This window comes from Telopea speciosissima, chromosome 2 (assembly GCF_018873765.1).
Source record: "Telopea speciosissima isolate NSW1024214 ecotype Mountain lineage chromosome 2, Tspe_v1, whole genome shotgun sequence".
Lineage (NCBI taxonomy): Eukaryota > Viridiplantae > Streptophyta > Magnoliopsida > Proteales > Proteaceae > Telopea > Telopea speciosissima.
In genome coordinates this window covers 33,307,316-33,379,404 of record NC_057917.1, presented here as the reverse complement: position 1 = coordinate 33,379,404, position 72,089 = coordinate 33,307,316, and the positions used below count along the sequence as shown (strand labels likewise).

The 72,089-nt window shown below is 41.5% G+C and overlaps 2 protein-coding genes and 2 non-coding genes across 4 annotated transcripts; 2 read left to right on the top strand and 2 right to left on the bottom strand.

The window, feature by feature from the left end:
* Nucleotides 1-5,361: 5,361 nt before the first annotated feature.
* LOC122653360 lies at nt 5,362-5,468 on the bottom strand. Its single transcript, XR_006331791.1, has one exon. It is a non-coding gene; the product is annotated as a small nucleolar RNA R71 (small nucleolar RNA).
* A 4,405-nt stretch (nt 5,469-9,873) lies between these two features.
* On the top strand, nt 9,874-10,242 carry LOC122650658. Its single transcript, XM_043844053.1, has one exon. It carries the CDS (start codon nt 9,874-9,876, stop codon nt 10,240-10,242), a length of 369 nt encoding a protein of 122 aa, XP_043699988.1.
* Nucleotides 10,243-22,940: 12,698 nt separating this feature from the next.
* On the bottom strand, nt 22,941-26,522 carry LOC122652802 (quinone oxidoreductase-like protein 2 homolog). Its single transcript, XM_043846659.1, has 6 exons — nt 26,134-26,522; nt 25,589-25,697; nt 25,405-25,496; nt 25,000-25,258; nt 24,333-24,476; nt 22,941-23,221 (listed from the first exon to the last, which is right to left on the bottom strand). The coding sequence occupies exons 1-6, from the start codon at nt 26,472-26,474 to the stop codon at nt 23,126-23,128; spliced, it is 1,041 nt and encodes a 346-aa protein (XP_043702594.1). The 5' UTR covers nt 26,475-26,522; the 3' UTR covers nt 22,941-23,125.
* Nucleotides 26,523-64,596: 38,074 nt separating this feature from the next.
* On the top strand, nt 64,597-64,703 carry LOC122653384. The gene has a single exon (XR_006331814.1). It is a non-coding gene; the product is annotated as a small nucleolar RNA R71 (small nucleolar RNA).
* Nucleotides 64,704-72,089: the final 7,386 nt, after the last annotated feature.

Genomic DNA, 72,089 nt, shown 5'->3' with positions numbered 1-72,089 from the left:
TAGGGATAAAACTTGCCCCAGATCGAGTCAAAGCCCCCGAAGGTTTTACCAGTAATGCCCTCTTGGAGAGTTTTTGATCATCTCCCTCTTTCTAGTAGTCCATATAGCTCAAATAAGGGTAAGTCCATAGCTCGAAAACTCGTCAACTTATCCTTATCCCAACATATTCACCAATGTCGGTAAGATAAACAACAAAATAGCAATCAAGGGTTTGCTTATAATTTAAAGCTATACATCCAAGTTCAGAACTTAGGGTCATGACTTCCCAATTCCACCCTAACACGTACTATTGAAAAGAATGAAAATAAAGTTTGTAACTTTATCAACATATTAATGCATAAAGTAAAGAACAATAATAGGAAAAATTGGGCAAAATCTTCGCAATCACTTATCTAACAATAACATCAATGAAAATTAAAAGGTAAACCTATATATGCATTTCTTGTTTAATTTAGCAGCTCTTGTCCAATAATTATGATTTATTACACTAAAATACTTAAATTATTGATTATTACAGGAATATTGGAATTTACAGATATTTGATGCTAAAGGGGCCAGCTTGAGAATATATTATAGAAGAGGGGCTTGAGTATAATTTAGAAAGATAGAAGATTTAAAAATCCTTTTTATCTCTCCTTCTAATCATCACTTCATGATCATTCTCCATTATCTCTTTCTTTTTTCTAATTTTAAAACCCATCCCATTATCTCCCCATCTCTCTCTCATCTCCATCTCCCCATCTCCTTTTAGTTTCCTATTCCAACTCCATTATCTCTTTCTTTTTCTTATTTTAAAAACCACCCCATCATCTCTCCATCTCTCATCCCCATCTCATACGTAAACTTCTCTCTCTCTCTTTCACTCTCCTATTCCAACTCAATTCTCTTTTATCTTTATCTTTTTTTAATTTCAAAAACCCATCTCACCTTTTCCCATGGAGAGAAAGGGACTGATTTAAAAATGGTGGGCAGAATACAGATTGATCATCACTTCCCCACTGAGAGCAAGAGAGGAGAGGGTATCCCCCACCGAGAGCAATAGAGGGAATACCATACTCGTGCGGCCAAGAGAGGAGAGAGGATCTTAGGGTTTCTACTTGGAGACGTTGAGATCACCATTGCTGCCGTTGCTGCGATGAAGATCAACTATAGATGTACTCCCTTGATCACCATGTGTAGCTAAATTCCCAACCTATTCTTAGGGAGATGAAACTCTGTGAAGTTAATTTATTTTATTTTTTTTACACATTGACTATTTGATGTTAAGACTTCTGTAATTCTTTGATCTGGTTTAATGATGACATCTAGTTAGGATCTTTTGTTTCTGTGATTCAATTGATTCATTTAAATAGTGGTTTTCTTTTCTCACGTGATTGTACCGAAGATAGGTTATAATTGAACGAACTAAGCGTGCCAAGCCTCATAGCAAAGGACGATAGTACTCGTCAAGATACCCTATATCTAGGAGGAACTCTATATATTGTGGTGTCATTAGGCTTGTAGCCGTAGTGAATCGTAATGTGCGAGATAGTGAGTAAAATCAATCTAACAGAGTGAATTCGACTTGAGGATAGTTCTTCTCATCTTATCATTCACATTATTCTTTGTTAATCATTGTTCTAGGTTTAGTTTAATTTCTAATTACCTTAATTAGCTTAATTCCTTTTTTGCAATATTTCTTCCATTTCCCCGGAGATCGACCCCTTACTTGCTACTTGCTAGATTAATTTAGGGTTTTATTTTTAACCGGTTAACGACACGATCAAATTTTGGCGCTGTTGCCGAGGAACCGAAGCACGGTTGCTAAGATTGATGGAGTTGTTTTGTGTTACTTTGTTTTAGTTTTAATTTTATATTTGTAGAATTTTTATTTTTATTTTTAACCTCTTTATTAGGTTAATTTAAGTATACCTAATGTTCTCTTTTGTTTGTACAGGAAGCCAAGTACATTAAGTAAGGACAAGCTGTCCGTTTGGTTTACTTTTAATTCCTAGACTTTATGTAATTAGGATTATTTTATATAATTTTTTTAATTCCAGCATTAGATTGGGTGTTTAGGTTTAATTTTAATTCCTCCAACCCCTTAAGATCATGTGTAACCGTTCATCGGGGCAGCACGTGGAGTTGCGCACCCGCTAACACCAAGTAAGTATTTTCGTTAGTTTTCAGTCAGTTTTTTTTTTTTTTTTTTTTTTTACTTTTTAGTTCTGATTTTTATTTTTATGAAGTGTTTTTTATTAGTTATCACGTTTTAATTTTACTAGATTTAATTTTTGTTTAATTAGCACGTTCAACTTGTGTTGTGTTGGCCAACCTTATAGCAGCAAAATTTTTTGCTTACAAGAGTGGACTACCTCGCCACGGATATACTAACAAGAGCATATTTGAACTAGAAAACCCGAAGAATCTCATTGAGCGGAAGAGACAAGTCTCAAGATGTGAGTTTTAGCCATGGCCGGTGGATTTAGGTTCGAAACTTCCATAGCTCTTTCTGCTCAAGAGGGGTTACATGAGGTCTGCATTTCTTGTATTTTTTTCGTTCTTGTTTCAGCTCCATTTCTTGTTTTAGCTCCCTCTCAGATCTGCTTGTTCTCCTTTAGCTTAGATCTGAGACACTTCATCGTCTTTTTATTTTTCTATCCGTTTTTCCGTCTCTTCTTCCCTGGTTTTGTTACTATGAGCGCTCTCTGCATCTAGCTCCTCCACTGGGTCTATATCTATGTCTCTACTCTGTTTCAAAACTGAGCTGCTCTGTTTCTGCTGATCCCTGGTCTTGTCGTCCCCTTTGTCTTCTTTTGTGATTGTGAGGTGTTAGTTTATCTAAGCTTCTCAAGATTCATGAATGCTTCTCCGCCCCCTCCCAATGGAGATTCGACCCTGACTGGAGAGGGTTTTCCTGATGGCCTCCCTGAACAGGTGCCTTCAGGTCAGGGTGGTGGAGCACAGGGGTGCTCTTGGTCTTCCCTTTTTCTATCTCCTACTGCTCTGGAGGGGCTCAACCTTCATTTCTCCCAACCTTCTGTTGTTGCAGGGAAACCTGTGATTCACTGCCCCTCCAGCGTGGTTGATGAAGAACTCCATCTATGGAATAATACTTATGTGGGGTTTTTTGTTGGTCGCAGACCGTCTTTCAACTTTGTCAAGGTCTCTCTCCCCAAGCTATGGAGACTCCAAGGTCAGGTTGAGATCAAGCTTATCGACAATGGCTATTTTGTTTTCCAGTTTAACTAAGAGGTTGATAAACAACATGTTTTGGAGGGAGGGCCTTGGAGTCTTCTTCGTCGTCCTCTCATCGTTCGACTTTGGAACCCAGATCTCCCACTGAAGAAGGTGGAATTTTCTTCGCTGCCAATCTGGATTAGGCTTCTTGCATTACCGTTTCACTTGTGGACTAGTAATGCGCTCAGCTTGATTGGTAGCGCCATTGTCACTCCTCTATTTTCTGACCGTCTTACTCTCTCCAAAGAGCGCCTCTCCTTTGCTCGAATTTGTGTCGAGATTCCGACAATGGCTGAACTTCACAGATCTGTTTCTATTTTCCCTGAGGGTGGTGCTAGTTTTGAGCAGGAAATCCTCTATGAATGGGTGCCTCCCTGTTGCGCCTCATGTTCTTCTTTTGGTCACTCCACTGCTCAATGTGAGAGGAAAGGGATGCCTCCCCCTCCTCAACGCAGGTCGTCAAAGGTGGGTTACAGTCGTACTCGCCGGCAGTTGAGCGCGGTAAGCCCCATGAGAGCTCATAGGGATGAAGGTATCCTACCATTGCAGGTTGGGGTGTTGGGATCGAAGGAAGCCACTTCTATTTTTGCTGCTCATGCTATGCAATCTGAAGTTGCTACCAGACCTATGCCTGACGGTGGTTCCAACTCTTTCCCCTTTGTTGCTCCCTTGACTGATGGTCAGACTACAGCTTTGACTACCATCCATTTTGGGAGTTCTTTAGACAAGACCCTCTACAATGACCTTTCTGCCCTTGAGTGTGTGGTTCCCCAAGCTAACTCCTTTGCTCTTATAGAAACTATTGACCCTGAGCTCGAGGTTGCAAGGTGTAATGCTCTTCCTCACGACAAGTCTAGAGATGGTGGATTCTTGACCCCGCCGGATAAGAATTTTGAAGCTCCATTGAATGGTCACAATTTAGTTATTCCCACTAAGACTCCTAAGCCTAAGAAGAAAAAGACAAAAAACAAAAAAAAATTGTCTTTCTCCCCTTCTGAGCCACAACTTCTGGCTTCATCCAATGTAGAGTCGGAGAGTCATATTATGAATGGAGATGCCACTTGTCAGATGGAAATTGAAGCAAGCTCTCCAGCTGGGTTGGAATTAATTGTTGATTTAGGGGGAGAAACGTCTCCCAGTCTAGTTTTGGAGGAGTGTGGTTGCCAACCTTTACCCACCTCATTGAGCTCTATAGACATTGAGATGGTTGCCGTGTTGGGAGCTCCTACGCAGGCTTAGTTGGCTCATCTGTATTCTGAATCCGATAAACTGAATGGGGTTGTGGTGACCACTCCACATAGTGTGGATGATAGTGTTTTTTATGCCAATGGTAGGGGAGTATTTGGATCTCATTGTGCTTCTAAGAATCAAAGTGGGAGTTGGGTGATTCCTCCCATTCCTCCCTATAATCCTAATGGGAAGAAGGTCAACTTTATATACAGGTGACTAGTTGTTTAGGACTGATTATGTCCTTTGTTGCTCTTTGGGCGGTCTCTCTTCAGCTTGATTAGGTTGTAAGTTAGTCCCTTGTTTACTTGTTTGTTGTGGAGCTTTCTCCTTGTATTTCTCCTTGTTCTTTTCCTGTTTTTGGGGAAAAGAATCTCTTTGCTTCGTTAATATATTTTTCATCCACCCAAAAAAAAAAAAACCTGTGTTGTGTTTTAAGCATGGTCGGCGTTCTTTGCACCCCAACCTGACTTCCCTTGACCTAGAAATAGAGCGATTTGTCGCTAGACCTAAGGATAAGGATAATAATAATAAAATGGGTGATGAAAACCAGCCAAGAAGGCCATTAAGTGAGCACTTCACTCCAACTGCCTATACCCCTGCATCTTGTATTCAGTTGCCTGTCATTCAGGCCGCTCAATATGAGATCAAGTCCAGCATCATACAGATGTTACCATCCTATTATGGACGTGCTAATGAGGAGCCTTACAAGCATCTTGATGAGTTCTTAGAGGTATGCTCTACAGTCAAAATCCAAAACCTCTCTGAAGATGCCCTAAAGTTACTCCTATTCCCATTTTCCTTAAAGGACAAAGCCAAACACTGGTTTCATTCCCTAGATTCGATTAGATTTTTACATGGGCAGGGATGCAGCAAGAATTTTTAAAAAAATATTTCCCCATTAGTCTAACTAATAGCCTTAGAAGAGCCATTACTAGTTTCTCCTAATTAGAGGGCGAACAATTTCATGAAGCATGGGAGAGACTCAAGGAATTACTTAGGAAGTGCCCCCACCACGCTGTCCCAAAATGGCAGTTAGTGTAGTGCTTTTATGATGGCCTCCATGACTGATATAGGCAGATGGTAGACTCCTCTTGTGGTGGAACATTTATGCACAAGAATGAGATGGAAGCATGGGATATTTTTGAAATCCTTAGTAAGAATTCCCAACATCATGTTTTGGCCTCTTAGATTGAGATTCCACACATAGGGCAACCAAAGAAGGGTGGTCTCTATGAGATCAATCCAACTGTAGAGATGACTGCTAAGGTTGACATACTGTCCAAAAAATTGGACTATCTGATGTCTGTAGGATAACATTCTATATCCCCTTTCCCAATAAGTTTCCCTCCACCCAATCAGACTGAAGCATGTGCTTTATGTGCTAGCCCTAGTCATTATGTGACGGACTGTCCTTCGACTGCACAATACCCTAAATTTATTCAGGAACAGGTACAAGTGGCTCAAGGTTTTCCTAAATCAGGTAATGATCCTTTTTTCAATACCTGTAACCCAGGATAGCAAAATCACCCAAACTTTTCATGGAGAAACTCAGTACCTAATAATCCTCCAAACCCACCATATAGGCCACCATTTAATGTTCAATCTAATGCCTATAGGGTGGACAACCACCATACCCTCAACCCCAACAGAATGAAGCCTTTGAGGAAAAGGTGCTAAAAGCATTAAGTGGACTCGAGCAGAACACACAACTGCTCCACTCATATACTCAGTCCACTAATAAGTTAGAGAACCAACTAAGTCAACTAGCTGATGCTATAAGTAGGAGGGAGGCTGGCCAATTGCCAAGTTAGCCAATAGGTAACCCAAACAATCAAATGGGTCTAGGGAAAGAATAGGTCCAATCGGTCACAGTCCTTAGGAATGGAAAAAGGGTAGAAAATCCTGATGCACCCTTAGCCACTACTGAGATGTTGCCTACTAAGTCTCAAAGCCAAGGAGAGGCTGAGTCAACCCTAGAGAATTCTGGTGGTGATGTCGAAATGCATGAGTCATTACTGAAACACCACCTGTGAAAATCACTCATCAGTTCCCAAGGAAGGGGCTGCACATTCCCATTGTGGAGGGACCATCACCTGACTCTTACATTCCAAAGGTCCCTTTTCCCCCAAGCCCTTCAGACATCAGCCCCAGACTATTTGGATAAAAAGGGTGCAATGATGCAAGAGATGATAAACTTGTTCCAACAAGTTAGCATCAATCTCCCCCTTTTGGATGCTATCAATCAAGTTCCTGGTTACACTAAATTTTTAAAAGACCTCTGTACCCAAAAGCGTAAGTTGAGAACTCAAATTCCTAAGATTGTCCATTTAACTGAATAGGTTAGCTCCATAATTTCTAGCCACTTACCCCCTAAGCTTAAGGATCCAGGTGTGCCTCTTATTTCCTGTATCATTGGAGATCTCTCCATAAGTAGGGCACTACTTGATTTAGGGGCTAGCGTGAATATCTTGCCTAGTTCAGTCTATGACAGATTTGGTTTAGGATATTTAATACCCACTGAGGTCATCCTTTAGTTGGCTGGTCGTTCAGTCAAGACACCTCATAGTTTGTTAGTAGATGTTTTAATGAAGGTGGAAGAATAATACTTTTTTATGGACTTCCTTGTCTGGATATGGATACAGCCACCACAGGCAAGCTTCTCCCTATCATTTTAAGGCGCCCCTTCTTAGCTACTGCGAATGCTTATATAAATTGTAGATCGGGTGCCATGGACATCTCTTTTGGGAATAAGAAGCTTAGGCTTAACATCTTCAATGCATCCTTAGGTTCCATTCGAGAGGATGAGTGTTTTGCATTGGATTTATTAGATGAAGTTGTGGCTGATCACACTTCTCACATGCTTATTGATGACTCTTTGCAGCACTATGTAATGTTTGGAGAGGAGTCTGAGGCATATACTGAAGAGGTGAACACTTTGCTAGATTCCTCACTCTCTTCAGAACGACCACCTTGGACAGTTAGGTTTGAGCCTCTCCCCCCTTTGGCTACATCTCCCCAACCTTCTTCTCTAATATCCCCTCTAAAGTTGGAGCTTAAACCTCTCACTTCCACCCTTAAGTATGCATTTTTAGGGAAAGGAGAAACCTTGTCTGTTATTATCTCATCTGATCTTTCATCTAGGCAAGAAGCTCAACTTTTGGAAGTTCTTTGTGAGTACAAGGCTGCCATTGGTTGGTCCTTGGCTAATCTTAAGGGTATTGACCCTTAAGTCTGTATGTATAGGATCTATTGTGAGGAGGGAGCAAAACCCTTTAGGGACCCACAGTGTCGTCTAAACCCTAATATGAGGGAAGTAGTGAAGAACGAAGTAGTAAAGTGGCTTGATGCTGGTATCATATACCCCATCTCGGATAGTCAATGGGTCAGCCCCACTCAGGTTGTCCCTAAGAAGTTTGGCATCACGGTTGTTCCCAATGACCAAGGTGACCTTGTCCCAACTCGTACCACTACGGGTTGGCGTGTTTGTATTGATTATCGGAAGCTGAACAAGGTTACCCGTAAAGACCACTTTCCTCTGCCCTTCATTGATCAGATTTTAGAGAAATTGGCTGGGTAGAGCTACTTCTATTTTATTGACGATTATTCGGGATACAATCAAGTTCCTATATGTTCCGGTGATCAAGAGAAAACAACCTTCACTTGCCCCTTTGGTACATTTGCATTCAGACGCATGCCCTTTAGGTTTTGCAATGCTCTAGCCACCTTTCAAAGGTGCATGATGGCCTTCTTTTCTGACATGGTTGACCAATCTTTAGAGGTTTTCATGGATGACTTCTCTGTCTTTGTGTCATCTTTCGATGAGTATCTCCATCGGTTATCTTAAGTTCTTAAACGGTTTGTGGAGACAAACCTCACTCTTAGTTGGGAGAAGAGCCATCTCATGGTTCAAAAGGGTATTGTCTTCGGCCACATTGTTTCTACACGAGGCATTGAGGTTGACCCGGCAAAGGTTGATTTAATTGCAAAGGTACTCCCTCCCACTTTCGTTCGGCAGGTCCGTTCTTTCTTGGGCCATGCCGACTTCTATAGGCGTTTCATCAAAGACTTTAGCTTGATGTCTAGGCCCTTATGCAGTCTGCTTGCAAAGGATGCCCCTTTTATCTTTGATGATAAATGTCTTCATGCTTTCCGTACCCTTCGTGATTCATTGGCTAAGGCACCCATTATGCGGTCACCTGATTGGTCTCTCCCCTTTGAGATCATGTGTGACGCGTCTGACTATGCTATTGGTGCTATTTTAGGCCAAAGGGTTGATGGGAAGCCTGTTGTGATTTACTATGCTAGTAGATCCCTGTCTAATGCTCAATTAAACTACACCACTACTGAGAAGGAGCTCTTAGCGGTGGTCTTTGTCCTGGATAAATTTTGCTCCTATCTTTTGGGCTCGAAGGTGATAGTCTTCTCGGATCATGCAGCCCTTAGACACCTTCTTTCAAAGCATGATAGGCTAAGGCTGATCCGGGATAAAAAGGGGTCAAAAAACGTTGTAGCAGACCATTTATCCAGGATTCTTCTAGATTCCTCTCCCACACCGGAGTTGGTTTGGGAAACTTTCTCTGATGAGCAGTTGTTTTCCATTTCATCGAAACTAACTCCATGGTACGCAATTATAGTGAACTAGCTCGCTGTTGGACAATTACCTCCTAATTGGGATAAAGCAGCTTGAGATAAGTTCCTCTCTACTATGCGATACACTACTACTGGAAGGATCCAGAATTGTTTCGATACTGTTCGGACCAGGTCGTTCGTCGTTGTGTTCCTGAGAGTGAGTTTCAGAGTATATTATCATTTTATCATACTCTCGCTTGTGGGGGACACTATAGTGGCAAGAAAACTACTGCCAAAGTACTACAGTCTAGTTTCTATTGGCCCACGTTATTTTGGGATGCACACACCTTCTGCAAGGCGTGTGTGAGATGCCAACAAGTTGGTAATCTGTCCCGACGTGATGAGATGCCCCTGAGCCCTATCATAGTAGTTAAGATTTTTTATGTTTGGGGTATAGATTTTATGGGCCCATTTCCTGCCTCATTCGATAATGAGTACATTCTTGTAGCAGTTGATTATGTTTCAAAATGGGTAGAAGCCAAGGCTATGAAAACCAATGACCACATGGTGGTTATGTCTTTTATTCAGAAGTACATCTTTAGCCATTTCGGATTTCCCAGGGCCATCATTAGTGATGGTGGCTATCATTTTAGACATTGGAGGTTAGAGGCTTTACTGAAGAAGTACTCTATTACCCACAAAGTGGCCACCCCTTATCATCCCCAGACATCTGGTCAGGTGGAGTTATCAAAATAGATATTGGAGAAGACGGTTAGACCAGACCGTAAGGACTGGTCTACTTGGCTGACTGATGCTTTGTGGACTTACCGAACTGCATATAAAACTCCTATAGGTATGTCTCCATACTGCTTAGTTTTTGGTAAATCCTGTCATCTTCCAGTTGAGTTGGAACACAGAGCATATTGGGCCATAAAGACATTTAATTTTGATATGACTCAGGCTGGTTCCATTCCCCGTCTCCAGCTATCTGAATTGGAGGAGTTGTGTAATGATGCCTATGAGAGCTCACGCATCTATAAGGACCAAACTAAGGCGTTTCATGATAAACACATAGTTCAAAAGTCCTTTAAGCCTAATCAGCGTGTTTGGCTCTTTAATTCTAAATTACGTTTATTCCCAGGGAAATTGAGATCTTTGTGGGATGGGCCTTTTGTGGTTGTATCTGTTGCACCTCATAGTGATATTGAGATAAGAAATCCATAGAATGGGAACACTTTTAAGGTTAACGGTCAAAGGCTAAAACCCTATGTTGATGGCCTTATTGATGGCCAACTAATTGAGTCTTTAGACCTAGTGGATGTGGATTATGATCATACTTCTGATGGACTATCCTGAGCTTTACTGTCGTCTGGCTGAAGACGTAAAACTTAGCGCTCGTAGGAGGCAGCCCACTCTAGTTATTTCTTTCTTTATTATTTCTTTATTTTTTTTAATTTTTTCTACTGTTTTTGTTTTCTAGTAGTTGTTTTGCAGCGTTCATCTCCTATAGCGGATTTACTTCGTCATTGGTGATCACATGTTTGGATTTCCTACCTCGCCAGCCCCACCTTAGGTTGTCTCGCTCCTTCCTTTATTTTTGTGTTCCCCTTGCTATGATTTTCAATTTTTGTATCATTGGGGACAATGCCGTTTAAGTTGGGAAAGGAGGATTTTGGAAAAAATTTCTGCATATGACTCTCTGATTCATCTACATTCTTGGAAAACTCTCATGCACTCATTTTTATAATGATACTTTTACTTTACAATGCATTTGACTCTAGGTTGTGAGAAAATTAATTCAATACAGTGTTAAGTATTGAACCTTTATTTTTTCGACTATCATTTGTGAGCTTGCTTAATGCTTCTAAACACATAGGTCTACCTAGTTTGTGATATTTTGAATGTTTAGGCAAACCACTGCTTAATTGTGTTTGCATTCTCTTTTGTTTTGAAAAAAAATAAAATTCTGAGAGTTGAGTTCTGTTGCTTCATCTTAGTAACCGGGGAATCTAGACGACAAGCCCAGAGTCTCGCGTAAAATGGTTGGAGTGACCAATTAGGTTATTATTACTAGTATTCTTGAATCTAGTTCAGGCTTGTAGCCTTTTTGGTTCGAGTGAGTAAACCCGATGAGTGTTTCATGCTCAATCCCCTAAAACCATCTGGCTTGGGAGTGGTTGGCTTAAAGCTCGTTACATGAGCCTTTTAGAAAGCTTAAAAGGCCAGAACATTGCACGGATCTGAGAATCACGTAATTTCCAAAAAAAAAAAAAAAAAAAAAAAGAAAAAGAAAAGAAAAATGTTTTGAGACAAAAATAAGTGAGCTACATTGATTATGAAGTGTTACACGAGCTAGCATGTGTGTTTGTAAAAGGTTTAGATGTCAATTCATGGTGAACCAGTGGGTTGAAAAGCAGAAAGTGAGAACTTGATGGCTTAGGAGAAGTCTTCGTTCATTGCTTAGCTCTTGTGTTCACATGAACCAAACATCCTATGAGTTGATGTGCAATAGTAAATTGTCATTATTTATTTGAATGCATCGTATGTAGATAGACTGTTTATGAACCAAAGAGTCGAGTCAATTACTTTTTTTATTCTCTTTCACTCGAGGACGAATAAAAGCTTAAGTTGGGGAGTGTGATCGAGCTGCATTTATATATGCATTTCTTGTTTAATTTAGCAGCTCTTGTCTAATAATTATGGTTTATTGCACTAAAATGTTTGAATTATTGGTTATTACAGGGATATTGGAGTTTGCAGATATTTGATGCTAAAGGGGGCAACTTGGGAATACATTATAGAAGAGGGGCTTGAGTATAATTTAGAAAGATGGAAGATTTAAAAATCCTTTTTATATCTCCTTCTAATCATCACTTCATGATCATTCTCCATTATTTCTTTCTTTTTCTTATTTTAAAAACCACCCCATCATCTCTCCATCTCTCATCCCCATCTCATACGTAAACCTCTCTCTCTCTCTCTCTTTTACTCTCTTATTCTAACCCAATTCTCTTTTATCTTTATCTTTTTCTAATTTTAAAAATCCATCTCACATTTTCCCATGGAGAGAAAGGGACTGATTTAAAAACGGTGGGCAGAATACAGATTGATCATCATTCCCCCACCGACAGCAAGAGAGGAGAGGGTATCCCCCACCGAGAGCAAGAGAGGAGAGAGGGTCTTAGGATTTCTACTTGGAAACGTTGAGATCACCATTGCTGCCGTTGCTACCATGAAGATCAACTGTAGCTGTGCTCCCTTGATCACCATGTGTAGCTAAATTCCCAACCTATTCTCAGGGAGATGAAACTCTGTGAAGTTAATTTATTTTATTACTATTTGATGTTAAGACTTCTATAATTCTTTAATCTGGTTTAATGATGACATCTAGTTAGGATCTTTTGTTTCTGTGATTCAATTGATTCATTCAAATAGTGATTTTCTTTTCCCATATGGTTGTACCGAAGATAGGTTAAAACTGAACGAACTAAGCGTGCCAAGCCTCGTAGTGAAGGACGATAGTACTCGTCAAGATACCCTATATCTAGGAGAAACCCTATACTTTGTGGTGTCATTGGGCTTGTAGCCGCAGTGAACCATAATGTGCGAGATAGTGAGTAAAATCAATCTAACAGAGTGAAGTTGACCTGAGGATAGTTCTTCTCATCTTATCATTCACATTATTCTTTGTTAATCGTTGTTCTAGGTTTAGTTTAATTTCTAATTACCTTTAATTAGCTTAACTCCTTCTTTGCAATATTTCTTCTAGTTCCCCATAGATCGACCCCTTACTTGCTACTTGCTAGATTAATTTTGGGTTTTATTTTTGGCCGGTTAACGACACGATCAGTAAACCCTAAACAAAATCAGATTTTTATGCATCATCCAAAGATATCATGCATTAGGTTATAATCATGAAGAATCATTCATAGACCTTCCTCATACTATCAACAATCAAGCATTGGATTCATTAGTCTATAACATGACATTATTAAAAAATTCTGCACGCACATATGTGAATTAAATCATAAGGAAATTCAGCATTCCTTGCAAATAATCATTTGTGAACAATTTAATTGAATAAAAAGTATGAATGAAAGATGTTTTTGGCATGCTAAATTTCAATCTAAAACTAAATTTTAGATTTATAACAATATTTCAAAACAAATTTTATATGTAAGCAAAATATCAAGTATAAGGGTTGAAGATCTACTCACCTTGTGTGAAGCGGCTAGGGTTTCTATAAGTGACCTCAAATCAATGCTTCAATGATATTGATATACCTCTTCCTAATTAAAAATCACTTTAAAGGAGTCCTATGATTAAGGTAATGATGAAATCAACATCAAGGTATTGCTTAAACTCGGATTTGGGAAACGCAGATTTTTGACAAAATGACTTACCTTTAGTAAATCAAAAATATCTCTCTGTTCAGATCTTCGTTTGGACTGATTCAAGTTGGGTTATGAAGATAAGAGATGAGGCTATGTTTTATCTTGAAATAATATTTTATCAATTCAGCTCCGAAAAGGGTCTAAATTGGATGTCAAGTGGCTGGTTCTGCAAAGTCCGAATCTCCTTCTTCTTCTTCTTCTCTTCCTCTCTATAGTCCATGAATTTTCCTCTCTCCATCTCTCTCTCTCTCTCTCTCTCTCTCTCTCTCTCTCTCTCTCTCTCTCTCTCTCTCTTTCTCTCAAATTTATGATAAAGGAAATGGGGTTTGGGATTTGGTTATTGGAATTTAATCCTAACAAAAGAGAAGGAGATGAGAAGAATTCTATTTAGTCTCTAACTAGATCTCTTTACGTTTCCACCAATGAAAATATTTTAAAAGGAATCTTGACTTAAGAGTTTTAAATTAAAATTTTAGATTAGGTAGTTTAATTTTAGCTAAATTCCTTTTTTAGTTTGGATTTTATTTTAGGAAGACTTTCTTTTTCCTAGATTGAGTTTCTAGCCAATTGGAGATTGCCAGCTCACCTTTCCTTATCAATCCATAATACTTCCCTAACTAAATTCTTACAAAATTCAAAGACCTCCCAAGCTAGAATCGTGGAAATCCCTTTTTAAGCCCTATAAAATTATAAAAAGTAAAATATTTAATTGCACCTCAAAAGAATAGAATCTTAGATCTCTAACAAATTGAATTAAATGTCTAAGTACTAGGCTAGGTTACTAACTATGAATTATTTTTCAAATCAAATTATATATGTTATAAATAAAACCCTAATTCTACACTTAGGCAAGGAATAATTCAAATTAAGAGTATTACACTAGGACATACTACTTACAATCATGTGTATACCCCAGCAAGTCGAAGATCCTACACTTCAACTTACGCCAATCCTGTATTAGGTAAAAAGACCAAATTACCCCTAGTCCAAAATCAGAGTATTACACCGTCACCTATGAGCAAAGTGACGTATTAGTTTCTCAAAAGTTTTGTCGTATGGTTTACCAAGACGTGTTTTTTATTGTTCAACTCCACCACCTTTGAGCAAAGTGGTGGCAATACATGCTCCTGGTGGCAGAATCAAGCGGCCTTTTGTCTTTGACCTTCGGCTGTTGGCACAGGCCTCGGTAAAAGTAGGGCAAACTATAGACGTTAAATTTTGTCACCCCCCCCAGCGATGATGGCAACCGGAAGCAAAAGACTGGCAAAGGCCTTTAAGCACATTTTTTTAGAGTAACCCAGACAATCCCTGTTCCACCTTGAAGGCACCCACAGCCCCCTAGTATCCTTGGTGCGGCCCGCTCAAAAACCGTTGCCCTGCACGGCGGTCCACGCAAAAACCACTGCCTCGCATAGCGGCCACATGCAAAAGAACCACGGCCCCGTACGGCAGCCCCACATGAAACCACGGCTCTACACGGTAGTGCCGCACCTCGCAGGGAAATCACTATGGCGTTGTGCCCAGAGCGGTGGCGCCGTAGTGACCCCAAAAAACTTTTTTTTCAGTTTTTTTGCCCCACGGCGCTGCAGATTTCACCTCGGCACCGCCAAACGCAATTTTTGTCTATAAATATCCCCCTTCACCTCTCATTTCAACAAGTTCCAAGTTGAGGAGAGGGGGCATGTAAAACCCATGCCCAAAAATACGGGCTAATTTGAAATTTTGTTGAAGGTCCAAAACCCGAGGTCAATGGCACCAGTACCTTGTGGAGCGTTGAACGAATGATCGAGAAAAATAACGTAATGTAATGCCCGCATCTTTGTATTAAAATTTTTCCCATTAGTTTTGGTTGCCAACTAGTGCATCACCGGTCTAACCTGGCGATCGATAAACAATAAAACAACCTATGTTTTTAATATAGGGGCATTAAGGTAACTATACCAACTCATGAAAAATTAAGTTTTGACAATGTGAAATAATTCTTAGGATCAATAAATTATTGAGAAGAAACTTAAAACGAAACCTATACAACTGACGAAAGTCAATTCCGTGTTTCCTAGACAAAATTTTGATCAAAACAGTAGGAACAAAAGGATAAAGTAATTTATTCTTCAAAACATAGCAAATTAAGGTCTTAGTCCAATTGGTTATTACTTTGGCTATTTAAGAGGGAGGTTGTAGGTTCAAATCCCCACCCATGTATACTTTTACATATATACATAAAAGTTTAAATAAGTTTAATAAAAGACATGTGGTGAGGTGGAAAGGCAATTTTTAAAACAAATACGTATGTGGGGCCCACCTAAAGTGGTAGCCACGTGGCACACTCAAGCAATGACATATGTTGTATGTTAAACATGCATACAATAGTTGGAGGACACATGGCATTCCATGTGGAAGGATCCTATTGGTGAGAATTAAGAAATCAAATTAATAAATAGGTGGCAAGTTGGGATAGGCTAGATATAATTGAAATAAAACATAAGACTAATGGGTAATCAAGTCTTTTCACTTTATAAGGGTACCTTAATCAAAGAAGAAGACTAATCACTATTGGTGAAAGATGGATGCAAGGAAGGGTAGGACCGGAATTTCATAGGTTTAGGACTTAGAGACTTTTCATTTAAAGTATGGGGACATTCATGTCCTTACACATTTAGATGGGTACCCAAGATACTAAATAAAAAAAATAATATATTGGTTATACAAGGACAAAGAAGGGGTAAAATGGTATTCTCATAAATCAAAAATAAAATAAAACAAAATCAAGTATAAAAAGGAACCCATATTCGTTGGTTTTAGTTTAGCAAAACTGAAAAGAAGAGAAGAAGAAGGGAAAGAGAAGGAGAAGAAAGAAAAGAAGAGAGGAAGAAGAGAAAGAGAAAGAGAAGAAGAAGAAGAAGAAGAAGAAGAAGAAGAAGAAGGAGCCTTGCTCACCTCTTGCTCTCAAGACCCACCAAGGTAAGCACCACTAGAATCCAACCTTCTCATCTCATAAACTTCCTTGTAAAAATTCTGTTATGGAAAAATAGGTACAGAATTGAACCCAAACTCCTACCTTGCATGCTACTATATATAAAATGCTTAGATTGGTAGCTAGGATGTATGATCCTCTTGCATAACCTCTCCCTCCTACCTCCTACCTTCTTCTTAAACTTGGAAAATACTTGAACATAAGTTCCAGCCATGATTTGGCTAACCATCATGCTAAACTATGAATGTAAGTCATGATTTGCAGGATAAAACCATGGATCCTTGCATGCATGCCATGGATTCTATGCTATTGCTCTTCATCCACATTCTTACAAACCCAGAATTGTTTAGACCTAAGCCATGAATATAGCTTAGTTTATACCAAACCATATGCATAAAACATGAATATTAGGATAGAGCCACGGATCCATACATGCATGTCTAATCCCAACATAAATATCAAATTATGCTACTCTGCAGATTGACCTTCTCTTAGTTAAAATGATATAACTCCACCACCGGTACTTCATTGGTGTTGGTTCCAATTTTTTTAGAAACTATACTCATAGGGCTGAATTTTATTCGAAGACACCGTTACCTAGTTCTATCTCTAAGTTAGTTAAAAGTTTAGTTCAAGTTGCTATCAAAATCGGATTCTACTGTCTTGACAGATTGACCCTTGCGTAATAAAAATAACATAACTTCATCATCCAAAATTTATTTCCTTAGATTCCAGTTTTTCTAGAAACTAGATTCATAGAGCTTCATTTTCTTAGAAGGAACCATGATCCAATTATGTCTCTAAATGAACTGAAATTTCATTTCAATCCAAACAATTCTGCATATGAATTCACTCGGCGATAGCACTGGGCGATGCACACATCACCCAGAGACATCACCTAGAGAATTAAAGTGGAATGTTTTGCAAATATGAGTTTGGGGACCTCCACATATGGTCTATAAACAGTGTAAAGAGGTGTAAAATGACCAAAATGCCCCTCCTCACATCTGTCCATAATTATGAACACCTTAGGTACCCAAGTGGGCCTCGCAGGCCTTGGAAACCTTGTTTGTGTTGGTCCTATAGCACTGCTGACCTAGGGACTGTGTTGTAAGACTATTGTGACCTAGAACCATGTACTATAGTGGTAAAATACCATATTGACCCTAAGACACATTCTCCGGATGATGCACTGGGACATAGGCCTAAAGCCCAGTGCAAGGCCCAGAGAATTCCATGTGATCTCGGACTGAGCACCGAGTCAGACCAGTGAGCCTAGACCAACACTAGGTTATCCAAAACAGTTTGAATAATTAAAATAACATATTTCTAATTTATTACTTTAGGATTTGATTCCGTGCTTGAGGTTCACAGCCAGATACCGACCGAAATTGAACAAACAACTGAACCAGTAGGATCAAACCAAGGTGAGTGGAATTACACCATGAGTGTAGGTATAACATGACTGATGGATCATGACAATAACAATAATATTTACTATCTTTAATTACTTTAAATTGTTTTATATTCTCATTTGAATTCTGAATCTTATCTGATGAACATTGAAAATAGATGATAATGCTTGTATGTGGAATTGCTAGATTAGATGCCGTAGCCGGCTTAGAAATGAGACCCGTGGTAGCCCGTATTATGGGATACCGTTGACACTACCTGACTCATACGATGCCATATAGACATGGGGCTAGGGTTTCATCACCCGTGCTACACACCCTTGCCAATAGGGGTTAAGGTGTTGGATGCCTGTGGGAGCCACAATTAATGTTAGGAGCTATATGTCGGGCTTTACGCCACAATTAATGTTAGGAGCTATATATCGAGCTTTATGCCACAATTAAAAAGGGAAAAGAATTAAACTAAATACTAACGGTTACCCCACAGGTTAATCACAGAGGGCTGGTCGGGCTGACCTTGGTGAAGGAATGCGAGAGCTGACTGGTCCTCTCCGACAACTCAATGGGTGTATCGCAGGAAGGGGTAACCAAGCCCGCACCAGGGATACATGCATTGGGGATTGTAGTAGCACTAACCTGCCTTAGTTGTGATGTTAGGTGGCTAATAAATAAAATGAACTGCACCTCATGTAGGACTCATTTGGTTGTGCTTGCATGTGCATGCATGGTTTATATTTCATTCACGGGCTCGGTGGAGCTCAAACTCTTGTATATTCTCTTTTAGTTGATTTTCCAGGAACGGGTTTGCTAATGGGCGAGGAAGCTGTTGATGGGTGTAGATCTTCCTCATCTCGTTGCTTAGAGATGATTTTGTTATTATTTAAGTTTATTTCTTTCAAGAAGTGTATTACCAAGATAATGTACTTATTGGACATAAATGGATATGTATATGGTATAACATAGGTATTTGGGATTGTATTATCGATGATATAAATCATCTGTGGGTAGTCTGATCTTCCGTTGTACTCTGATATTCTTTTACTATCTTTTTACCCTCATTGTGTGGTTTGTGACGTGTAAGTACTGCTTCTTGATCCTTGGAGATTGGCGGATGTCGTAGGATATCCGGTCACTTGCCTAAATCCTCCCAGGGGTGGTTTGGAGTGTGATAGGGCACCCCTAGAGCTCCAGTTTTTTCTTTTTTCCTAGTTTTCTTGTTTTGGGGCCTTTCCCCAGTTTGATTTCGCGCCTTCAAGCCTTCGAGCCTCGTCCCTCTATCCGAAGTATGGGTCCCCAGAATCCGCCTTCTCTAACCCATTTTTGCCCAAACCCCTGAAGCCTCCCATGGCCTAGTCACCCTTTTCGACGTCCTAATGCCTAGTTTTTGAAGCTTTCCGATGCCGTTATTCTGTCCGAGGTCTTATGCCCGACACTTGCAAGCCGTTATTCTGCCCGATATCCCGGTAATTATTTTCCAAAGCTTTCTAACGCTGTTACTGTGTCCAAGGTCCTAGTGCCCGACACTTGAGAGTCATTACTCTGCCCGACAATTGTAAGCCATTATTCTGCCTGACATCTGGGTGATTATTTTCCAAAGTTTTCTGACGCCGTTACTCTGTCCAAGGTCCTAATGCATGACACTTGAGAGCCATTACTCTATCTGACATCCGGGCGATTATTTTTCGACACTGTTACTCTATTCGACAAAGGACAAAGTCAGTCTTTTACCTCCACCTGAGCTGGGGACGCGATCCATCCCATATAATTGCATTGGTTTAAAGCATACATGTAATTAATTCATTTATCGCACTTTAATTTTGCAATGTAGACTTTTAAATTATACTTGTGTAGTGTAAAGTAGTTAATTTAGATTAGTTTAACTTTAAGCAGTTTGTGCATCATTTTAGCTATACATGTGGGAATAGGACATTTATAAAGGGAGAATATTCGAAAACAAGCATCTAGTAGAAAGACCGATTTACTAGGGCGAGATGGGTGCCTAACACCTTCCCACTCTCGTAACCTGACCACTTAACCAGAATCTCTGACCAGACCAAACGAAGTCTTGTAGCCCTTCACAGGGCTACACCAATGGATCCTAAGCCCTAATCAAAGGTGGTGACTCCATTTCATTTAATTGTATGACCCTCATCTCCTGATAAATTAACATACCCCTGAGAAGATGCATTCCTTTTCTCTCCAATCGAGGAGCATAACCCAAACCCTCTGAACCAAGCTTTGGAAAGCGTGGTTTCGGGAACGGATCCTCATACAATTATGCTCAGATATCTCCAGCTTCTACTACCTTTCTCACATCTGTTGATTCTACTTTTGAGCCTACTACCTTTGCTCAAGCCGTTAAGGATCCAAAATGGCGTGATGCAATGGCTACTAAGGTGACAACACTAGAGCGTAATCACACTTGGACAGTCACCACCTTGCCACCTAATAAAAAGCCCAGTGGCTATAAATGGGTTACAAAGTGAAGTTTCTCGCGGATGGCACTGTTGAGCACTATAAGGCTTGCCTTGTAGCAAAGGGGTTTACTCAAACTGAAGGCCTGGATTATCATGAAACTTTTGCCCCTATAGCGAAACTCACCACTGTCTGTTGTCTATTGGTGGTTGCCTCCATAAAGGCTGGCCTCTACATCAGTTGAATGTAAACAATGCCGTTTTACAAGGAGATTAACACGAAGAAGTTTATATGACCCTCCCTCCTGGTGTAAACAAGGCAATCACCGGGTTTGTTGCCTTCATAAATCCCTCTATGGTTTAAAATAGGCCAATCACAATTGGTTCGTGAAACTATCTACAGCTATGGGACAGGCTGGCTACACACAATCCAAAGTTGATCACTCTCTCTTCATTAAGCACATGGCATCGGGCTCTACCTTTGTGCTCGTCTATGTCGATGATCTTTTAATTACTGGTGATGCCCTGACTACGATTGCATCCTTGAAGCAACATTTGCATAACACATTTCATATCAAAGACCTGGGTCATCTCCAGTGCTTTCTTGGCGCTGAGGTCAGTCACTCTGTTAATGGTATTTTTTTTATGCCAACGCAAATATACCTTGGATATATTGGCTGATATGGCTATGATGGCAGGTCTCCCATCTCCTACTCCCATGGAACAACACCTCAAGCTCAACCTCACCGATGGGGAGCCTTTACTGGACCCTACCCAATATCGTCGCCTCAGTGGTCGCCTCCTTTATCTCACATTCACAAGACCCAACCTCACTTATTCCGTTCTGGTACTCAGTCAATTTATGCAATCTCCACGAACTTCTCATCTTGATGCTACCATGCATGTTCTCCGCTACCTTAAATATAGTCCTGTTCAAGGTATTTTTTTCCCAGCCCGCAGCACTCTACAACTTCGGGCCTTTGCTGACTCTGACTGGGCTAGCTGTCCCCTCACCCATCGCTCCACTAGTGGTTATTGCATTCTTCTCGGAGATTGCCCGATTTCATGGCGCTCCAAGAAACAAACAATAGTTTCACGTTCTTCTACAGAATCCGAATATTGCGCCCTGGTTCATGCATCCTGTGAAATCCAATGACTGTCTTATCTTCTCAATGACTTGGGTTTCCTCCTAACTCAGCCGGTGATGCTATATTGTGACAATCAAGCTGCCTTACATATCGCTGCCAATCCAGTCTTTCACGAACGTACAAAACACATCGAGCTTGATTGCCATTTCATCCGTGAAAAGATTAAGTGTGGTCTCATACACACAGCCCACCTTTCCACTTCCAGCCAACTCGCCGATGTTTTTACCAAGCCTTTGGGGCACGACTAGGGGTATAAATGAATAGCCGAAATCCGTTTCCGTATCCGTGTCCATATCCGTTTAGCACTATCTGAATCCGTCCGCAAGCTAAATGGATGCAGATACGGATAGTCTATAGCTATCCGAAAAGCTATATTTACATGTAAACGGATAAAATATCCGATCCGTATCCGTGTCCGTATCCGTTTAGCACTATCCAAATCCGTCCGATAGCTAATCGGATGCGGATGCAGATATAACACTATTCGAACCAAATCCGATCCATTTACAGCCCTAGGCACGACTATTTCCACGCTCTCATTGGCAAGTTGGGTGGGTTGAATCTCTATCAACCCCTTCTAACTTGAGGGGGGGTATTAGGATCTATGATTTGATGTAATTATCCCAACTGATGCTAGCTGTAGTGATTTTCCCAATCTTGTGTACATCTTGTATAGCTGTAAAGTGTAGCTGTAAGATTACGTTACATATATTCATTTTCCTTTTTAGCTTTGAACCAAGATGTTTGGCTTGATTTTAGGACTTTTTCTAACGGTTGTATTTTGCTGGGCTATTTAAGCTAATGCCTTGCTCGTTCAATGGTGAATAAGATTTGATTATTCTTCTCTCCCATTTGTCTTACTTCAGTACTTTCTTAGAATATAAATGCCAAACACAATTCTCATTTTAAGATCAAGAATAGATTTCAAATAGAGTTTTACCAAACGACAATTCTGTTTCTAGGTTAGGAATTTCCAATAATACATACCAAACACTGCCCAAGTCGGTGGACTCAATGACACATTTTAACATGAGTATACATGGCAGATTGAGTAGTGAGTGAAAAATCTATCACACACAAGTCCCATGACTGGCACCTAATCAGTTATTGGTTTAACTGCTTAATCGGTTCAGTTCAGTTCTTGTTCTAAAATATAAAATCTCTAACACTAGCTACAAAATATATTTTTGGGGTGTTTGGATGGAAAGATGACCCACTGGTTATTTGAAATCAACTATTCACCGCTTCATTTTAGTTGGGCATCAATATCGTTTATAGCACCAAGCTGTGGCTCAAAAAATAAATAAATAAGAAAATGCATTATACTAAATACAGCTTTATTCTCTCTGACATTTACTACATTTGGATGTTAAACAGCTCACCATTTATAACTCAAATGCTTACAATCCCCCAATCCAGATGTTTTCTGTGCCAGGGCGCAGGATGCGCCTCCTGCGCCCAGACACATGGGGAGTGGGCAAAATGACCGCTCCATGTGTCTGGGCGTAGCCTGCACTCCCAGGCAGAGAACAATCGCCCTTAGTTTTATTTCTTGAGCAGGACTTTTACATCATGAATAAATTGCCAATCTTGCTGATGAACTGTAGATCTATCTGATTAAGGGGGGATTATTATCCTCTACAGCACATACAAAAGCAGCTAAATTTAAAGTAAAAACTTTTTGAAGCAGGTGAGCATAGATGGTTTAACCACTGTAAGTAATTTTTCTGTGCGTCCATCATTCTCTGATTCCTTGTAACAACTTTCAGAGCTTCGATCTCACAATTTGGTTGTCATCAAAAGCAATCAGCACCTTTCCAATGACTTTCCTATCCTTGATTGCAGAAAATGCAAGGTTGGCCTGTAAAGAGTATATTATTAAAATCAGATGACATACTTCCAAAGTAACATTTCATCAATAAAAGTTCTATCAAGAAAATAAGAAATTAAAAACTACAACGCAAGAACAGTTGCACAAAAGCCAGCTGCACAATAGATTTTCCCAGTCAAACATGTGGTCAAGACAATGAGAGGTCTAACAGCATGATGGATCAACTCCCTTCACTATAGTGGAGCTAGGAATGTCTGTATACAAGGATAAAGGATAAAATGTAAGTTTGGTTTCAATGTTCAGTATCCAAAACCATGCTGATATCACTTGGACCTTATGCAGGAAGGAGAAAGAGAGAAATCTAAAACCTCACAAAGAAACACAATTAGGCACAAAGTATGACAGAGCCCCTCTTCTGATCAGCATATCTTTCGTTTTTTTTCCCCATTTTTTTAGGAAGGGGTTGGGTCAGCATATCCATTTATACCCCGATTTTTCAGAACTGGAACAGTTGATAAACTTCCTAGACAGTGAAAAAAAACAGAGCGCCCCAGTGCACAAGGTCCCGCTACTGCAGGGTCTGGGAGGGGCAAATGTACACAGCCTTACCTCCACTTCCAGGACAGTGACATATAGTGAATGTTCAAATCTGAAGAAAAGGAAGGAATATAGCCAGGTCTCTTGATTCATAGAGAGATATTGATGATGGGAAGGTGGATTCTTCATTTCCTGGTTAGATGCACAGACAAGATATTTCAATGCAAAGGGAAGAAAAGATACAAGGTTCCGTTTCTATTAGTTTCAATAACAGGTATTATTTGAGCTATTATAATATTTACTCATGAACCATCATGCAAGCTCTGCCCGTGAATCTGGAAGCTGTATGTCATCTTCAGGTTGCAAATACTGCTTTAAAGAGATTTAATGCAGATTCCTTAAGATATTACTTAAGCTTATGGTTCATTATCTACTCCTGCAAACTAGAGGAAAACTGAAGTAAACTCCTCATAAAATATGCAGGAAAGATGTGTACTTTGGATTACAAAGGAAGAGGAGAGAGAGAGAGAGAGAGACTGAAACATGTGACCAAAAGAAATAAAAATAAATACATAAATATATTAAAGGATAAAAAAGGTCCAACCTCTGATAGAGCATAGGTATGAGAAATATTGAGGGTTATTAAGCCCCTTGCTAGCCAAGAAAGCAACTCCTTCATAGAATCTTCAAGAACACCTGGTCGATGTACTTTGTAGCTCCCCCAATACAGCCCATGTATTGTCCAGTTCTGAGAGGCAACAGACAAGTCCAGCAAATCAGAACCAAAGCACTTTAGCCTTATAAACATATTTGTCACAGAAAAACAAGCATAAAATAGGTAACCTAAAAACCAAGATAGAAAAACACGGTTCATACTTATATTCCAAGGTTTGAGAACTTGAATTCTACTCTTGATTTCATTGAGAAAACAGCATACTATTTCTTAAATTTGAGAGATACACGAACTACAAAACTCTACCACATTCAAGTTGCAAACTTCCAAGAACCCAACAGACTTTTCCGGAAAGTTTTGTAGGGACTTATTTAAGCCTTGATCCAATCGAGCAACCCCGACCACATTTTATAAGTACTCAATTGAATTTTTAAATTTGGAGTTTAAGCTTTACTGTAGCATCAAAGATTAACCAAAAACTTTTTTAGATGACTAGCAATAAAGCTACTAGTCACTCAACAAAATAAAGCCATATGCTTGCAATAAACAAATAGGAATTTTTTACATGATTTAAACTCCAGAAAATCAGCAGGAATACCTTAACCAAAGCAATATTTGCTGGGATAACAGGGATATCTCCACTGGCAAACCCTATGACCAAAATATTAGCACCCCATTTGAGCAGTTTCATGCTTTCTTTCATAAGCTTGCCTCCAACTGGATCATACAGAACGTCAACGCCTTTGAGATTTCTCGACTTCAGGAACTGCCTCACATTTTCAATAATGCTTCCCTTGCTTAAGTCAACAACATGATCCACGCCCAATGATTTGAGAAACTGTACTTTCTCATCTCCCCTGAAATGCAAAATATGTTCCACTCCAGAATCATATCCCTCCAAGATTTGGTGGTTTAACATTGAACAGATCGCATGTACATAGAAGACAACAGGAGGGAAAGGCCAAAAAAATGCATCTGCTTTATCCAATGCTTAACCAAGTACCTAGCAACGGCAATAACGGTAGCACCGCAGACCTTTCCAATCTGTACAGCCGAGAGACCTACACCACCGGCCGCACCAAGAACGAGCAAGACCTACAGTTTTGTCAAACATCAAGCCCCGTATTGCCATAAAGAAGTATAAATGGCATCAAAGCACAATAATGAGAAAGCTCCGTAATCAGTACCTGACCAGAGCTCAATTGCGCTCTATGAACAAGAGCCACATGCGAAGTTCCAAATGCAACAGGAAGTGCAGCAGTAGCAACCAGATCACATCCATCAGGAACTAAAAACCTTCAATTTTCCCAAAACAAATAAGTACCGGATATATAGTTAGTCAACCGTATCCATTCTTAAAAAGAATTCATTTCTGCAATAGCATTGTTCTTTACACTAATTAAGAAATTAGAAGGGAAAAACATCTCTTTACTGAATAAGAAAGTAATATTTCCGTTCATAGAGTAATAATGGTTATATTCCACTGCTGTAGACACTTTCTTATCCATAGAGTACCAAAACATTTTCTATCTTTTTCTTCAATATTACAAGAACCCAAAAGAAAGAGTTGATAACATCCACATCACGTATGCAGGCCAAAAAAAAAAAAAAAAAAAACAACCACATCACGTATAAAATTGAGCAAGAGGAGAAAACGAAGAATAAAAGGAAAATCCAATTATTTCAAGATTGTCTCATCACAAGAAAGAAGAGAAATTGGGCATCAGCTTACAGGTCCTTCTCATCGGCGACGATAAATTGAGCAAAAGACCCAACGGCAGCAAAGGAACAAACCCTATCGCTGATTTTGAACTTAGAGACTTGGCTTCCAACGGCTTCGACTACACCGGAGTAATCGGAGCCCGGAACGAAGGGGAGGGAAGGCTTCTCTTGGTATTTCCCCAGTATCTGCAGGTAGTTGGCATAGTTGAGGCTGGTAGCTTTGACACGTATTCTAATGGAGGTCGGAGAAGTCAAAGCTGGGATGGGATGAGAGGCGGAAACGGTGATCGGTGACGACTCTGATATGGGGACAGTTGGATCTCCAATCTTTCTGCATACCAGAGCTTCCATTGATTTGATGAAAACTCGAATTAAAAGTTTCAGTCGAGGGGAGTTGCTAAAGAGTAAGAGGAACACGAATGTTTGTGTAAGGCTTTCTCGAGAATGAGAAGCTTTGGAATAGTTTCTTATTTATAGAATGCTGTACATGTTGACTCATACAAATGAAGGGTCAGATTACATATGAATAATAGTTAGTTACAAAATGAATCAATGGTTCTCTGTTGATGGAGAGAAGATACTCTGAGGACTCCCTTCAGCTAAACAACGTGACTTCTGTTGAGCTTTGATGAGCTGTAGGGGTGAGCTGGCCTCTCCTTTATTCCCCCTCAAATTGAGTATGGCTTTGGATGACAGGCCCAATTTGAAACACAAACTTGAAAATGTAGATCGAGGGAGAGGCCTAATGAATAGATCCGCAAGTTGTTTGTGGGAGGGAACAAACTTGGTGACTAAAGATCCAAGGGCTACTTTCTCAGGCACAAACTGATAGTCCAGTTCTATGTATTTTGTCCTCACGTGAAAGATAGGGTTAACGGAGAGATGGAGTGCACTGAGATTGCCACAGAACAGGATGGGGGGCTGAGGTTGCGGAATGCCAAGGTCACGAAGGAGAAAAGAAATCCAAGTAAGTTTAGCAGCGGCTGAGGCCATGGCCCTGTATTCAGCCTCGGTGTTGGACCTGGCTACGGTTGGCTGCTTCTTAGCACTCCATGAGATGCAATTGGAGCCCAAGAATGTGCAAAAATCTGAGGTGGAGTGGTGAGTAAGCGGGCAGCCAGCCCAATCAGAGTCGGTGAAAGCATAGAGATTGAAGGAACTGTTGCAGAGGATAATGTCACACCCCTATCCCGATGTAAGATATTTTGTCACATAGGGGTATGACTGGGACAATCACACACCATCCCAATACCTACTAGGATCACAGATGTAGTGTCCCGAGCCACAGTCCACCCTGTCATCACATTATGACGATAGAAAAGAACGTACCAAAAGGAATAAATCGTTCCATCACAGAGTTAGCAGAAGCAAAATTAAATTAAATCATGTGAAATTATTGAGCATCGGTTCTCTAATGATAACACATATTACAATTCTAGCATAAGTAACCACTCATTACTCTCCCTGTAATTAAACACACAGTTTATATATGATTATGGAATGAAGACAGAAAATAATAAAATAACAAATAATCGCCACAAGGGCACCAATCTTGGGTGTACATCTACATTCAAGTCACAGCCACTGGTTCCACTTGATTCGCATCCAACGGTGCTCATCTAAGTAGTACCTCCTGCATAACAACTAAAAAGGGGATTGCGCAATGGGGTTAGCTACACTAGCTAGTGAGGGAGCAAAGGAAAATGCACATACACCATACAAACAATATTAATCAGAATGTTGCATGCTAATGTTAGATTGATTTTCCAACTAATACACAATTCTATCGGTCAAGTATATGCTACTGTGATAACTCGGGAGACACTGAGGGTCACTTATCCTATCGCCCCAATGAAACCTCAATTATCACGAAGGGACCTGCGCCGGTAGTAGCCATCATGATCACCTAGTGGCAAACCCCGATAGCCATTACTACCCCTGCCCTGGCCTCTCCCACCTCCACAGACCGCAGGTGCTCAGACTATCCAACACATAAACCCCTGTTGGCAAGGGTCGTAGCATAAGGGAACAAGCATCCTAGCCGTAGATATATTATATGCAAGTCCTATCGTCCCGAGAGGTATTTTAGGTGCATTAACATCCCATTCCATCTAGTACCCGGGTATCAGCACGGCACGGCACATACAGATTAGGATGACATATAACAGTTTTCATAATTAAATAAATTGGGTTTTCGGTACCGACACACCCAGCATCATAGCTCAATACAATGGTGAGCATGCTATCACATTCACAACAGTTCACATCTGAATAATAATGCAATGAGCACAATGCCTATAAGTATATATTAGCATGCTTAAGATTAACAATTATATAATAATCAAACCCAACAAAGTCACCTAGAACCCACTCACTTGACACGGGTGCAGCCCGACGTGATTGGCATGAATCTCCCCGAGCATCGGGTGTCATCCGACGTGGTTCACATGAATCTCACCGGTGCACCAACCTAAACATACAAAAGAAACCATTAAGACATGTATGGAAGGGTCCCATGCTAGGCCCTCAAGGTTAGAATCAAGTCTCAACCAAGACAGCACGAGCGGACTCACGGGCGGTCTCAACAGAGGTGAATCCGCCCTTGACTCCGTTCAGGCCAAAAGGTAAAATCAGAGCGAGTGGACCCACGAACGAAACTTCTTAGTTGAATCCGGTCGTTGATCCGTTCGACACCTAAGACAACCATAAAAGGGAGTGGATCCACGGGCGGATGTGCTTCTTGAGTCCGCCCTTGCATTCCTTCGATACCTGAGACTGACCCGATAGCAACAAGCTCTAGGCGGAGGCAAATAGAGTGAATCCGTACCTTCGTCCGCTCAGGCCATTACGCAGGGTTTGTACTGGGTGGACGGACGGGCGGTACCATGATAGATGGATCCGATCGTTCGTCCGCCGACAGTTTCTTTCGAGATTTCAAGGAGTTTCAGCTCCAGCTTGAAGCTTGGAGCTCCATAGCATCTCAGGATCATGGAGGGGATGTCTAAGCCTTCCTAGGGTCATTAGATCCTAGGTTCACTTCATGGATCCAAGGTCCTACAAGGTTTGGTCTCAATTAGGGTCCAAGGGTTAGGTTTTAAGTTCAAAACCAGGGGTTCTACAGCCATGGCTGCAAATACAGCACCAAGGGATTCAAACCATACCTAGGTCAGCTCCATTAGAGCTCCAACAAGGGACTGAACTCCACCTTGAGTCCCAAATGGAACTCTAGGTCAGTCCAAGCTCAAGGAGTCTACCAAATAAGAAGGGAAAATGGAGGGGAGCTAAGTTTGGGGAGCATACCTTGGTGAAATCCTCCAATGGAGGGGTGAAGTCCAAGGCTAGGTGAGCCCCTTTGGTCTCTTCCCTTCCTTTCCATCTCTTCTCCTTCACCTTCTTCCTCCTTCTTGGTCCGGTCAGCAAGAGAAGGAGATGTGGGGTAGCCAGTCATTTTGGCATAGCTCCCATCTTCTTCCCTTCTCCTCTCATTCCACTACCACTCCTACTTTTTCCCTCTTTCTTCGTCCTTCTTCTCCTTTTCTTGTCTCTTCTCCTCCACGGTTTTGGGGAGGGATTCTTTTAGCTTTAAGGGGGTAGAAGGGTCCTTAAGGTGTGTTTGGTTAGGGATCAAAGAATGTAGTTTAGTTCTTAGGCTTTAAATGGATCTTGGGCTAGGCATTAGGCCATGTTTGGTCCAAGTCAAGGCTCTTAGGTCTATATAGGTAGTTAGGGTCTGTTTGGGTTAGGTCTAAGCCCCACTTAGACCTATTGGCCCTTAGGTCTTGTTTGGTTTAGGCTAGGGTGTATAAAGCCCATTAATTACTTAAGTTAGGCTTTGTGGGCCCCACTTGACCAATAAATGGTAGGGGTAGGGGTTCATAGGGTCCAATGGTTCAATTAAGGTGTCTGGGACATGGGGATGTGGGTCCCACAGGAAAATAACCTAAAAATGCTGATGACAGCACGGGTGGATCCTCAAGCAGATTCAGTTCAGGTGAGTCCGTTCGTGACTCCGGTGCTGCTATTATGGCCCAAACTTCAAGGAAAGTTACAGGGCTTTGGCCCACACTTCCAAAACTTCGAGGGGATTCTTTCTATGGTATTACCGGTTCAAGGTCATCAGTGTTGATCATGGCCATAAGGCATTGCCCTTTGGGTAAGGTCTGGATTGCCCCGGGGTATAAGGGGATATTTGGGGTGCGGGTGTAACATCCCCCCAACCTAATTAAAAGTTTCATCTTCAAAATTTGAGGCAACCCGGGTCTCAAGGGCGAAGGATTGTTGAACAACAATACCTCCAAATACCCACTTCTTGAACTAAGTCATGGTCGGGTCAAAGTAAGGTAGTGTCTAGTTGACACAACAGGTCAGGTTTCACACATTACCACAGGGGTGTGGTCCTCAATACCCAGGCTCAATTTTAACTTTTAGAGCCGGTAGTCATAATATACCAGTAGGACAAAGGGTATCACTTGGTCTAAAATCTAGGGAACTTTCCTGTTCCAGGTGGCTTAGTCTAGTGTATAGGGCACCATTCTGACTCTCACAACTTTGGTCACCCTTGGGTTACAGGGATCAACCTGTCCAGTCACCAATATAGGGTTCACACCTTGAATGCTTTCACTTCTGGTTATCTCATTACCTCACCCAACTTTAGAATGACTTGGAATATTGATGGAATCTCCTATTGTTCACTCCCAGTACGGAGGGAACACATTTGGTGACCCATTACCCCATTCATATCTGTTGTTGGAAAAGGTCTTGTTACATCCTCCAGTGCCCACCTTCAAGGTCTTTAAACCCATCTCACAGTAACTACACAAGGGAAAGGAGTCTGTTATGGTCCTCTTCCGAGAGCCAAACAACCCCCAATGGTCAGGTCTAAGTCAACTCATGCTAATTAATCTACCCAGTCATTAATAAGTTCATAAACTATTAACCCATGATCAATATAACCAAGGGTCAGGGCTTAACTAAGTGATCACAGCAAGGCTAAGATAAAGTTATACTTATAGTACCAGAGAATCACTCTAGTTACACAAGTTTAAGGTCTTAAGAGACATATCTATCAGTACGTATATATATATATATATATATATATATATCACACAATTTCACAAGCAAGATTCAAGAATTACATTCATATCCCTATGGACATGTCTGCCATTTAGGTCAATTCATAAGAACAAAAGTTCTCGAGTATAGTTTGCTAAGTCTTTTTGGAAAGTCAAGTCACGGTGTAGGACTTCCTCTATGAGTCTAAACATGGTTTGGAGGAACCAAGTAAAGTACAAATAGAGTTGTCACTAACTCAAGGTGTCGTGAATGGCCTCTAGTTATACATGGCCTTTGTGGCTTATTCCAAATGAACGAGTCCAAGCCAGCCCATTACCTTCCCTTTCTTAATATCTACCCACAGGGTTAGGCTTCCTATTCATAAGGCCTGAGTCTACCAATTCACAGGATCTAAAGGTCTTCATCCCTAAGAGTAACTCTCCTCCCTATAGGCATGAGGGAAGTCACAGCGCAATCTGTTGCCTGTCATTCCTTATTGGCCGGTCTGGCCGATGTAGGCCCAATGATACAAACAACATGGTTTGCATCTAAGGCAAGCAATTAACCATGCATGGCCAAGCAATTGGGTGTCCAACCTAGGGTATAGACATTAAATCATCATATATAGGGGGTGGTCAAAAGTGTCAAAAGTCTAGGGTCTAAATTCTAAAAGAACACCAAGCGGACTCACGAGCGGTATCAGTGCTCTGGTTCCGTTCGTGTTTCCCTCGCAAGACGGGGAGAGCGGACTAATGGGCGGATGCAGAATGTGAATCCATTCATTCGTCCGTTCTCAGAAGATCAAAAGTTTGAGAGAATATGAATCGATCGGATCTACGGGCGAACTCATGGCGGTGGATCCGTTCGTTGATCCGGCCAGTTATAAAATCACAATTTTTTAAATTTTAGGCGGGGCGGATTGGATAGAGGAGTCACAATAATTGATTCTGTTCGTCCGTCCGTTCGAGGAATTTCAACAAAAATAGAACCATGAGTTTCAAAACTCACTTTGGTTCCAAAGAGAACATAACTGTAGGGAGAGGGAGAAAGGCTCTACAGATTTCTTGAGGAGTCTTGCAACTTCAAGCCTCAAAGATCACTTCCTACTTGATTAAGGTAAAATTTCTCTTCTCCATTCTCCTTTCAATCCTCTATTCTTCTCATTGTGAAATTTTGCTTGTGTCCCTTCATCTTCTCTTTCATTTCTCCTTCCAAGTATGATCAAGTCTTGAATTTGCTTGCATTCTTATGGCCACAAACACCAAGTTCATGCCAAAATCGGTCTAGGCTAAGGCATTTGGGTTGGGAATCATGCTCTAATGATCAATGGCACTATAGGGACGGCTTCTTACTTGTTCATTGTATTCATTTAAGCATTTTAAAGATTTGTTTATCTCGTTTAGTTAATTATCTTGGATAGATTCCAAATCTTGATTAAATAAGCTATCCCATTCCTTCATGCTTGAGAAACCTTTCAAGTTCATATTTAATCCATTTACATGTATCTAGACTTTGCCAAATCATTTCCTTGATATACCATCAAGTACATTCTTATACATTTATACAATAGTAGATAAAATTCTTAGAGTCTATCTTCTCTTCTCAATATTTCATTCTCTTAATGTATTCCCAATTGCATTTTATATTCTTGGGATTACTTGCATAATTCTTAGTATTCATTTCCTTTCCTCAACAAATGGTTCTTATCCCAAGTTGGAATATTCCATTTCACAACTTATGCTTGTTACTTACTTTAGTCTCAACCTTCACATCCACACATAAGGGATTACACGTGGGGCTTTATTTACATGATATCCTTGTCTTTTCTCTTTTCTCCAAACATGTCTCCAATGATTTTCCTCGTCCCCACCATATATATTATCATTCTACATCACATTTATAGGCATTCCTCCTTTGATTTCCCATCATGCATAGTCTTTCGTTCAAATCAGCTCCTCATCAAATGGGGCATTTTACTTCTCTAAACATACTTGTCAATCATATACATTTTTATTTCAATTTGGCTTACCTTCTTGCTATTCTACTTGGTGTTGCCCCATGTGTGTAGGTGACTCATGGCTCCAAAAAGAAAAAGAGACACTGCCATCGTGCCTGCTATTCCTATCACCCATCGGGCGTCTTAGTTGACCACTGAAGGGGCCGAGGGACACTCCCGGGGACGTCTCTTTAGTAGGAAGATCCTCGTGGAAAGGGATATAACCATGGAGGAAATGATAGCGTACTAGGTAGAGACTAGATTTGAGAGGGTGGAATGGTCCAACATGCTAGTCCTGCCAGAGTTCTACTACCCTGCTCTGATCAGAGAGTTCTACTCAAAATTGTTGCTGTCAGAGGAAGATGATGGTGATCTCAGACTGACTACAGTAGTAAAGGGGGTCGCTATCAATTTTACCACTGAAGAATTTGGAATCATTCTTGATGTTTCGGCAGAAGGGAGAAAGGTTTACTATTCTCCGGACGGTCACCCAGATCAAAGCCTGCGCCCAGAAGAGAGTAAGGAGTTGTTCCAAGTGTTAACAAACAACAGTTATAAGAAGAATAAGGATCTCTCCAAGTTTCCTCCTTCCCAGGGAGTTCTAATTTTCATTACCAAAATAAATCTGGTTCCTTCTAAGGCAAGCAGCACACACCCTTCTCTGATGTCTGCGGTATTGGCTCACTCCCTATATACTAGCCAACCTATTTGTCTTCCTTACATAGTCATGAAGCATATGGCTCGCTTTGTTATGGATTCCGCCCGGAGGCAAGCATTGCCTTACGGTCGATCACTCACTTGGGTGTTCCTCTGCTTCGAGGTTGATCTTGATCAGGAACCCAAGAAATCAAGCACTTGGGAGCCTATTGGGTTAGACGTCCTGCGAGAGATGAACCTATACCCCATTTTATGATAGTGCAGGGGGATAGGTTTAGCATGATAAGGGAAAAGGGATCAAAGATGGTGAGGAAAATGACAGAGAGGCCGGTTCTGAGCTCAGAGGTCCCAAATCACTTGCAGTAGGTACCTCAAAGGTCACGGGGGAAGGTGATGACTTATCAATGGCCATCAGGTGGCTGGGCGTGCGGGTGGCAGATGGCTTCAACCGGATCGGGAAACAACTGAATGCCCAAGCTTGGCGTATGGCAGACATAGAGCGAGGAATAGACAACATCAATTTCTTCTTGGTTGTGGTGGTGACGCTAGTGCCAGTGACTAGTTTCGATCTTCCTCCAAAATTTTTAGGAATTAGCATATCAGATTAGTTCTTTTAGTCTCTTGCCCTTGAGGGGTAATTTATGGAACTATTTTATTTTACTTTCCTTTAGCTTCTTACACTTCTTTTTCCTCCTTTGATCTGACAGTGGGAACAATCTAAGAACTTTTAAAACTACTAGGTGTATCTATTGATCTTGCATAGTTGAAAATCATGTGTTCTGGGTCGGACAGGTGAAATCTGGTATTTAAACTGGAGAGGACACTGGTATACCCAAACAGAAAATGATAGAATCATGGTTGGATTCGAAGGATGGAGTTAAACAGGATAGAATCACCAATGTCAAATGGTGAAGAACACTAATTGCTCCTAGGAAAATTAAATTCTTTGGAATAGTTGCATTTAGCATTTTTATATATATACATATATAATTTATTCCCTCTTTTAGATCATTGTGGATTATGGTGGTTAATTAAATGAATATAATACTGAACATAAATTATAACATATATATATAACCGTCCAGTATCTATTTAAGACTCGACCAAGCAATTGCACAATTATAGCTTAACAGCCTGTGTTTTCAATTTCTAGGTTCTAGGTTGTCTATTATCATCTAGATTCTTATTTTCACTCCAATCAGTCTTCTTCCTACGTCTACACACAACCATTTATGTTCTTGAGAGTTTTAATTCAGAACCTAATTTGTGGAGAGTAAATCAAGAGGTTATGTCCGGACTGTGGTCAATGTAGAACATCATTGCTCTGATACCACTTTGTCATGCCCCTATCCAGAAGTAAGATATTTTGCCACATTCGGTCATAGTCCCCTTTGGCTCGTGATCGAAGACCCTAGGCAAAATTTGGATGTAAACAATGCCCCTCATGAGTTTTACGGGACGAATTCACCTATAGTCCTCGATACTCATGTTAATTTGAAATTTCACCAATCAAAAATATCTTTTGTAGCGCTGACTATCAGATGGTATGACTTCTACAAAGCACATTTTATATGACATGTGGGCTAAATAAAAAATCGGCGCTCGAGGTTGTAATTATCTCTCACCGTTTCCCTAGGAAGTAGTCATTCTTCCTTTTTGGTTGAATACTTAACAACCTCTTTACTTAAAAACCCTTCCTCTACTCATCCTCTTTCACTTTCTTCTTCTTCATCTCTCTGCATCCTCTTTTTACCCATCCATCTTGAAGTTGAAACTAAAAATGAGTCAATCTGGACCTGGTGCGATTGGTTCCAAACCCATTGCAGAGCATCTTCAAGGGAGGTGGGTTGTGCTTCACCCTGCTGTGAACTTAGAGGTATTTACCCCTTGAGTCAGTCATTTTGCCTTGGGTCCTATTTTTGAGGACCCTACTACCACTGATTCCCTCCTGCAACTTCTGTCTCACCTAGAAGACCATCCTTACTTCAGGAAGGGAATACCAACCACTCTGAAATATAAACCTATCGCTGTGAAGTGACATTGGGCCTCTAGGTACACTAAGTGGAATGACTGGGTGAAGCGCATGTCTGCTGTTAAGAGGGATTCTTGGCTGAAGCTAGGGATTTATGAAGCCATTCACATGTCGACCATCCATTACCCTTGTGATGCTGACCTCCTTCATGCCGCCCTTCATTTTTTGGTCTCGCTCAACCGATTCCTTTCACTTTAGCTTTAGCATGCTGAGTCCCATCTTGTTGGATATTGGTGCCCTCCTAGGCCTCAAGGCTAAAGGGGAGGAATTTAATGGTAGCACCAAAAGCTCCCGGGTTGGCTGGGACCTAAACTTCAACAAAAAGTCCAGTTATACTTCATACCTGGCCATTATAGGAAACAAAATGTTCCGGTCAACAGATAGGAATATGTGACCTTCCTGCTTTCTTGGATCTGCCATTGTTTGATTTGTACCCAAGTCGATAAGATTACCAAGGCCTACCTCGGCCTTGCTAATGCTTTGGCAACTGGCCGGCCTATCGATCTTATCGCTTTTGTGCTCTCCTCCTTGTACCAGGGTTGTAACGACCTCGTGGAGTCTGGGTTTGCTCATGGTGGGGGACCCTTTTGAGTTCTTCAGCTGTGGCTGAGCTCCTACTTCCCTGAGTTCAGTCCTCCTCCCCGAGCCAATGACTATAGTCAGGTTCAAGTTACTCTGCCCACCAATAGTTCGATCTCTTATTGACTGCTTTCAGTTCTTCTTCTCACTTTTAGAGGATCGTCCCTCTGCTTCTTTCATCCCTTTCCATCATTCAGAGAGTCTACCTCCTTGGTTGCGAGAAGCCATTCAAGATCCTGTCAGGCATACGGCATTATGGGCTTCGTACCTGACATGCAAGGATCTTTATTTTGGAGTTTATCTTTAGCATACCAAAAATAACATGTGTAGCTCGGAGCCCTATAATCCCCAATTTTGGGCTTGCCAATTCTGCCTCATTCAGGCCATACCTGTTCCCTGTTTCTTCTCGGTCTCCAATGGTAGACCTGAGCATTCAATTTTAAAGGACTATGAATGTATTGTAGATATTACCCTGATGTAAGCTAGCTCTTTCTTCTTTTAAACCTTACCACTTCGTCCCTTTCCCAGCGGTAACCAAGGATTTCCTCTCTTGGTGGATGAAGTACTATTTTTCAGTCAGAGATGATGCTACTGACTCCTTTAATGATTGCCCATCCTCTACTTTTGGTCGAGATACCTCTAACAAATCTTCTGAATTGCCACAAAAATCGAGGAAGCGACTAGCCAAAGGCGAAGGTAACGCTATCTCTCCCTTATACCAATCCATTATAGACTATGAAGATTTTTTTGAATCAAGTACCATCAAGACTGGCTTACCATGAATGAAAGACACCGTGAGGCCGTTCAACGCCTGAGGTAAAGATAGTTACACGACTACATGTCTCTATCAGAGAATGCCAGTCGTTCGCGGAAAGGCCTATGAGTGGACATGAGGCGTTTTGAGAGAGAATTTGCCAAAACACTGGATCGACAGCCTTCCCGACCAAATGCCCATTTTTCCATAGCTAACATCATTCGACTGATGTCTTTTATTGCTGCCCAAGACGTGACTTTTTCTGGTCTCTACGCCTTAGAGCATGAGTTTCAACCAGAAAAACTTTGCGTTAAAATCCTTAGATACCGCAACTGTTTAGGTATCTCTAAACTTTTAGTTCTGTTGATTCTTCTGACGCTTGACTCTACTCTCTTCTTTTGTTTTCCAAACGTGCTGCCCCCAGTAAAGCAGTCCAGCAAAACCCCCACTAACTCAGAAGCAGCAGAGGAAGAAGAGGAAGAGCAGCCCTTGAAGCGACTTCATCGTGGACCAGCCAGCAGCTCCTAGAAAACTGTTGATGTGGAGGCCATAGAGAGCGATAACTCAAACGCTTAGCCATTTGCCAAGCTTCAGCGCCCTTCTACCAAGTCTGGGGCTCATCCAACTCGATTGGTCATAATCAGAAGCAAGCAGGATGAGGAGGCTGATAAGGCGACTCATTCCATGTTCTCTCGATCTAGTTCCAATAAGCCCACCTCCTCCATCCTTGAGACCGGTGCCCCCAAAAAAAGTCCTTTTGGGCATGCAATACCCTCGTCACCTTCCATCAAATTCAGTTCTGCCCCAGCTTCACCTGCTCCATTATCCCAGCTAGCGAGCCTTGAGAGAGAGACTCCTTTAGAACAAGTACTCCAGTCGGTGGAGCATGTCCGTGCCGACCCCCTTGCTATTATAGTTCATTCATCTGCATTGGAGACCGCTGCTACGGCCAAGTCTCTAAATTCCAGGTCCCCTGCCCCCTCGAAAAAAGAATAGCTCCACCAACTCCCTTCAATTCAGGAAGGGGAATCCTCAAGAGTGCCCCTACCAGAGGTAGCTTTATCTCTCTTTTCTCTTTTTCAAAAAATTGTCGAGTTATCCTAATTCCAGGGTTTTCTTCTGTAGGAGGGAAGTTATGACCCGGTGACTGAGTTACTTGATTCGTTGGAAGACCTTCTTGCTATAGAAGTTCTTGATGTTCCCATCGTGGAGGACGTTGTGCTTACTCCTGCCAGCTCCCCCGATGTAGTCTTAGTGTGGCAGTCTTTAGATGAGACCCACGGGCTCTCTATGGCGGAGATTCTTGACAAAGATAAAGCTCCTACCATGATTGATGCCCTACAAACCATCATAGCTTATCCCAAGACCGACTTCAACCAACACAGAGCTGCTGTGATCTTCATCAACCTACTATGCCTTATGATCAATAGCCTCCCTTTGGCCCTTCAAGCTATTAAGGACGAGGAGGAGAACTCAAAATTAAAAGCCGACAAGAAGGAGAAGCTCTGGTTGTTGGCCACAGAACTATGGGGACTCCAGGCAGTCGAGAAAGGTCTAGTGGCAGAGCTGGAAGCGAAGAGAAAAGGCCTTTTTGAGAAGCTGGCCACAACTCGGGAGGCATTTGCTAAGGCGGTTGCACTCAGAGCGTCTGAGAAGGAGATCTATAGCACGGTCTTGGCCACGGAGGGGATGCTGACGCGACAGGTTGCAGTTGCTAGGATGGAGATTGGTAAGGTCCAAAAAGAACTTGATTCAATGAGGATTGACCTAAGGGGGAACCTAGGTGGACTTTAAGAACATTTGACTTGGCCATCTTTTCTTTGAGTTCGGCCTTCTGTTATTTGTGGCCGACGTGTCTCAGCTTGGATGATTTCCCTTTTTTTTGCTTAGCTGCGTGGACAGTCATTTGCTTGGCTTAATGCACTACTTTTGATTTAATCTAGGCCATTCTGGATTCCTATATGGTGGGATAGTATTGCTTTAAGTATTTCCCATTCCATGGTCTCAGTTGGACCTAACCGTCTAAAGCCCGTAAGTGGTATGCTCCCCCTTTTAGCATTTGATGAACCACGAATGGCCCTTCCCAAGTGGGTGACCGTGTCCCATCCTTGGGGTCCTTGTGACCGATTGGTAGCACAGTCTTGATCACTAGGTCTTGTTCCTTGAATGCTTTTGGCTTTACCTTTTTGTTGTATGCTTTTGCCACTTTGGCCTTCTGGGCTTGAATGGGATCGAGAGCTAGCAATCTCTCATCGTCTAAGCCCTCCAATTCGGTCATCATGGCCTCGGTATACTCTTGGGGGGTTAGCTCGTATTGCCTTGATATTCTCAAGGACTTCACGGTCACCTCCATTGGAAGAACTGCGTCATGACCAAAAGTTAAGGCATAAGGGGTGGTCCCTGTCGCTGTCCTCTTAGAGGTCCTAAATGCTCATAACACTTCAGTCAACATCTCTGCCCAAGTCCTTGTGTTGTCATCAATGATCTTGGATAAGTTTGCTTTGATAACTTTGTTGCTAGCTTCTGCTTGACCATTGCTTTGGGCATAATAGGGGGTTGAAAAGGTTACGGTTATGTCGTATTCTTACACGAAATGAGCTACATCCCCTCCTGAAAATACGGTCCCATTATCACAAGTGAGAGTCTCAGGTAGACCAAACCAATGTATAATTTCATGTTTAAGGAACCTGATGACATTGGTCTGACTGACCGACTTCATGGGTATGGCTTCCATACATTTTGTAAAATAATCTATTGCGACAACCACAAATCCATGTCCCTGGGTTGAGAGAGGGGTTACTTTTCCTATTAAATCCAAAGCCCAACCCCGGAATGGCCATGGTTTTACTATAGGATGGAACTGAGTTGCTAGAAATCCCTGCATCAGCGCATGTCTCTGACAAGCCTAACACTCCTTAGCATACCTGATGCAGTCCTGGAGGATGGCAAGCCAATAATACCCATGTCGCCTTATTAGCCATCTCATTTTCAACCCTGCTTGATGGGCACTGCAAATGCCTTCATGTGCTTCGGCCATTACAAGCATCACTTCGTTCAAACCTAGGTACTTGAGTAATAAATCATCCTGCCCGCGTTTAAACAAATCGTCTCCCAGCAAAATATATTTCAGAGCTTGGAATTTTATCTTTTGATCAAACTTCGCACTAGGATTCTATATAAAGTGAACGACTAGGGATCTCCAATCTGGCTGTACCTTATCCAAGTTGTTGACCTCTAATGTCTCTTCATCCAAATTGACATGGGTGCCCTTCATTAATCCCTCGTCTAGGATAGATGAAAAGCTTTTCCGTTGAATGGTAATAGTCTTTTTCATCACTCCCTCTGGAATCATAGCACTTAAGACTGCCTGAGCTAGACAATTGGCCAAGCTATTCTCAACCCGTGGGACGTGTTTGACCGACGAATCATCAAATTGGTCTAAGTACCGTTGGGCCATAGAAAAATAAGGGAGCAATGTTTCGCTTTCACAACAGTACTCTTTAGCCAACTGCTTGATAACCAACTGAGAATCACCAATGATTTCAACAGTCCTGACACCCATCGAGCTAAGTGTCTTCAGACTGATTAGCAGGGCCTCATACTCGGCATGGTTATTTGAGCAAGGGAAACAAAGTTGGAAAGTAAGCTGGGTCTCCACTCCACCCGGAGACAACAATATAATCCTTGCTCTAGCTGAAGCATTGGTCAGGGAGCCATCGAACCATAGCCTCCAAGGTGATTGAGCAGCACTCCCAATCGTACTTTCTTCATCCAACTCCAACAGAGGGTGAGTGACAAGGAAATCGGCCAAAACATGCCCCTTAACCAACTTCTACGGCACATATAGCAACGTAAATTCGGTCAAAGCCATCATCCATTTCCTTATATGCCCCCTCATGATCGGCCTGGTGGGCATGTACTTAATGACATCGGTCTGACACAGGACATGTACCATTGTGGGTAGAAGATAATACATGAGCTTGGTACATGTGAAGTATAATGCCAGACCAAGCTTTTCAATGGGTAGATACTTCCTTTCAACATCAGCCAAAGTGCTGCTCAAGTAATAAATTGCCTGCTCGAAACCAGCCTCATTGTCTTGGGCGAGTAGACTTCCAATTGAATCAACGGCTGCCGAGATGTACAACTTGAGAGGTGTACCTTTTCGGGCGGCATCAAAACTGGCAGCTCGGTCAAGTACCTCTTTATCTCGTCAAAATCTGGTTGATGTTTAGCTTACCAAAGAAACTCCTCACTTGGCCAGAGGCGTAACAGTGGGGAAAATGCCCTAATCCGGCTAGCAGAGTTTGAGATGAACTTTCTAAGAAAGTTTACCTGCCCCAAAAATCTCTAGAGCTCCTTCTTATTTCTGGGCCCCACCGTCTGCATGATTGCCCTAGTCTTATTTTTATCTACTTCAATTCCTTTTTGATGAATAAAGAAACTTGGGGAATTCCTTGCAGACACTCTAAAGGCACATTTGAGGGGGTTCATTTTCAGACCATGCTTCCTCATTCTCTAAAAGGACTTGCGGAGGTGGTCGAGATGCTCGATCTGGCTTTTGGATTTAACTACCAAATCATTTATGTATACCTCCATAAACTTCCCTATCATATCATGGAAAATAAGGTTCATGGCCCTCTGGTACGTGGCTCCCTCGTTCTTCAAGCCGAAGGGCATGACAATCCATTCAAATGTCCCTAAAGCTCCTGGACATCTAAAGGCTGTCTTGTGCACATCATCCTCTGCGATGAAAATCTGGTTATAACCAGAGTGCCCATCCATAAAAGATAAATTTGGTGTTTTAAGGCCGAATCAATTAGCAAGTCGGCCATCGTCATTGAGTACTCATCTTCAGGGGTAGCTATGTTTAGATCTCTGAAATCAACATAAACCCTTAGTTTTCCATTCTTTTTCAAGATAGGTACCACATTTGCTAGCCACCTAAAATATCGGGCTGGCCTAATAAAGCCAGCTTGCAGGAGCCTCTCCACTTCATCCTTGATTTTGGTCACAACCTCAGGCACCATGCGCCTTGAGAGTTGTTTGACAGGCTTATACCCATCAAGTATACGTAACTGGTGTTCTACAAGATTTTGGTCTAAATCAGGCAACTCGGAATAGTCCCAAGTGAAGCAATCTTTGTATTCATATAACAAACTTACAATTGCACCTCAAAAATCAGGATCCAAAAGGCCACTAACAAATGTTGGCCATTTCTTGTTTCCACAGCCCAAATCGACCTCTTCTAGAGGATCTTGAACTTCGGCCAACGTCTCTTCCATCTTAAGTGGTGTCAGTCATAAGTCCTTCAATCCTATGCCTTTACCAATGGCTTCGCTGCTGTCCGCAGAATTTTTGGCCACATGAGCTGGCACTGGGGGCATCCACTGCTCCAAGCTATGTAAGGATAGCCTTTTTATTATCTCTAATGCTACGCCTTTGTCTCTGGCTGCTTTATCCATTAAAGTGTAGGTCCGTCAATGTACAATAGCCTAAAAAGCTTAGTTAAGGCTAGTCCAAGCTAGTTGGTATCTTCTGCTACAGTTGAAGCAATCGCCATTGCTGTCGATCTGCCATTCTCATCTTGACTGACAAACGTGATGGGAGTGATTCCCCCGCCATAAAGCTTTGCTTCTGCATGGCTTGCATTTACCAAGGACGGCCTATTATCAGCGTTTACCCATTCAATCTTCCCTTTCTCGTTCCAGAAAGCTAAGGCTTGGTGTAAAGATGATAGGATGCAGCTGTTGGCATGAATCCAATCTCGCCCAAGCAGCGCATTGTAATTCGCATCGGCATCCATAATAAAGAATGCAGTTAGAGACTCTGTGCCCTCGATCCTAAGATCAATAGGGAGGATGCCCCTGGGCTTGGATAATCCTCCCAGGAAATTTGTGACCGAGACGTTCGCTGATAACAACTCAGCCTCCTCTCGGTCTAGATGCTTCAACATTCTCAAGGGTAGTATGTTAACCGCAGTCCCGTTGTCTACCAGAATTCGAGAAACCATCTTGCCATTCATCTGAGCGTTGATATAAAGGGGCTTAAGATGTTGGGTCATTTCCCTGCTTGGTCTTTCAAAGACCACGCTTGACTGACTGGGCTGTTGTTGTTGTTGGTGCCCCTGGAATGGTAACGTTGGCTTATAAATCGACCAATGACAACTCATGGGTTCGAGCACCTTCAGATGCATGATCTGGATCTAATCCCATAATTACGGGGCCACCCTATTCATCTTCGAAGTCTTCGTCAACGGTTACTACTCCCCCGCATTCTACCTAGAAGATTTAAGGGAGTATAAACCATGTTCGCCGGTGCCTTTGTCGAGATTGGGACTTTGGCCGCGATCGTGCCAAATAATGTCTGAATGTATTGATGGAATTCTGAGTCATCGGTGTACTCTTGTTCTGAGTAGTTGGACGTTCCCTCTTTAGGAGATGACATCTTAGACTCGGTCAAGACCCTCTCTTTTGAGCTGGACGCTCCAACAGCTAACTGTTGTTCAATCTTGAAGCTTCCTTCCGGCTCCTTTCTCTGCTTAGAGGATGAGTACTCCACCTTGGATGAACTCTTCGCTTTCCCTTCTGAAGAGGGTAGTCTCTTTGTTGTGCCACCAACACTCGTCTTACCAGCGTCGCTCCACGGGACCCCATTCTCCCCCTGCTGGTGTCCCATTGGAGAGTCCAATTTGGGTTTTGGCCTTTGTTGTCCATATGGCCAGCCTTGACTTCCCCTGGGTGAAGGGACCATTCTGTGATCAAGGACCTCTTTACACTGGCGGTGAGTAGCTGCCTACTGTCTTTGCCATCTTCACCTCTGTGTCTTGGTCATCCCAATTACCTAATCGAAAGGAAACTTTGGATGTTTAGTGGTATTCCCGGTGGCTCCCTGCCTTCGGTTCTGGGTATCACCATCCTGGGTTGACCCTGGGCCTACAACTCTCTCAACGTTCCCGCTTGCACCTTATCCTCTGGGACAAAAACAACGAACTGCAACCATGCCGCGGTAAATATAGGAGGCCAAGCTAGATGGTCCTTTACTGAAGCACGTGATTTGCCCTTCCCTTCTGGCTGGCTCGTTGGGCTAAGGCCGCTGCCAACCCTCCAGCCGTCCAATCTCTCATTCCTTTGATCGATGTCCCGATCTCAAGAGATCGCCACTTAGGCCTCATGACCAAGGAATATGCGGGCCGCACATGAACGCAAAAATGCTTGCCAAGAAGATCCTCAGAATGGGATATTATTGGGCAACGATGGAAGCTGACTGTGCTGCCTTTGTAAAGGGATGCCATCAATGCCAGATATTTGCCAACATTATCCATATTCCTTCGACAGAGCTGCACTTGTTGAACACCCATTGGCCATTTTCTACTTAGGGAATTGATGTAATTGGGAAAATAACTCCCAAAGCTTCTACTGGACATGAATTCGTTCTGGTCGCCATTGACTATTTCATGAAGTGGGTGGAGGCTCAATCTTATGCAATCCTGACTGCAGCCAAGGTAGCAAAGTTCATAAAAGAAAACATCATTTGTAGATATGTTGTGCCTCAACAATTGATTTCGGATCAGGGCTTGTACTTCCGAGGAAAAGTGGAGGAACTCTGTACCAAGTTTGGCATTAAAAGGCATAAGTCCACGACTTACTGACCTCAAACTAATGGAGCAGTCGAAGCAGCCAATAAAAATATAAAGGTCATATTGTAAAAGATGGCCGATACACATAATGACTGGGCTGAGAAGCTTTCGTTGGCCTTGTGGGCTTATCGGAGATCAATTAGAACCTCTATTGGGGCAACTCTGTACTCTCTTGTATATAGAGTAGAGGCTGTACTACCCGTAGAAATTCAAGTCCCCTCGCTTCAAGTTTTACTCGACAACCAATTGCCGGAAGGAGAATGGGTGAGGGCTAGGTATGAAGAGCTCAACCTCTTAGATGAAAAAGGATGAAAACCATGGATAATCTCAAGAAATACCAGCAAAGAATGGCTAGGGCGTTCAATAAAGGGGTGCACCCTCGGAACATTGAAGAAGGGGATTTGGTCTTAAGAGAGGAAAGGGCCCCGATTCATGACCCAAGAGGAAAGTTTCGGCCCTATTGGAGCGGTCCTTATAGAGTCAAAGCCATATTACCAGGCTAGGCACTTCAACTAGCTGACCTTGATGGAGAAGATCTTCGGAGATTAGTCAACATGGATCAATTAAAGAAATACTTCGTCTAAGTTTTTTTGGAGTAACTTAAACTACGTTTGACCTGATTCCTCTCAAGGGATACGTAGGCAACCCAATGTGTTCGGGTGCGCTCTCAAACAAAATAATAATAATAATAATGCAAAAAAAAAAAGAGAGGGGCATTGTGTTAGTCCATGTCATAATCCTGCCAACCGGCATCCCCTGTAAGTGTGGTAAATCCCACCATTTGGCCTTCAAATCATCTCCTAGACTTATAGTAGATATAGGGTCGTTTAGAGCTGGTTATTAACTAAAGACTTATTCGTGTTCAAGGTACTAATAGGGTCCTTGGTGCAGGTAGTGTGCAAGGACCAAAGAAAGAAGGGCTAGATGAACAGTTACGCCAATGGAATCTTCGTATGCATATGGATGGTCCTACACTTCTAGATGACCTTCACTTGATGGCGCTGGGAAGAATCAGATGTCTTAGGCTCCATCATGATTTACTTAAAGAAGTTTCAAAGTGCTAGGATCCTCAATTACATGCCTTCCATTTCGGAAAGGTTAAGATAACCCCAACCATTGAAGAATTCCGGGCTTGTATGATGATACCTCCTCGAGGAACGTTGTTCCTCCCGATCATGCAGAAAAATCAACTTCTCCAGACACTAGAAGAATTCTTCGCCATGGACAAAAAGGGGTTAAAGCAAATTCTTAACTACGACAAGGTTGATGCATTGAAGATAGTAAGAATCTTTCGTAATAGCAGAGCCGAAGAAGAAGTCCAAGCCCGATGCAAAAAATGATCGTAGGTTTTCTATATGATTGGGAAATACCTCTTAACAACTCCAGGGAAGGGAATGTCTCCAATGATCACAGAAGTTGTCAATCAAATAGAGAAGGGTGTGACATCGTTCCCACAGTTCTGGCAGAGACTTTCAAAGGATTTGACCTCATGAGCCAATCTCAGAGATATGGAACAGATTTCTTCCATGGATCCCCAGCAGTTTTCCAAATTTGGTTAATGGAGAAGCTAAGATTGGTGGAACCAATTTCGTGCCCTCAACTCTGGCCGATGCATTATCAAGTAAGAAGAGAGACGCAGGAATTCTACAAGATCCAAGATTGGAAAGAATACTTAGATAAGAGGACTACTCGAGAGATACAATGGGATTGCCATTGGATGAGGACCAAGGTGGACTTATTAGAAGCGCCTGGATGCAACTATGTGAGGCTCATGGGTCTGACCCACACTAGTTTTTACATCCCTTTATTAGCATCCCCAAAGCAAGAACTACCTAAGCCAAGGAATTTTTGGGCTCCAGAAGTTCTAACCCAAGAGGTGGTGATTTTCATCTCAGAAAGCTGGAAGAAAAATGTTGTAAACAAGTGATATTAAGCTGATCCATCTTCTCTCTGAAATAGAATCTATCATAATAAAATTTGTGCTTCTATGAAAAAAGGAAAAGAGATCATTTTGGTATTGGACAAATGTATGTACATAAAAGAATGTATACAAATAATTCCAAAAGCAAAAAGAAAATGGAAAAGAGAAAGAATCTTCTTAGAAGTGTACAAAAAACAACAAAAAATGTATATACATAAGAAAGGAAAAAAAAAAAAAAAAAAAAAGAAAAAAAGCGAGGACTGTCACTCGTGAAAAAAATCATCCACCGAGATGCTTGCCCCGTACCATCGGCTGCATCCTAACTCAAATGGAGAGCGTCGATCTCAACTCTAGCCTGAGTCAACTCGACTTGGCATCTATCCAACTCGGCCTGACGAAGCCTGTCCTACTCTCTCTGAAAAAAAAAAAAAAAAAACAAACATTAAATAAAAAAAGCAACATCAAGAAAAAAGAAAGAGAGGTGTGAAGGAAGAAAACTCACCAAGTGGCGTATCGTCTCTCCTCGGGAGATGATGACCTTGTCAAGGCTGGCCATCATACACCGTATATCAGCGTATCGATCTGTAGTCACCTACAGAAAATAAAAGGGGTTGAGGGGTTCACTTGATAAAAAAATATGATAATAATAAAAATGCAATAAATAATTAGACTTACCCCGTTGTATGGAAGAGGGAGGCCCAAGGCATGACCTGTTGACCTAGGGGGCGGCAGCCTAATGTCCAACATGCTCAGATCGTCAGGTCTGACAAACCATGGGCGGTAGCAAGGGATGTGATCATCCATGCCTGCCAACCGCACATGTAGGACTCCACCAGAAGTCTCCACCTCAGGATCCACCCCCAGCGTCTGCGAGGCATGAGAAGACTGTTCCCGCCCAAAACTCCCAGGGATGAGAGGACGGACGAGGTACTACAAAAGAATAAGAGTTAATCATCCATTCTTCATTTCTCTGATTGAAAGAAAAGAGAAAGAAAAGAGAAAAGTAATGATACCTTACCCGTGGACCCTCCGGGGTCAAGGGGACGCAGACCATCTCCTGGTAGAGAAAGGCTGTGTAATCCCCTACAACGGCCAGTTACGCCGCCAACTCGCCCACTCGTAAGTGCTGGATATCTGCCTGCTCGAGGAGATGGGGAGTATGCATCTGATCCGGAGGGAGACATGGGACAAGTCTCTCCTCAGACCACTGCGGGGACACCCGCTCTCCTAAGTAAAAGGAGAACCCCCACAGACCCTTAAAGAGGATCCGACAGGAGCAGAGAATGGATGCCCGAGCGAAGAGGTTCAATTCAAGAAGGTACTCCAAGAAGTAGGGGCAGAGTATGGTCTACCAAACACAGAAGGTGTTAATGAACAAAAGATGCAAAAAAATAATAAAGAAAAAGAAATAAAGGGAAACGGCTTAGAACTTACATCCTCGAGCCGCAACTCGTTCAGGAGACCCCAAACCGCCGCCAGATCCTTGTGGTGGCCGCTCTTCAACAAAGTACCTATGGACTAGCGTCGGGCCCGAGGGAATGTAATACCCTGATCCTCCCCTCCCTTGAAAAAGGGAGCCTGGAAGGACAGGACCTCATAGCTCCATGTCTGCAACCAAAACCAAAAAATAAAGAAGTTGGTCAGTTTACACAACAATAAAGATAACTTAAAAAAAAAAGTAATAAAAAGAAAAGAAGGAAAGCAAGGAATACATACCCATATGGCGTAGGAGCACCCGATGAAGTTTGGGGAACCTAGGACCAAGAAGTCCATCATGTAGAGGAGGTGGGCATAAGCCAAACCTCCCCAATCAAACCTGGCTGCACTGTCAAAGTCCTTGAAGAAGCGGCAGAAGGCGGCGTCCATGGTAACCTTGCCGATCATGTCACTGAAGATGACCTCGGCCAGTAAATAGAGGAGGAAGCACCTCGCCTCCTGGGCGTGCTCCTCCGAAGGGGACTGGTCGGTCACCCCCTTCGCCTTCCAGAACTGCCTCATGACAGAAGCTGGAATGCCTCTGTGGGTGACCTCGAGTCCAGTCATACGAACCCAGTAGGAGAGGCGATCGACCTGGTCCTCTAGAGTTAGTGCCATGGGCACCCCTCCAAACGGTAGCCCCGTGATCATGTAGAAGTCGATAGGTGTGATCGTCACCTCTCCTAGTGGGAGATGGAAAGTGTGGGTGCTCAGCCACCATCTCTCCACTAGAGCCTGGACAGTCAGGGTGTCCAGCTCATAGACAGGGCAAGCAGCGATGTGCCCCAATCTAGTACACTTGACTCGAGATAATACCTTCGGATAGAGCTCTGCGTACCACTCCTGCACCTTCTGTGTGCCGCAATACTTCTTCAGCGTAGGGATACTCTTACCCTGCATAAAAACAAGGGAAGAAAGTTTTAGTTAGATACCAGTCAATTGATAATAAATAATAATATTCATGAAAAGAAAAAAAATGCAAATTTAAACATGATAAACCCAGTCTTGTAGCATTTCGCGTGCCTAAAAATGCCTAAGTTGGTGTTTTCTGGTTTCGCCTCGATTTGCATGCCAAAGACAGTCGATGTGGCATCTAATGGCATCGTCTTGATTTTTGGGCCAAAAGATTATCGATGTGGTATCTGATGGCCTTGTACTGATTTACGTACCTAAAAATGCCTAAGTTGGTGTTTTTAGGTTTTGCCTCGATTTGTGTGCCAAAAGATAATCGATGTGGCGTCTAATGGCATCGCCTTGATTTCTGGACCGAAAGATTATCGATGTGGTATCTGGCGGTCTTGTACTGATTTGCGTACCTAAAAATGCCTAAATTGGTATTTTGGGGTTTTGCCTCAATTTGCATGCCAAAAGACAATCGATGTGGCGTCTAATGGCATCGCCTTAATTTCTGGACCGAAAGATTACCGATGTGGTATCTGGCAGTCTTGTACTGATTTGCATACCTAAAAATGCCTAAGTTGGTGTTTTCGAGTTTTGCCTCAATTTGCATGCCAAAAGACAGCCGATGTGGCAACTAATGGCATCGCCTTGATTTCTGGGCCAAAAGATTATCGATGTGGTATCTGACGGTCTTGTACTGATTTGTGTACCTAAAAATGCCTAAGTTGGTGTTTTTGGGTTTTGCCTCAATTTATGTGCTAAAAGATAGCCGATGTGACGTCTAATGGCATCGCCTTGATTTCTGGACCAAAAGATTACCCGATGTGGTATCTGACGGTCTTGTACTGATTTGCGTACCTAAAAATGCCTAAGTTGGTGTTTTCGAGTTTCGCCTTAATTTATGTGCCAAAAGACAGCCAATATGACGTCTAATGGCATCGTCTTGATTTCTGGATCGAAAGATTTTTGATGTGGTATCTAGCGGTCTTGTACTAATTTGTGTGCCTAAAAATGCCTAAGTTGATGTTTTAGGGTTTTGCCTCATTTTGCATGCCAAAAGACAGCCGATTTGGCATCTAATGGCATCGCCTTGATTTCTGGACTGAAAGACGATCGATTGGGTATCTGACGACCTTATCTCGATTTACATGCCTAAAAGGGAACTAGGAAGGTGTTCTAAGGGCTTGCCTCGATTGGCATGCCAAAGGGTAGTTGGTGTAGCATCTAAGGGCTCTACCTCGGTTTACATGTCTAAATACCTAAGGTAATACTTGAATATGATAATTAAACAAGTGCAGTAACTAAAGAAATACAAGATAAGGTGGAACACTTATCGCAGGCAACCACCCGCAGATGGTGCCGCATATGTGACGAGAGGTATCTCGAAGAGTCACCCCGATCGGGTACCAATCTACCCGATCATCCGCATCAGTGGTTCCCAGCAACGGGCCGTGGGAAGACTGTCAAGGGCATTTGCAGTAGGTCATCTCACTCAGAAATGCTGAAAAATACAAAAAACTGGCAGAAATTCGGATAAAAAATGAGTTAGAAATGAGGGGGGACCCCTCCTATATATAGGGGGAACCTATCGTGACCACGGCGCCGTGGAAATCTCCATAGCACCATGTCCCCCACAGTGCCATGGAGATCTCCATGACGTTGTGGCCACTGTCACCCCACGGCACCGTGGGAGAACTGTTACACCCGTACCCTAGATATCCCCTTATACCCGGGGGCAATCCAGACCTTACCCAATGGGTAATGCCTTTTGACCATGGTCAACACTGATGAACTTGAACTGGAAGTACCATAGAAAGAACCCCCTCGAAGTTTTGGAAGTGTGGGCCAAAGCCCCGTAATTTTCCTTGAAGTTTGGGCCATGATAGTAGCACCGAAGTCACGAACGTACATACTCTTACTGAATCTGCTGGAGGATCCACCCCTGCTGTCATCAGCATTTTTGGGTTATTTTTCTGTGGGATCCACATACCCGTGTCCCGGACATCCTAATTGAACCATTAGACCGTATGGACCCCTACCCTCACCATTGCTTGGTTGAGTGTGCCATGAAGTGGGGCCCACAAGGCTTAACTAGGTGAATAATATGTTTTATACACCCTAGCCTAGGCCAAACAGACCCTAGTGGACAATTGAGTCCTATGAACTTAGGGTGCACCCCAAACATGACCTAATGGACCTAATGGGTATGGCTAAAGCCAAACATACCCTACAACCTAAACTAAAACCCATCTAAAGACCTAGGGCCACTAAGTGATTGGGGGTACCTAAACCAAACACACCCTAAGGCTCATCTAACCCCTTAAGGAATACCTAAACCCCTCTCATTCACTTATCTCTCCCCCTCCCCCATAAACCATGGAGGAGAAGAGACAAGAGAAAAGAGAAGGAGGAAGAGGAAGGAAGAAGGAGAAGTAGAAGAGGAATAGGAGGGGAAGGGAAGAAGGTGGAAGCCATGCAACGATGGTTGGCAGCTACCACACCTACTCCCCAGCTGGCCGGATCCAAGAGAGAAGAGAAAGAGGAGGAGAAGAGATGGAGAGAGTGGCTGGAAGAAGGAAGCTCACCAAGGTAAGCTCCCTCAACCTAGCTCTCCCTCATTTCCCTTTTTATTTGTTGGTTTCTTGAGCTAGGGCTAACCTAGGGTTCCATTTGGGACTCAAGGTGAAGCTCGACCCTAGTTGGGAGCTCTATTGGATGTTGACCTAGGCCTCTAAGTGCTACAATTGCAGCCATGGCCAATGAACCCTTGGTTTGAACCTTGAATCCCAACCCATTGATCAATGTGAGACCGAAACCTTGTAGGATCTTGGATCCTTGAGGTGAGCCTAGGACCTTGTGACCCTAGCAAGGCTTAGACACCTCTCCCTTATCCCTGAGAGCTTAGGGCACTCCCAGCTTCAAGCTGGAGCTGAAGCCCTCTGCAATCTCGGAAGAGACTATTGGCAGATGAACAATCGGATCCATCTATCGTGGTACCACTCGTCAGTCCACCCAGTGTAAACCCTGTGTGTTGGCCTGAGCGGATGAAGGTACGGATTCACTCTGTTTGCCTCCGCCCAGGACCTGTTGCTCTCTGGTCTGTCTCAGGAAATTGAACGAATGCAGGGGTGAAGAAGCACATCCGCCCGTGGATCCGCTCGCTTTTATGATTGTCTTAGGTGTCGAACGGATCAACCACCGAACTCAAGTAAGAAGTTCCACTCGTGGGTCCGCTTGCTCTGACTTTACCCTTTGGCCTGAACGGAGTCAGGGGCGGATTCACCCTATTTTCCTCCGCCCGTGAGTCCGCTCGTGCTGTCTTGGTTGAAACTTGGTTTTAACCTTAGGGGCCTAGCATGGAACCCTTCTATATATACTTTAATGATTGTTTTTGTATTCCTAGGCTACCCAACTCGATGGAGAACGGGAAGCCCAGGTGAGATTCATGTCAACCACATAAGGCGACGCCTGTGTTAGGTGAGTGGGTTTTGGGTGATTTTGTTGGGTTTGATTATCATATAATTGTTAATATTAAGCATGTTATGGTATATTTATAAGCATGGTGCGCATTTCATTTTATTCAATTGTGAACTATTGAGAATGTGATAGTATGCTCACCAATGAATCGGGCTAAGGTGTTGGGCGTGCTGGTATCGGAACCCCAATTTATTTAATTTATTTAAATTATGAAAACTGTTGCATGTCATCCTGATCTGTATGTGCCGTGCCGTGCTGGTACCTGGGTACTAGATGGAATGGGACGTTGATGCACCCGGAATACCTCTCGGGACGATAGGAGTTGCATATAGTATATCTGCGGCTAGGATGTTTGTTCCCTTATGCTACGACCCTTGCCAACAGGGATTTTTGTGTTGGACAGTCTGAGCACCTACAGTCTGTGGAGGTGGGAGAGGCCAGGGTAGGGGTAGTGATGGCTATCGGCGCAGGTCCCTTCGTGATAATTGAAGTCTCATTGGGGCAATAGGATAAGTGACCCTCAGTGTTTCCCGAGTCATCACAGTAGCATATACTTGACCAATAGAATTGTGTGTTAGGTGAAAAATGAATCTAACATTGGCATGCATCATTTTGATTGATATTGATTGTGTGGTGTATATGCATTCCCTTGTGCTCCCTCACTAGCTAGTGTAGCTAACCCCGTTGCGCAACCCCTTTTTAGTTGTTATGCAGGAGGTACTACTTAGATGAGCACCATTGGATGCGAATCAAGTGAAACCAATGGCTGTGACTTGGATGTAGATGTACACCCAAGATTGGTGCCCTTAGGGTAATTAATTATATTTTATTATTTATCTTCATCTCCACATGTATGTATAAACTGTGTGTTTATTTATAGGGAGAGTAATGAATGGTTACTTATGTTAGAACTGTAATATGTGTTATCACTAGAGAACCGATACTCTATAATTTCACATGATTTAATTTAATTTCGCTTCCGCTAACTCTATCTCTGGAATGGTTTATTCCTTTTTGTACGTTCCTTCCTGTTATCAAGATGTGATGACAGGGTGGACTGTGGCTCGGGACACTGTATCCGCGATCCTGGTAGGTGTTGGGATGATGTGTGATTGTCCCAGTCATACCCTTATATGGCAATATCTATTACATCGGGATAGGGGCGTGACAAGAATGGTGCCGCCCAACCACGATGCCGTGGAGACCTCCTCACGACACCGTGGATTCCTAAAAAAAAAAAAAAAACCCTGAAAGAAAAATATTTTTTAGAAAAGGCCCTGAACAGAAAACCCTGAAAAAAAAATGTTTAAAGCCCTCATCATGGTAATATGTAGAGTCGAGTCCTCTTGCTCCCAACCAAGATTAGTCGAGTCCTCTTGCTCCCAACTAAGATCAGTCAAGTCCTCTTGTTCCCAACCAAGATAAGTCGAGTCATCTTGCTCTCAGCCAAGATCAGTCGAGTCCTCTTACTCTCAGCCAAGATCAATCGAGTCCTCTTGCTCTCGATCAAGATCAATCGAGTCCTTTTACTCTCAATCAAGATTTGTAGGAGTTCTCTTGCTCATTCTCAAGACTGTTTTTAGCGAAATTCCCTATAAGGAGAGAGGAATGGACGTAGGCAAGTTCTAGCCAAACCATTATGAATATCTACAATGAAGATTTGATTTTTTTGAGTTTTCTTTTGAAGTTTATCGAAGGATTTCATCATGATTAACTACCTATTTTGGCAACTCTGTCGCCTTTGAGCAAAGCGTCAGCAGTACATGCTCTTGGTGACAAAATAAGTTGGTCTTTCATCTTTACCCTTCGGCTGTTGGCATAGGCCTCGGCCAAAGAGGGGCAAACTGTAGACACTGAATTTTGTCGCCCCTGGCGATGATGACAACGGAACACAGACAATGGACATCACACCCCTTTTCCTTTCCTAGACCCCAAAATAACTGGCCCATAGGCCCAAACACCTCTTAAACCCCAAAAATGGCCCATTTGGGCCCGAAAAGTGAGATGAGTGGGACCACACTGTCCACGGCACCGTGGACAGTGTCCCACGGTCCTGTGGAGGTCCCCCACTGCAAGGGTGTACGGAGCCACGCCACTGCTGGGGTTTCCAACGTCAGCCTACTCACGTCGCCTACGGCGCCGTGGAAAAGTCCCCCACGGTGTCTGGTGATCCTCCATGGCGCCGTGGAGGGCCTATCCGGGCCAAGGCTGTTGTTTGAGTTAAAATAAAACCGTAAGCGTACGGGTCAATCATAGCTACGGGTCGAACACGAGGAGATATACGCCACTCTATTTAACTAACTTAAAAGTAATGCAAAGTGAACCAAATTAAAGTGTTAAATTAAACTAATTAAACTAATGAAAATCAATGCATCCTAACTCATAAGCATCTAACAAAATTAAGGGATTAAATCGGCGTCCTAACACATGAGCATCTAACCTATCAAACTAAAGCGAATTAAAAGGAATAAAAATACAGCTATACATACTAACCACATAAAAAGAAATAAGGGAATAAAAATGCATCCACAAATCACAATCATATAAAATTAAAATAAAGAAATAGAGGGAGATGAAGAAGAAGAGAGAGAGAGAGATAGAGGAGATGGAGAATGAGATTGAGAGTTTAGATAGTAAAACCTGAATGTGCTTGCATGATTGTAATTGAAAAGCTTGAATACTTGCATAAATTTACCATGGCCTCCTCTTCTAAATCTTCAAGTCTTGTCATCAACTTAAGAACTTAGATTAGAAGGCTTAAAACTTAAACTAGAATTAAGAAATTAAAACCCAATTGAAGACTTAAATTGAAATTAAAGCATAAACTAAACCTATTATAACCATTAAATGAAAATCAACAAAATAAACTAGAACTTAGAAAAGCCAAAAATCACAAATTAGAAGGAGAAGAAGATAAAAAATTTCACTAAGTGAATGAACAATATTTTACAAGAGAGGTAGGGGGTATTTATAGGGGGAAGAGAGGAGAAGAGAGAAGAGGGAAGTGTAGGAGAAATATTCCCTAAGAAAGAGAATATTCTCTTCTCCTTCCACTTTTACAATGCCTTGAATCCCAAGAAGAAAAGAAAAAATAGAAAAAGGGAGAGAATAGAATAATGGTTACATAGACTTTCTATTTCTAGAAAAGTAAATTCCTAATTCTGACTTGTGCTTCCTTTTCTTTATAGATATCTTTTCCAAGCAATAAAATCAAAGCATCTTTGATTTTTCAACCTTCCATAGATGAAAAAATATCTTTCAAAATAAATCTGTCCCAAGTGAAGTGCTAGGAGTGCCCTTGAAAGGTTGGAGGGGAGAGAGAGTGTGTGATGACTAGGATTCCACTCATAATTAATGAAATATCAAATTTGTCCTTCAAAAAAACGTGGAGCATGGGGTGGTTATATAGGTCTCAGCATTGTGTTTCTTGCAAAAAATCACCCAAAATAGACCTAAATTTCGTCCAATTTGGAGTTCGGGAGTCCAAGATATCTTAAGTTGAAGTTGGACTGTCCAAAGCCCTCCAAATGGAATCTCTCCGCTAACAGAAAAACTTCTCAGAATTGCGCTAAAGCCCCTCGAATCCGAACTTTCACTTTACGTTGTCCCCGGCCGACTGTCAATAATTACAAATAAACCCTCATAGATCATTTTCGCGCGTCGTTACGGAAACGGCCGTAACTTCTTCGTTTCAACTCGGAATCAAGTGCCGTTTGAACCGTTGCGAAGCTGACTCGATGGGCCACGTATCCATACTATTAACATCTCTAAAGAGTTTAAAAATATTTTCTTAGCATCATCTCCTCCATTTCCACAAAAATTCACCTAAAACCTGAAAAGTACAAGAAAGCACCGAGTAACTCTATCCAATGTGGTAAAATGTATGCTTTATGCCCTAAGATTTCACACATAAATGTGCTCATCAGATTCCCCCACACTTGAACGTTACTTTTCCTCAAGTAAAGCAAAATAAAACTAACCTAAAATATAAAAAATCCTAACTCACTTTCGTAGGAATCACGGTTGCACTTAGCATGTACAACAAGCCTTTAAACCCCTAGGTTACCCCTAGTGGACGAGTTGTGTCTCGTGAGTGTTTGCAGTGAATATCCACCCAAAATTTAATTGTAAATAAATACTGTAAATTTTAATCATGGCATAAGTAAGATAGTGCACACAGTTGTTTGAGTTAAAATAAAACCGTAAGCGTACGAGTCAATCGTAGCTACGGGTCGAACACGAGGAGATATACGCCACTTTATTTAACTAACTTAAAAGTAATGCAAAGTGAACCAAATTAAAGTGTTAAATTAAACTAATTAAACTAACAAAAATCAATGCATCCTAACTCATAAGCATCTAACAAAATTAAGGGATTAAATCGGCGTCCTAACACATGAGCATCTAACCTATCAAACTAAAGCGAATTGACAGGCATAAAAATACAGCCACACATACTAACCATATAAAAAGAAATAAGGGAATAAAAATGCATCCATAAACCATAACCATATAAAATTAAAATAAAAGAAATAGAAGGGGAAGAAGAAGAAGATAGAGAGAGATAGAAGAGATGGAGAATGAGATTGAGAGTTTAGATAGTAAAACCTGGATGTGCTTGCATGAATGTAATTGAAAAGCTTAAATACTTGCATAAACTTACCATGGCCTCCTCTTCTAAATCTTCAAGTCTTGTCATCAACTTAAGAACTTAGACTAGAAGGCTTAAAACCTAAACTAGAATTAAGAAATTACAACCCAATTGAAGACTTAAATTGAAATTAAAGTATAAACTAAACCTATTATAACCATTAACTAAAAATCATAAAAGCAAATTAGAACTTAGAAAAGTCAAAAATCACAAATCAGAAGGAGAAGAAGAGAAGAAATTTCACTAAATAAATGAGTAATTTTTACAAGAGAGGTAGAGGGTATTTATAGGTGGAAGAGAGGAGAAGAGAGAAGATGGAAGTGTAGGAGAAATATTCCCTAAGAAAAGAGAATATTCTCTTCTCTTTCCTCTTTTACAATGCTTTGAATCCTAAGAAAAAAGAAAAAAAAAAAGAAAGAAGAAGAAGAGAAGATTGTTTACATAGACCTTCTATTTCTAGAAAAATAAACTTCCAATTCTAACAAGTGCTTCCTTTTCTTTGTAGATATCTTCTCCAAGGAATAAAATCAAAGCATCTTTGATTTTTCAACCTTCCATAGATGCGAAAATATAAATCTATCCCAAGTAGAATTCCAGAAGTGCCCTTGAGAAGTTGGAGGAGAGAGAGAGTAAGGGTGATGACTAGGATTCCTTCAAGAATAAATAAAATATCCATTCTGTCCTTCAGAAAACGTGGAACATGGGGTGCTTATATAGGCCTCACCATTGTGTTCCTTGTGAAAAAATCATCCAAAATAGACCCAAATTTCGTCCAATTCAGAGTTGGGGAGCCCAAGATATCTCAAGTTGAAGTTGGACTGTCCAGAGCCTTCCAAATGGAATCTTTCGGGTATAGTAAAGTAACTTCTGATAATTGTATTAAGGCCCCTGGAATCCGAACTTTCGCTTCACTTTGTCCCCGTCCGACTGTCAATAATTATAAATAAACTCCTGTACACCATTTTCGCTCGTCGTTACGGAAATAGCCATAACTTCTTCGTTTCAACTCGGAATCAAGTGTCGTTTGAACCGTTGCGAAGCTGACTCGATGGGCTATGCATCCATACTATTAACACTTCAAAAAAGCTTAAAAACATCTCCTTAGGATCATCTCCTCCATTTTCACAATAATTCACCTAAACCCTGAAAAGCACAAGAAAGCACCTAGTAACTCTGTCCAATGTGGTAAAATGTATGCTTTATGCCCTAAGATTTCACACATAAATATGTTCATCAGATTCCCCCACACTTGAACGTTACTTGTCCTCAAGTAAAGCAAAAGATAAACTAACCTAGAATGCAAAAAAAAATCCTAACTCACTTTCGTAGGAATCACGGTTGCACTTAGCATGTGCAATAAGCCTTCAACCCCTAGGTTACCCCTAGTGGACGAGTTGTGTCTCGTGGGTGTTTTCAGTGAATATACACCCAAAATTCAATAAATCAAAAAGAATGATATAAATTTTTCTTATGGCATAAGTAAGATAGGGCACACAATCTCAAAGAAAGACTCAACTAAAGATTAAGGAGCCAAAGGTTCCCCCACACTTGAATTTTATCACCCCACATCAATCCAAGTAATAAGCATGCATCAAGGTCAAGGGATCTCCTCATATTTTCTAAACACTACTCACCTTCAAGTAAACTACTCATAGCACTGATGGAACCAAAGACTTAGGCATTAAGTATTTTTGACCATACTTTCTTTTCCAGGCATTAAGGCAAAAGTTTTTTTTTTTTTTTCTTTCTCAACAACAAACTCTTTTTCTACTCTACTGTTGTTCTTTGAATGACATGGTGGAGCATACACTAGACACCCAAATACTTGGTAGCTTTACTTTTTGCATGTATCCATAAGACATTGAGACATTGAAGCAAGAGTTTTTTGTTTTTTTTTTTTGAGTTTCCTTCCAAGGAATTTCGATCAAGTCACCCTGCTTCATGAGGCATAGTGCCCTGTCTAGTCCCAAGGAATTCCACTTTTCTTTCTATTTCTCTCTCTTTTTTCTTTTTCTTTTTTCATTCACTTTCACTTTCATGCCTTGCCACAAACAAATTGGTCTCAACTACTAGCCAAAAGATCAAAGGGGTCCATAAACACATAGAGGAATCTAACCATCACATGAAGTAGCACTCATATTTTCAAACTCAATCCCCATCACCGGATACAAACCAACTACCATCCTTGAAAAAGAATATTTTTATTATTTCGCATGCTAGAAGGGCACCTAATTCCCTCTCACTCTCGCTTTGCAAATCGAAGAGACTTGTGCACATAACCAAAAACTATCACCACAATCAAAATTCACAAAATTCACAATTAAAGTCCAACACACACCCCCCACACTTAATTCATGCAGTGTCCTCAATGCATGTAGAAAAGAAAGAAAAAGGACAAGGGAGGGGATACATATCGGGATATCAGGGGTCAAGGTAAAGAGGCTCATGGAGATCCATGACCTCTTCTTCAACTGGAGTAGGCATCTCTATGTACGGCTTCAATCTTTGGCCATTGACCTTGAAAGTAGCTCCTGTACTTAGATTGAGGACTTCAACAACCCCATGAGGATAAACTTTTTGAACAATATAGGGGCCATCCCATCTAGAACGCAGCTTACCTAGAAAGATATGCAAACGAGAATTGTACAACAAAACATTCTGGCCTACCTCAAAATATTTTCTCAAAATGTGCCTATCATGGAAAGCCTTGGTTTTTTCCTTGTAAATCCGAACATTCTCATATGCCTCATTCCTAAGCTCTTCCAACTCAGATAGTTGGAGTTTCCTATGGGCACCTGCAGTGCGTGGGTCAAAGTTAAGCTTTTTGATAGCCCAAAAGGCCTTGTGCTCAATCTCTACAGGTAAGTGACATGCCTTTCCATACACCAAACGGTACAGAGATTGACCAAGATCGGTCTTGAAGGCTGTCTTATGGGCCCATAACGCATCTACCAATCGGTTAGACCAATCCTTGCGGTTTGGGTTGACGGTTTTCTCAAGAATTTGCTTGATCTGTCTATTTGAAACCTCAACCTGGCCACTGGTCTGGGGATGGTAGGGTGTGGCCAACTTATGGATGACACCATACTTTTTCATGAGGTCCTCAAAAGGCCGATTACAAAAATACTTACCCCGATCACTAATGATAGCCCGGGGAGTACCAAAACGGGAGAAGATGTTCTCCTTCAAAAATTTCACAACCACCTTGTGGTCATTGGTCTTACAAGCAACTGCCTCAATCGCTGTGGACACAGCAAGTAATATGTACAGGTTACCAAAAGAGTTAGGGAAAGGCCCCATGAAATCAATACCCCATACATCAAACACCTCAACCACCAGAATTGGGTTGAGGGGCATCATATTTCTCTTAGTAAGATGCCCTAAGGATTGGCATGAAGAATATGCCCGGCAATAAGTAAAAGCGTCTTTAAACAGACTAAGCCAATAAAATCCACACTGTAAAACTTTGGCTGCAGTCTTATTAGGCCCAAAATGGCCTCCACAAGCCTGATCATGGCAAAAAAATAAAACAGATTGTTGCTCATGATCAGGGACACATCTCCGGATTACTTGATCCGGGCAGGTCTTAAAAAGATAAGGATCATCCCAAAAGAAATACTTAACTTGTGAAAAGAAATGATTCTTATCTTGGGTGGACCAATGTGCAGGTGTCACACCCGTAACCAGATAATTAACAATGTCAGCAAACCAAGGTTCACTAGACACTGCCATCAGATACTCATCAGGAAAATTCTCGTTGACTGGAGAATCAACAGTCAAGGAATTAGGCAGCCAGGATAGATGGTCTGCAACCAAATTTTTACACCCTTTCTTATCCCTAATTTCAAGATCAAATTCTTGTAACAAAAGAACCCACCTAATGAGATAAGCCTTGGCATCTTTCTTTTGCACAAGATATTTGATAGCTGCATGGTCAGTATAAACAATCACATGTGATCCAACCAAGTAGCGGCTAAACTTCTCTAAGGCAAACACAACAGCTAAAAATTCTTTCTCAGTAGTGGTATAATTAAGCTGTGCATCATTAAGAGTCCTACTTGCATAATAAATCACATGGGACAATTTGTTGATTCTTTGCCCAAGAACAGCCCCTATAGCAAAATCAGAGGCATCACACATAAGGTCAAATGAAACTATTCAAGTTGGAGCTTGAATAATGGGGGCTGAGGTCAAAGCTCTATTCAATTGCTCAAAATTATCATTACACTCATAAGAGAAATCAAATGGGCAGTCCTTTGCCAAAAGAGAAGTGAGAGGTCTAGTTATCTGGCTAAAGTCCTTGATGAATCTCCTGTAAAAGCCTGCATGGCCAAGAAAAGATCTAATGTCCTTCACACTCTTGGGTGATTGTAAATTGGCAATAAGGTCCACCTTAGATCTATCAACCTTGATCCCTTCTTTGGATACAATGTGACTAAGAACTATACCTTGCTTTACCATGAAGTGGCACTTCTCCCAATTCAGGACCAAGTTCTTTTCTATGCATCTTATAAGAACCAAAGAGAGATGATGCAAGCAATTAGAAAAAGTAGAGCCGTGAATAAAAAAATCATCCATAAACACCTTTAGGAAGTGCTCTACCATATCAAAAAAGATACTCATCATGTACCTTTGGAATGTAGCAGGGGCATTGCAAAGCCCAAAAGGCATACGCCGATAAGCAAAATTTCCATAAGGGCATGTGAAAGTGGTCTTGTGTTGGTCCTCTAGAGCAATAGAAATTTGGTTATAGCCTGTATAACCATCAAGAAAACAATAATATTCATGGCCAGCTAGTCTCTCTAACATTTTATCAATAAAAGGCAAGGGGAAGTGGTCCTTCCAAGTTGCCGCATTCAATTTCCTATAGTCAATGCACACTCTCCATCCCGTTTGGATACGGGTTGGAATCAACTCATTATTGGCATAATCAACTACAGTGACTCCTCCTTTCTTAGGCACAACCTGCACAGGACTCACCCATTGGCTATCAGAAATAGGATAAATGATGTCATGATCCAAGCATTTTAGGATCTCTTTCTTGATTGGCTCTTTCATCACAGGATTAGCCCTCCTTTGGGGTTTCCTAGAAGGTTGGGAACTCTCCATCAGATGTATATATGATGTTGAACAAGGGAGGCGCTAATACCTTTGATGTCAGACATGGTCCAACCTATGGCTTCCTTATGGTCCTTTAGAAGCTTAATCAACTCTTCTTCCTGAATAGAAGTCAAATCAGAAGCAATAATAATAGGAAGAGTATGATCATGTCCTAAGAAGGCATACTTGAGGTTGAGGGCAATGCCTTCAACTCTAATGTGGGGGGTCCAATAATAGAGGATTTGGGAACGAAAGTGGATAGGGGTTCAAGGGGCTCCAAAGGTGGTTGGATGCTCCATACCTCAGATAAGGGAGTATCATCAACACCCTCCAATTCCTGCATACATTCTTGAAATCCCGAATCAAAATCAATCTCAAAGAACGTATCAATATCATCGGAAAATCCTTGAAGCATATGCATCTCTTCATCCATGTCAGGCTGCTTGCCCAACCTAAACATATTGAAGTCAACAGAAGTATTGCCAAAAGATAATTTCATGAGACCATTCCTGCAATTGATTAAAGCATTACTAGTAGCTAGGAATGATCTACCAATATGATTGGGATTTGATCCTTGAAGTTGGCAGTGGGTTGGGTATCTAAAATAATAAAATCCATAGAAAAAATAAATTCCCCAACCTTCAACAGGACATCCTCAATCATTCCCTTAGGCACTTTAACCTATCGATCTGCAAGTTAAAGAGTAATTTTGGTCGGTTTTAGTTCTCCCAATCCCAATTGTTGGTAGACATGAAAGGGTAAGAGGTTCACACTTGCACCAAGGTCCAATAAGGCATGATCAATAGTGGTATGGCCTATAGTGCAAGAGATGGTGGGGCTTCCAGGATCCTTATGCTTGGCTGCTATTGGCTGTGAGATTAGAGAACTAATGTCAGCAGCCAAGAATGCCTTTTTGGACACATTGGTGGTCCTCTTTTGGATGCATAAGTCTTTGAGGACTTTAGCATAAGCGGGGATCTGGGCAATAGCATCCAACAAGGAGATATTCACCTGAACCTGTTTGAACACATCCAATATCTTCTCCACAGAAGGAGACTTCTTGCTAACCAACCTATTTGGAAAAGGGGCAAGTGGGGTATAAATTCTTTCAGGGTTGGTCTTTTTAACTTCCTCAATAGAATCCTCTTTGGTTTCCTCAACCAAATCATCTGGTATATCTTTAGGTTCATCAGACAAATCTGGAATAGTCGGCACTTCAATGGCCTCTTCAGAAGGGGGAGAGCCAACAGGAGTATGAGATGGTAAAGATTGAGGTGCACTAGCCTGTTGATACTCACGGCCACTCCTTAAAGCATAAACAATATTTACCTATCTAGAGGGCCCTTGGTGCTGTTGGCCTTGTGCAACATTGGTTGGAGGAGCTTGGGTACCTTGCTGAATATGAACCTGATGCCTAGGATTTGGCTCAGGCTGGCTAGGTAACTTCTCTGTTTCCCTCTCATGCAGGATTGTGACAAGCTGTGTGTGTTGTTTTTCCATGTTATTGTGGCTTGTCATGAGAAGAGCTATCTTGTTGTCCATCTCATTCAGTCTTGTTGCCTCTCCTGTATTGGTAAACCCTGGGGGTTGCTGATAAGGTGCAAGGAGAGGTGGCCTAGTAGAATTAATAGAAGGTCCTAGATGAGGACAAGGGGGAAAGGGGTTAGGAGACATTCCTTGGCTTTGTGGTGCATAATTGGGCCTTTGGGCACCAACCTGGCCTTGATGGTTAAAGTTGGATGGGCCTGCTTGGTTCTCTTGATTCCATGAGAAATTGGGGTGATTTCGCCATCTTGGATTGTAAGTATTGCTATATGGGTTATTTTGGTAGAGAACACTTACATTCTCAGTGCTGGAATTGCCCACCAAGGTGTTGGGGCATTCCTCAGAAAGGTGTCCAGTGGTTTGGCACCAACTGCATACCGACACATGGTTGACCTGGTTGACCGGATTAATTGGTAAAGACTCTTTAAGAACTATGGACTCCAACCATTTTATGAGGCTATCAAATTTGGCCTCCTTGGCTGGCATACCCTCAATGAGATACCCTTTAGTAGTCCTTTCAGCCTCTTGGGAAGATTTTCATTCCCTAGTCTTATCAGTCAAGTTGGTTAAGAATGTCCATGCATCATTCTCCTCAGAAAAAGAAGTAAAGCCTGCTGGACACATAGACTTTACAAGTTGCTTGGTCTGATAATCAATACCCTCATAAATAATTTGGCATAGCTGCCACAAGTCAAAACCATGGTGAGGGCATTCTAAGAGGAGGTCCTTGAATCTTTCCATGAATTTAGAAAAGGACTCATGTGGTTTCTGCTTGAACTGGAGGATGTCACTTTTAAGCTTATTGGTCTTGTGAAGAGGGAAGAATTTTCTCAAAAAGATAATAGTGAACTCATCCCATGTATTAATGGAGTTTGTTGGCAATCCATAGAACCACTTCTTGGCCTGGTCTTTCAGGGCAAAGGGTATAAACCTAAGCCTAACTGCATCATCAGTCAAATTCTGGACCTTAATTAGAACACTGACCTCCTCAAATTCCCTAAGGAAGAGATATGCATCCTCATTAGCCATCCCATGGAAATGGGGTAGCATGCTGATGAAGTTCGTCTTGAGTTCATAGTTATTCCTTGTAACAATAGGCAGACTAATGCATGAGGGCTGTGCAGCCTTGGTGGAGTAAAACCTATCCTTAAGAGTCTTGGGTTGTTGGTCACCCATGGTCAAAGGTGGTAGAGAAGGTGATCTTCTAATAAGACGATTACTTGAATCATGAGTCCACACTTTAGCCACCTAAACAGATATGAGGTCTCCTTTAGAAAAATTAAAGAAAAATAAAACACTTAAAAAAAAAAACTAGAAACAAGAGGGAGCCCAAGGTAGATAGTGCATCTCTATCCCTCAAAAAGTGAAACAATGGTTCAAAAGCTGTAAGGATGCCATATAGGTTGACAGTAAGGGAACCCGTATAGTCTTCTATAGCCACCTACGTGTGACTCCAATATGGATTCTGATGTAGAATGAAGGTCTACTATACGTTGATGTTTCCAACACTCTCACTATGTCGCTTTTCTGTTATCAATAGTGGTCACCTCCAAAGATAAGTCACATGTCAATCCACCCAACCAAGTCAAGATGTAGCGTCATAGGTAATTTAATCCTATGAGGGACACCAAAAGATGGAGGGTTGAAGCATATGAAGGACTTTAGATTGGGCACACACTATTTAAAACAGAAGAGAAATAAGAAGAGGTTTCCAAAAATTGATTTTTTTTTTTTCAAAAAAAAGAAGAGAAAATAATAAACTAAAACACTTCGAACTACTTAAAAATTAGATAAATAAAATGGACAATAATCTCCCCGGCAACGGCGCCAAAAACTTGTTTGAGTTAAAATAAAACCGCAAGTGTACGGGTCAATCATAGCTACGGGTCGAACACGAGGAGATATACGCCACTTTATTTAACTAACTTAAAAGTAATGCAAAGTGAACCAAATTAAAGTGTTAAATTAAACTAATTAAACTAACAAAAATCAATGCATCTTAACTCATAAGCATCTAACAAAATTAAGGGATTAAATCGGCTTCCTAACACATGAGCATCTAACCTATCAAACTAAAGCGAATTGAAAGGAATAAAAATACAGCCACACATACTAACTGTATAAAAAGAAATAAGGGAATAAAAATGCATCCATAAACCACAACCATATAAAATTAAAATAAAAGAAATAGAGGGGGAAGAAGAAGAAGATAGAGAGAGATAGAGGAGATGGAGAATGAGATTGAGAGTTTAGATAGTAAAACCTGAATGTGCTTGCATGAATGTAATTGAAAAGCTTGAATACTTGCATAAACTTACCATGGCCTCCTCTTCTAAATCTTCAAGTCTTGTCATCAACTTAAGAACTTAGACTAGAAGACTTAAAACCTAAACTAGAATTAAGAAATTACAACCCAATTGAAGATTTAAATTGAAATAAAAGCATAAACTAAACTTATTATAACCATTAACTAAAAATCATAAAAGAAAACTAGAACTTAGAAAAACCAAAAATCACAAATTAGAAGGAGAAGAAGAGAAGAAATTTCACTAAGTGAATGAGCAATTTTTACAAGAGAGGTAGGGGGTATTTATAGGTGGAAGAGAGGAGAAGAGAGAAGATGGAAGCGTAGGAGAAATATTCCCTAAGAAAAGAGAATATTTTCTTCTCTTTCCTCTTTTATAATGCCTTGAATCCTAAGAAAAAAGAAAAAAAAAAAAAGAAAGAAGAAGAAGAGAAGATTGTTTACATAGACCTTCTATTTCTAGAAAAATAAACTTCCAATTCTAACAAGTACTTAATTTTCTTTGTAGATATCTTCTCCAAGCAATAAAATCAAAGCATCTTTGATTTTTCAACCTTCCATAGATGAAAAAATATAAATCTATCCCAAGTAGAATTCCAGAAGTGTCCTTGAGAAGTTGGAGGAGAGAGAGAGAGAGTAAGGGTGATGACTAGGATTCCTTCAAGAATAAATAAAATACCCATTCTATCCTTCAGAAAACGTGGAGCATGGGGTGCTTATATAGGCCTCACCATTGTGTTCCTTGCGAAAAATCACCCAAAATAGATCCAAATTTCGTCTAATTCGGAGTTGAGGAGCCCAAGATATCTCAAGTTGAAGTTGGACTGTCCAGAGCCTTCCAAATGGAGTCTTTCGGGTACAGTAAATTAACTTATAATAATTTTGTTAAGGCCCCTAGAATCCGAACTTCCGCTTCACTTTGTCCCCGTCCGACTGTCAATAATTATAAATAAACCCCTATACACCATTTTCGCGCGTCGTTACGGAAACAGCCATAACTTCTTCGTTTCAACTCGGAATCAAGTGTCGTTTGAACCGTTGCGAAGCTGACTCGATGGGCTATACATCCATACTATTAACACCTCAAAAAAGCTTAAAAACATCTCCTTAGCATCATCTCTTCCATTTTCACAATAATTCACCTAAACCCTGAAAAGCATAAGAAAGCACCGAGTAACTCTGTCCAATGTGGTAAAATGTATGTTTTATGCCCTAAGATTTCACACATAAATGTGCTCATCAACAGTCTCAAAGAAATACTCAACTAAAGATTAAGGAGCCAAAGGTTCCCCCACACTTGAATTTTATCACCCCAAATCAATTCAAGTAACAAGCATGCATCAAGGTCAAGGGATCTCCTCATATTTTCTGAACACTACTCACCTTCAAGTAAACCACTTATAGTATCGACGGAACCAAAGACTTAGGCATTGAGTATTTTTTACCATACTTTCTTTTTTAGGCATTAAGGCAAAAGCTTTGTTTTTTTTGTTTTCTTTCTCAACAACAAACTCTTTTTCTACTCCACTACTATTCTCTGAATGACATGGTGGAGCATACACCAGACACCCAAATACTTGGTAGCCTCGCTTTTTGCATGTATCCATAAGACATTGAGACATTGATGCAAGAGTTTTTTTTTTTTTTGAGTTTCCTTCCAAGGAATTTCGATCAAATCACCCTGCTTCATGAGGCACAATGCCCTGTCTAGTCCCAAGGAATTCTACTTTTCTTTCTGTTTCTCTCTTCTTTTTTTTTCATTCACTTTCACTTTCATGCCTTGCCACAAACAAATTGGTCTGAACTACTAGCCAAAAGATCGAAGGGGTCCATAAACACATAGAGGAATCTAACCATCAAATGAAGTAGCACTCATATTTTTAGACTCAATCCCCATCACCGGATACAAATCAACTACCGTCCTTGAAAAGGGATTTTTTATTATTTTGCATGCTAGGGCACCTAACTCCCTCTTTCTCTCACTTTACAATCAAAGAGACTTATGCACATAACCAAACTACCGCCACAATCAAAATTCACAAATAAAGTCCAACACCCCCCCCACACTTAATTTATGCAATGTCCTCAATGCATACAAAAAAGAAAGAGTAAGGATTGGGGAGGAGAAATATACCAGGAGCTCATTCTTCAAGGTAAAGAGGCTCATGGAGATCCATGACCTCTTCTACAAGTGGAGTGGGCATCCAAATGTATGGCTTCAATCTTTGGCCATTGACCTTAAACGTAGCATCCGTACTTGAATTGAGGACTTCAACAGCCCCATGAGGATAAACTTTTTGAACAATATAGGGGCCATCCCATCTAGAAGGCAGCTTACCAAGAAAGATATGCAAACGAGAATTGTACAACAAAACATTCTGGCCTACCTCAAAAGATTTTCTCAAAATGTGTCTATCATGGAAAGCGTTGATTTTTGCCTTGTAAATCTGGGCATTCTCATATGCCTAATTCCTAAGCTCTTCCAACTCAGATAGTTGGAGTTTCCTATGGACATCTGCAGTGGGTAGGTCAAAGTTAAGCTTCTTGATAGCCCAAAAGGCCTTGTGCTCAATCTCTACAGGTAAGTGACATGTCTTTCTATACATCAGATGGTACGAAGATTGATTAAGATCTATCTTGAAGGCTGTCCTATGGGGCCACAAAGCATCTACCAACCGGTTAGACCAATCCTTGCGGTTTGAGTTGATGGTTTTCTCAAGAATTTGCTTTATCTGCCGATTTAAAACCTCAACCTGGCCACTAGTCTGGGGATGGTAGAGTGTGGCCAACTTATGGACGACACCATACTTTCTCATGAGGGCCTCAAAAGGTCGATTACAAAAATGCTTATCCCGATCACTAATGATAGCCCGGGGAGTACCAAAATGGGAGAAGATGTTCTCCTTCAGAAATTTGACAACCACCTTGTGGTCATTGGTCTTACAAGCAATAGCCTCAATCCATTTGGACACATAATCCACAGCAAGTAATATGTACAAGTTACCAAAAGAGTTAGGGGAAGGCCCCATGAAATCAATACCCCATACATCAAACACCTCACCCACCAGAATTGGATTGAGGGGCAGCATATTTCTCTTAGTAAGACGTCCTAAGGATTGGCATGAAAAAAATGTCTTGCAATAAGTAAAAGCGTCTTTAAACAGACTAGACCAATAAAATCCACACTGTAAAACCTTAGCCGCAATCTTATTGGGCCCAAAATGGCCTCCACAAGCCTGATCATGGTAAAAAGATAAGACAGATTGTTGCTCATGATCAGGAACACATCTCCGGATTACCTAATCAGGACAAGTCTTAAAAAAATAAGGATCATCCCAAAAGAAATATTTAACTTGTGAAAAGAAACAATTCTTATCTTGGGTGGACCAATGTGCAGGTGTCACACCCGTAACCAGATAATTAACAATGTCAGCAAACTAAGGTTCACTACACACTGCCATCAGATACTCATCAAGAAAGTTCTCGTTGACTGGAGAGTTGACAGTAAAAGAATTATGCAGCCAGGATAGATGGTCTGCAACAAAATTTTCACACCCTTTCTTACCCCTAATTTCAAAATCAAATTCTTGCAACAAAAGGACCTACCTAATGAGGCGAGCCTTGGCATCTTTCTTCTGTACAAGATATTTGATTGCTGCATGGTCAGTATAAACAATCACATGTGATCCAACCAAGTAGGGTCTAAACTTCTCTAAAGCAAACACAACAGCTAAAAATTCTTTCTCAGTGGTGGTATAATTAAGCTGTGCATCATTAAGAGTCCTACTTGCATAATAAATCACATGGGGTAATTTGTTGATTTTTTGCCCAAGAACAGCCCCTATAGCAAAATCAGAGGCATCACACATAAGCTCAAATAAAACTGTCTAAATTGGAGGCTGAATAATGGGGGCTAAAGTCAACGCTCTTTTCAATTGCTCAAAACTATCATGACACTCAGAAGAAAAATCAAATGGGCAGTCCTTTGCCAAAACAGAGGTGAGAGGTCTAGCTATCTGGCTAAAATCCTTGATGAATCTTCTATAAAAACCTGCATGACCAAGAAAAGATCTAATGTCCTTCAGACTCTTGGGTGGTGGTAAATTGGCAATAAGGTCCACCTTAGATCTATCAACCTTTATCCCTTCTTTGGACACAATGTGACCAATAACTATACCTTGCTTCACCATGAAGTGGCACTTCTCCCAATTCAAGACCAAGTTCTTTTTTATGCATCTTTTAAGAACCAAAGAGAGATGATGCAAGCAATGAGAAAAGGTAGAGCCGTGAATAGAGAAATCATCAATAAACACCTCTAGGAAGTGCTCTACCATATCAGAAAAGATACTCATCATGCACCTTTGGAATGTAACAGGGGCATTGTAAAGTCCAAAAGGCATACGCCAGTAAGCAAAGGTTTCATAAGGGCATATGAAAGTGGTTTTGTGTTGGTCCTCTAGAGCACTAGGGATTTGGTTATAACCTGCATAACCATCAAGAAAACAATAATATTCATGACCAGCTAGTCTCTCTAACATATGATCAATAAAAGGCAAGGGGAAGTGGTCCTTCCAAGTTGTCGCATTCAATTTCCTGTAGTCAATGCACACTCTCCATCTCGTTTGGATACGGGTTGGAATCAATTCATTATTGGTATTCTCAACTATAGTAACTCCTCCTTTCTTAGGCACAACCTGCACAGGACTCACCCATTGGCTATCAGAAATAGGATAAATGATGCCATGATCCAAGCATTTTAGGATCTCTTTCTTGATTACCTCTTTCATCACAGGATTAGCCCTCCTTTGGGGTTTCCTAAAGGTGTGGAACTCTCCATCAGATGTATATGATGTTGAATAATGGAGGGGCTAATATCTTTGATGTCAGACATGGTCCAACCTATGGCTTCCTTATGGTCCTTTAGAAGCGTAATCAACTCTTCTTCCTGAATAGAAGTCAAATCAGAAGCAATAATAATAGGAAGGGTATGATCATGTCCTAGGAAGGCATACTTGAGGTTGGAGGGCAATGCCTTCAATTCTAATGTGGGGGGCTCAATAATAGAGGGTTTGGGAATGAAAGTGGATAGGGGTCCAAGGGGCTCCAAAGGTGGTTGGATGCTCCAGACCTCAGATAAGGGAGTATCATCAACACCCTCTAATTCCTGTATACATTCTTGAAATCCTGAATCAAAATCAATCTCAAAGAACGTACCAATATCATCAAAAAATCCTTGAAGCATATGCACCTCTTCATCCATGTCAGGCTGCTTGTCCAACCTAAACACATTGAAGTCAACAGAAGTATTGCCAAAAGATAATTTCATGAGACCATTCCTGCAATTGATTAAAGCATTACTGGTAGCTAGGAATGGTCTACCCAATATGATTGGGATTTGGTCCTTGAAGTTGGCAGTGGGTTGGATATCTAAAACAATAAAATCCACAGGAAAAATAAATTCCCCAACCTTCAACAGGACATCCTCAATCATTCTCTTAGGAACTTTAACCGACCGATCTGCAAGTTGAAGAGTAATTTTGGTCAATTTCAGTTCTCCCAATCCCAGTTGTTGGTAGACATGAAAGGGTAAGAGGTTCACACTTGCACCAAGGTCCAATAAGGCAAGATCAATAGTGGTATGGCCTATAGTGCAAGAGATGGTGGGGCTTCCAGGATCCTTATGCTTGGCTGCTACTGACTATGAGATTAGAGAACTAATGTTAGCAGTCAAGAATGCCTTTTTGGGCATATTGGTGGTCTGCTTTTGGGTGCATAAGTCTTTGAGGACTTTAGCATAAGCGGGGATCTGGGCAATAGCATCCAACAAGGGGATATCCACCTGAACCTGTTTGAACACATCCAATATCTTCTCCACAGAAGGA

What these genes read in the sequence shown, in the direction of transcription:
- LOC122652802 (XM_043846659.1), bottom strand. Translation starts at nt 26,474, where the DNA reads ATGGAAGCTCTGGTATGCAGAAAGATTGGAGATCCAACTGTCCCCATA. An exon ending in ACCGTTATTGCCGTTGCTAG is followed by an intron (nt 25,259 to 25,404) that starts GTACTTGGTTAA and finishes TTTGCATTTCAG; the next exon opens with GGGAGATGAGAAAGTACAGT. An exon ending in CAAATATTGCTTTGGTTAAG is followed by an intron (nt 24,477 to 24,999) that starts GTATTCCTGCTG and finishes GTTGCCTCTCAG; the next exon opens with AACTGGACAATACATGGGCT.
- LOC122650658 (XM_043844053.1), top strand. Translation starts at nt 9,874, where the DNA reads ATGTCTCCATACTGCTTAGTTTTTGGTAAATCCTGTCATCTTCCAGTT.